Source organism: Polypterus senegalus, chromosome 5, assembly GCF_016835505.1.
Source record: "Polypterus senegalus isolate Bchr_013 chromosome 5, ASM1683550v1, whole genome shotgun sequence".
NCBI classification, from domain to species: domain Eukaryota; kingdom Metazoa; phylum Chordata; class Cladistia; order Polypteriformes; family Polypteridae; genus Polypterus; species Polypterus senegalus.
In genome coordinates, this window is record NC_053158.1 from 42,335,484 (window position 1) to 42,407,572 (window position 72,089).

Here is a 72,089-nt window from a genome sequence, read left to right on the forward strand (position 1 = left end):
GTACTACTTGTGGGCAAAAGGAACATGAATTGTAAATACAAGATGTTTGACACTATCATACAGAAAGCAACTCCTGAAAAGGATTTAAGGGATTATGTTGGCAAAACATTTTCATTGAATAAGCAAGTATAGAAGCAATTAAAAAGGCAAACAAAATGTTAGATTATATCTTCAAAACTGTTCAATTTAAGTCAAGGGATGTTATGCTCAAGCGATATAATGCACTAGTAAGGCCGCATATGGAGTATCGTGTGCAGTTCTGGTCACCACGGTACAAGAAAGACATAACTTGCACTTGCAGCTGTGCCGAGCAGAGCAACCAGGAGAATCCCAGGACTTAATGACATTTCTATTCTGACAGACCCAGAGAGTTAAACCTGTTTAGTCTCAAGCAGAGGAGACTGCTTTAGGGTCTAATTCAAGTCTTCAAAATCCTCAAAGGCATTGATAAAGTAGATCCAACAACATTCTCTCAGCTTAAGGATGAATCACATACTCAAGAACATTAGTGGAAATTAAGGGGAAGAGCATTTAAGACTGAAGCCATGAAGCACTTCTTTAAGCAAAGAGTTGTGGGACTCTGGAACAAATTACTGAGACATGTAGGTGTAGCAGAAACTTTGACAACCTTTAAGAAAAATCTGAATGAGACATTGGGACAGCTTAGCTATTAGTTAAACAAATGAGCTTGATGGACTGAATGGTCTTCTTTTGTTTGTCGAATTTCTTATGGTCTTATATGAAATGAATTACCTGATAGTAGACTTAATGTTATAGTGCATAAATTAGGAGAATAGGATAGGCAGCCTTGTTGTACTCAAAGCTTGCTCTTTCATCAAAATTTATATATAGAAGTCCTAGACAATGTGTCTTTGGATTACATATAATGCTGCATGCATCATGAAAACCCACAAACACATTGGTATAAGCAACACTAATTTGTGTATTGAAGTGTAATTTGAAAATGAGTCAAGGGTTAAAAGGCAGAATCATTACCTTAAAGCCAGGTATTGTGAACATATTTAAAAAAATGTAATTTTAAATGTAAAATGTAATTTAATATTTTTTTAATTCAGTTTTGTTTAACAAGAATAAAAAGACACTTTAAACTATCAGTTCTCTTTTGTCAGATTTGTTCTTCTACATTTCCACTGTGATAGATGGACGGCTTCCTATTCCAGCCCTCGTTCCCAGGCCGCCAGGAGGAACTCTCCCGACAGCATGGACGGGCCCCGAATTCCAGCAGGGCCTCATGGACTATGTAGTTTTTATGCACAGCCCTGCTGGATACCCTGGAGACCACTGGGAGTCACTGTCGGGAGGCCAACTGACTTATTTATGCCCTATAACCCGGAAGTGCGTCATAATCCCGTGACAGGAAGAAGTGATGTGCTTCCGGGGTAAAGATAAGGACTATTTACCCTGACCTGGAAGGAATAAGGAATGCGTCTGGGAGCTGGAGGATTGGATTATTGATTGTGTTTATTGTGGATTTATGAATATAGTGGAGGAGAGGGTGCTTGGTGCACTTTATTATAATAATAAAAATAATTATTATTGCACTTTTACCTGGTGTCTGGCGTGGTACCTGAGGGTTCAAGGGAGCAATAGCGTCCCCTACTGTCACACCACCTTTCTCAGTAAACGTAAATGCAGTGTGACGTCTTTGGGGCTCCTGTCCAATCAGAACAGAAATTCCTTCAGATAAGTTTCTGTCTTAGTCCTCCTTTATGTCACTTTTTGGAGATGGCCTATTTTTAATTTTTATTCTTAATTCCTCAGTATTTCACCACGCTCTATATTTGCCTGTTCTCTTATTTGCAACACCGCTGGTCACAACTAGGCAGGGTTCCTATGTCCTTGGCTGCTGGACATGAGCTGGAATTCTTTATTTTAGTCCCTTCTTCATGGTATCCACAAATGGACTACCCTTACTTCAGCAGGCTAGGACTTTTCTCAAGGAGTTGTGGTTCCTTCTGGAGATGCTTCTGGTGATATCCTGAAAAGAAAAAAGGATATGCCTTCAAGAATCTGAAGTTTCCTGTTTGTTCCCTGCTCTCTCAGGACTTGCATAATGGGAGAACGTATATAAGCTACTGAATAAAATTTGGGTTTTGAGTGAATCAATGGCCCACATTTGTCTGATGTTTTTTGGAAGGTTGCATTATTACTCCTCATTAGTGATGAGGAAACCCCACAAATTACGCTTTGCCACGAATTTGGCAAAATGAGGGAAATGTTTGGGAACTTCACCAAACTCAGCAAAACGCATTGATGTCAATGGAGAAGAAGGAACTGAACAAGTTTTGAGTGGATTATAATGGTGCCCTGGTCTTTTAAGTGTCCTTCAGGAACACTTATCCCAATTTTACAAACTGCAGTATGCTACTGCTCTACTACAAACATACAATACGTGTTATTCTTTTCCTGAATTAAAGCACCAACAGAAGGTAATTTTAACATCTTTTTCTAATCTCAAATTAATTGTGGACTTAGATGTCACAAAATAATGGAGTGTTGTCCCCAAAGTGCGATAAGATAAAAAAATCAATACATGCATCACCTGGGGTGAGCTGGCATCTGGCAAAATAAGTTCTGACATGGTCAGCATGTGCCTGCTGCTTTGTCATTACAGTATGTGATAGTTCTCATAATGTGCAGAGGAGTATTAATCACACCATTTTAGTTTAGCATTAATTGATTGTCGTTTTTAAAATGAAATGACATCTTTAGCTGTCAAATGCAGTTTGTAAAGAAAAAGAAAATGCATGCAACAAGTAGGGCAGATTTCCTAGTTTGAACTTTGAAACTGGCTGTGAGATTCAAGGTTGCTGTCTACAAAGGGGAAAATGCTTCTTCTTATCATGTCTCAGCATTATCTGCAGCAAATATTTGCATGTGACATCAATTCTCTATTTGTTTTACTTTCATCCTAGCTGGAGAACTTTTACAGTCCATATGTATGAGCTCCAGGGTACTGTTACAATCATTCCGTTAAAAGAATTGATCTTTTAAGCCATTGTACTGTTGGGTTTCTTTTATTTTTAGTTATTATTTTATTTAATGGATATTAATAAGAATGAGCTTTACACCAAGGATTGCAATGTGCAATTAACTTCCACTATCATAAGCCATAAAAGGCACTTTTAAAAAAAAATATGCTGACAAAGAAACTCTTCAAAGCTGAAGTAATTTGCAAGGGTTTATTGATGCCAGGTTGTTAAAGCTGCTTGTAGGTGTTTGATGATTTGCTGAATTGGGCAGTTTTCTGTTTCATCAAAACTGTAGAAATTTAAAATATCAGTTTCAGCAGATAGATAGATAGATAGATAGATAGATAGATAGATAGATAGATAGATAGATAGATAGATAGATAGATAGTGTTTTGAATGTGCACATGGGAGACAGCTTAAGGGCTTTGGTAGTAGTAATTACCCACCGGACAAGGGGGTGGCACTGTTTACTACTGCCTCCTCTTCTCCTACCTCTGCAGAACGGATGATTGACAGCCACTACATCCCTGACATCACTTCTGTGTCCATCCACTTGGACCCTCCCCATCCTGCCTCATGAGCTAATAATCTGGAAATTGGCCGTCTTGAGTCAGTTCTTTTATGAACTCACCTCTGTGAAGATGTTTCTGCAATTGTTGAATGTTTTCTTGTGATTTAAACCTTTCATTTATATAAGGTCACCAAGGGGGTGCCCTAACTCTTTATCCTATTTTACAATAGCTAAATAGATAATCTTAGTATATGTTAAGTTATATTTCCCTAATTCGGAGGCCTTAGTAAAAAGCTTTGAATACTTTAAGAACCTCTAAAGGAATGCATGAGGCTGAGGGTGTATACAGTATATATTGATAAATGTTGCATGATGTTTTGTGTTTTAACATTTATGGTTGCTTGCTCTTCAATTTCCCCAGTTTCTCATTATTCCTGCTCTTTGACCTGCTATTAGTGAATGTCGTTTTATGTGTAAGTATAACTCTGTGATGAATGGACACTTCACGATGTGTACAAGGTTATGCATGAAAAAGTAGCCCAGTCTCAAAATCAGTGTCATTAAAAGTTTCATTACTAATTAAAGAATAACAAATGTTATATTAAACTTGCAAAGTTAATTTGTTATTTTATTATTATTATTATTAGGGAATCTTATTTAACATGTTACTGGCCTTTTTAAAGACTATGCTGTAAATTGTGTTCAATGGCAACAATGTAAAGTTTAAGGCTTCATGTGCTTAACATGCTCCTTAAAACAGTCATTAGCTTGTCTGTTGTGGTAATTGTGATGTTGATTTACAGGATGTGATCCAGAACTCAGCTCAGTTCAATTCAGATTATTTTTGTATAGCTCACTTCACTGAGTGCAGACGCAGATTGCTGTGGCAAGTTCTCAGGTAAAATGCAAGGATAGATTTTACAAGTTACTAAATAAAGAATTAGTACACATAAAGACACAGATTTGTTTAAACACACAAAAGCAAAGTAGAAACTAATTTAAATAGATTGATATCTGTGCATTAATTAATCCGGAATGTTGTCAATGAGCTCTCATGTACAGATGGAAGGGTTCTTGGTTTTGGTGCACTACCCACAGAACCAATACTATGCCACTTTTTCACCAATTGCTGAACTGCGCGTCTTGCAGCAGGACTCACAATAGGGTGTTGTTCCAACAATCTCTCATATGTTAGCTTGAATACTCCATTGCAATGAATAGTTAATGTCTTCTCTATGGCAAGCACACAGATAACATCCATCCATCCATTATCCAACCCACTATATCCTAAATACAGGGTCACGGGGGTCTGCTGGAGCCAATCCAGGCCAACACAGGGTGCAAGGAAGGAAACACACACACCCACACACCAAGCACACACTAGGGACAATTTAGAATCGCCAATGCACCTAACCTGCATGTCTTTGGACTGTGGGAGGAACATGCAAACTCCATGCAGGGAGGACCCGGGAAGCGAACCCGGGTGTACACAGATAACAGAACAAACAAAATAAAACACTATCTGTGAGGACATCCAGTTAGCCTCATCTCATTTTTCAGCATGGGGCTGAATTTCCATGTGCTATGCTCGAAGGTTTGCTTAATGCAGCCATAATAAGCTACTTTTTAATATAGTATTTGAGTTTAGAAGATGAATAAATTAATGATTCTTTCTTTATTAAGTAAAGAATTCTAAATATTAGTTTTTATCTGTGCTATTCATTGTGAAGTAATTCTTAGGGGAATTAATAGCTTCTCCTTCTGTAAGTTTGTGTATTAGTTCTTACTGGGAACACTCACAAGTATACATGCTCAAATCTGATACCTGACATTAAAAACAATTATGTTCACAGTAATAATTGCTGAAATATTCTTGGTAATGAGTGTGTAGCTGTGTCTTTTCCAGGTTCCCAAAATTACGCTATTCAGTTGGCAAGGTAGGATCCAGCGTGTGTCAAACACATAACAAAAGAAATTTCTCAGTCCAATAAAGTTTGTCTCAGAAGTTTAATGAAAATTTGAAAAGGAACAAATCACAAAAATTCAGAAAAATGGTTATTACACATGTAGATTAAAAGGTAAAAGGGAAAAAGTTTCTTCTACAATCTTAGCTTTCTCGTGTTAAACTCCAGTTACTTTCTATACTTAAAGTTTGTGTTATTTCTAGCATTTGTCTCATTTAAAATTGTCTAAAATGTTTCCAGGGCAAGATCCAACCTGCGAACGTTGCAATCAAGCTCCAGCCTCATTGAGCCATATGTTTTGGGCCTACACCAAATTAACATCATTCTGGAGCAAAATCTTTAAATGCCTATCAGACAGACTTGGTGTCACAATCACACTTAACCCATTAACAGCTGTGTTTGGTGGACTCCCAGATGGGCTTAAAGTGGAGAAAGACAAACAAACTGTAATTACCTTTACTTCCCTATTGGCACATATGCTTATTTGGCTCAACTGGAAAAATTCTAACTCACCTATTTTTAGTCAGTGGGTAACTGATGTTATACTGTATATTATCTAAAACTGGAAAAAATCTAATTGTCACTTAGAGGATCTGTACAAAACTTTTTCAAAACCTGGCAGGATCTGATCAATAAAATTTTAGAATAAGCATTTAAAGCTTTTTTTTATTCTATTTATTTTTATTCATTTATTTATCTACATATTTTTACTATTATTAAAGTTTTACTCTACTCACCTCTTTCTCATGGGTGGGGGTCTATTTGTTTCAAACCCAGTTTTGTTAAACTTGACTTGCTTGTATGGAACGTTATTTGATTTTAATAAAATTAACAAAAATATTAAAAAAACAAACAAAAAAAAGATTGTATTATTTCTTAATGGCAAACTTACAGAGGCTTCACTTACTGCATTCAGTATGTTCTTTACATACGGTTTGAAACTGCTTGCTCTCCATGCCTTACCAATTACAAGGCAGATCATAAACTGTAACTAGTCTGTAGTCAGAGGGTCAAGAAATAGAGAATTAGAATATTCCATTTATATTTTAAAATGTGTGGGTTATAATAGAATCTACCATTGACTATGCTCTAATAAATAGGCATCAATTCTAACAAACTAGGAAAAAACTTCTTGCAATTTAACATAATCTAACTAACAAATGGCTCTTGCAGGGTGCATAAATAGCTCAGACATGTTTATTTATAGTGACTGGATAGGTGTGACAGATTTGTTCCACTTTACACACTAGAACAAGCAACTTGTTAGGCTTTCTTTTCATTCATGCTGACATCTAACAGGCTAGAATTTAATAAATGGCTTCCTGCTAGTTCTCCCAGGTGTCACACTTAAAATGGTATGCTAATACTTTTGACATTTGACAATGTGTTGCCTTACTACCATAACTGTTCTACTCAAAACTTTTGTCAGCTCCTAATGTCCTGAGGGTCCCCAGATAGGTTATTTCAGGAACACCCACTGCAGCTGCATGGACTGTTACCCATTGCAATGTCCCTGTTCCCACACTGACATGAGTCTGACATGCACTACCAATCTTGCTGTGGATGTTCCTGCTCTCCCTTAGACTGGTCAATCTTACCTAGATGCCACCTATGGCCCTGGCAGCTGCTTGCCAGCTTGGCAACCCTTTACAATGTTAACACTATCCAATGTTAATCCCAGAAAAATGTGTTTGTAAATGTTATTTAGTAGGATATTAAAAGTGGTGTAGTGTGAATCAAGTTGGCAATAAATGAAAGTACTAGAACCAAACAACCAAAACTCTGAGTTTCTAACCTCATTGTTTGATTATGAATGGAAATGCACCTTCACATATTTTTTATTATTTCCTTATATTTGAAAATATAAATATACAGTTTGAATTGGAATTTACCTTTTTCTAGCTAATGTACTATATGTACAAAAACAATATTCATTTTGTAAATTTATTTGGATGCCTAGAATCGAAGTAGCTCCAGTTCTAGTCATTCAGGTGAGGAATATAACAAAATAGGGAAAACAGAAGCATGAGGTGTCTTATGCAATAAAGGCAGACTGAAATTACTCACAACAAGTACAGTGGTGTCAACCCTCTTTTTGGGGGCCTTTAGCCAGAGCTCATTTCAAATCAGGTCAAGTGTTAATGCCATGCATCTTTGGCACTATCACCACACAATGTTCTCTCTTTTGTTCTACCAAGAACATAATAATAACTAATTACATTTACAGTATACGTGCCTGCTCAACCTAACCTACTCCATGTGCTTTAAACAGACAGTGGGTAACCAATCCATCAACCACCAATGTGTAACATCCACCTGGATAATGCAATGACAGCCATTTTTTGCACCAGTACACTCAACACAAATTAGCTCTTAGGGGGTGAAGGGGTCAGAGAGATATTTAGAAAATAAATTTCAGGGAATGATGGGTGGCCAGAGTGACCAGGCAATGGTAGACAATTTAGCCAGGACATACATTCTACTCTTTTTGAAATGTGCCCATGAATCTTTTATGACCACAAGGAATCAGGGTCTCATCTTTATGTCTCATCCAGAAAACTGCATCAATTTTTACAGAAAAGATTCCCCATCACTGAACAGGGGCATTGGGATCCATACACAGACTACAGGGTAAACATTTCCTGATGGATTTCCCAAAACACCTCTTCATGAAGCAACCCATGTTTTTCCCAGATGGTCTCCCATTTAAGATCTGGCTGGTCCAGAACATGCTTAACTTCAAGTAGGTTACCATTTCTGAAGTGCATGTGTATCCCTGCTTGCCATTTCCTTATTGACAACTCATTCATCTCCTGAGAAACACATTAATTTACAGGACATTTTCAGAAAACAAGGCTCCTGTAACACCTAATAAATACTGTATATTGGAATTAGAATTAGTAGAATTTAGTAAATTGAAAAAAGGAGTGCAAGATGTGCATATACCAGCATATATTTTTGTGTGCTGAATTGGTTACAAAAAAAACACTTAAGCACCTGTAAAACTGCAGAAAGGTGACTGCACACTCTTGGCTCATACAACCACAGAGAAGAGCATGGGACAATATGTGATATTTGACCCCAGCAACGCCCCCTATTCCTTGTCCACCTCAGTCAAGCCAGATCTGAGTTATTGGCTGATATCCATCACAAACACGGACAACCTGGATTTGCTTGCAGGCCAGCCTAACTGTGAGCAGCTTATCTTATCAAACAAAATCTGTACAGGAGATCAACAGGTCTGAGGAGGGCATAGATTTTTGTCAGTTGTGAAACTAGTCAGGATTATTATAACACCACTGTTATTGGCAAGTGCTCACTGTAGTCTTTCGTCTTTAGTGTTGTTGTCTTTCTTCATCTGCAAAGTCTGAACACATTCAGTCTGTCGGGCAACTTTGAGCACTATCAAAATGCTAATGCTTGATTAACTGAAATACTGTTTTGGCTCTTATTTATTAACTAGGTGACAAATCCTATACTCATGTAAGGTCAGGAACATCCCACAAACCCATGGGGCCACTCTGTGTTAATGCCATAAGGAAGAAACAGCCATCCTTGCACCAAAAGGTTCAGTAGATTCCCTCTTTAGAGAATCCAGCAACCCAGAAAGTCATATGATAAGAGCTGATCCTCCATCCACCCTGGTGTAGTGTTCTTGGCGTAACCTCTAAAATGATACAAGGCCACTCTTACTCATACCCAAATTCTTTTGGACCTGTAATAGTTATTAATTATCCATACAACCCCTTTTCATATCCTGCTTAATTTAAATTAGCAGTGAAGAAAATGATTCTACTCAAGCAGTAACACTAAATTCTGGTCTGAATGGAACTCAATAGTCACAAACATGCTTACTTTTGGCTATGATCACACCACAAGACTAAGTACAATTCAGATTTTAGCCTTTAGATCTAATTTATTGTTCCAGAGAGAGACAGGGCTGAAGAGAGCAAAGTACACCTTGCAGCCTTGTCCTTCAAAATGCTTCCATTCAAGTAATACTAAGGATGACCTAATCCCTGAAGTGACCTTCAGGGAAAATAACAACACATTGGCACAGGTGACTAATTCTAAGTAATTGGCTCTAAAGGACTGGTAAATATTCATGGTGGGACAGTATTTAGCATTGCTTCTGAGAGCCTGAAAAAGAATCCTGAAATGATTAGATGTGGGTGTGCATGTGAGTGTGATCTCTAATGGAACTCTTGAGTTATCCAGAAATGTTTATGGCACATCTTGTTTGGAATCAATTGTGAGAAAAAGAACATAAGTAAAAGGTACAATATTACAATTCAATACAAGAAGAAATACAATAGCAAATTGTAATGGACAGCACACATAGGCTGTGATCCCGGCAAGGACTGAACAGGGACTTCTACCTGGCCAGTACAATATAAGGACAGGGAGATATAATGACTGGTGGAATATTTTTTCACCAATATACTAGATGGCAACATCCCTGGGTTAGGACACCTGCAAGACATGCTGGGGCCTGTAGTCCCATTGGGGCAGCCCTGTTGGGTTTCATGGGGGCTGCCAGGATTCCCAATCCCTAACTTCGGGGACATCCATTTCACCTAGAAATGCTTCCAGCACTTCTACTGGTCACAAAATACAAATATTAACAAAAATTGAGCTCAAATAGTAAACAGGGTTAGGAAACACACACCAGACAAATTTATCATTAAGTACCAGCAAAGCGGACTTTTAGAAATGAAACACTGTTAGAGCGTAACATTGCAAAATGTTATGTAATATAAAATTACATAAAGTGGCACTTGTTAGAGCATTCCATTTTACTGTATGATGTGGTAGACTCAAGACCACAGTGAATAATAGGGACTATTGAACTTATAAAGGAAAATATGACAATTAGGTAGTCAGGTGGTTCTTCTCAAACAGTAACACTAAATTCCGGTCTGAATAGTCTGAATTCTGGTTGTTCTGAATATTTTTGCAGTTAAATTTCAAAACATGTAAAACCTTATTATGGCCTTTAAGTCACTATTTATGGCACCAATTTTCACAAAATGAAAAAAAGGCAGTATTACTGTGTGCTTTTCATGCTACATCAAAAGGACACTTTAGCACAAGAATCTGCACCCAGAAAAGTATCTGAAGACATCACCAGAAGTGAAGACCATCTCTAGCTCAGACAGGCTGAAGCCAGTGTCACATTAAATGACTTCTAGTCGGAGGGGATGTCAGACTTGACAGTTGCAGGTGCTGATCTTGTGGCCTGAGTAAGTCATATTACACAACTAGGGTCTGCGTGTGACATTACACAACATTGTGAAGACTTTCCAGTTTCACATTTCCAAATAACTGCCCTTTTTTCTTGGCAGACGATAATATGCTGTCTGAATGAACCGTTGCCCAGGCTTTACAGGTACAGCTACTACAGCAGCAGACTTTTTTTTGTTTGTTCATGGTACCTAAAATATGAGATATCAGTGAGTCAAACCTCTTTACTGTTTGTGAAGTCCAAACCATCTGTGTTCCATATTTTGCAAGGCTGTGTTATAGGCACTATACTTCCAAGTGAGCACTCACTGGCTGGTAGCTCTCTCTCACACACACAAGCCCAAGCTTACAACTTAAGACACAATAAAACTTGTTTGATTTTGTTGGTGCAAGCTTCAAACTAATTGGATTGAGTTGGTAGGTATGTGAAAATATACGACTGAAAAAATAATCCTAACTAGCTAAGATGATGGAAACCATGTCTACAACTGAAAACCGCTGGAAGTGTAATATAACAAGGCCTTAAGTTAAAGGAGGGTATGCTTTAAGTGAACATTTTCCAGGTCTTAAAAATTAACTTATCCAGCTGAATTCCTTCAGTTAATTAGTTTCATCACATAGTTAAGGACACTGTTGGAAATCAAGGGAAAGTGCATTCAAGATGAATTCCAGGAAGCACTTCTGAAAACAGAGTATACTGTGAAGTTTGTCCTGAGACTGATGTTTGCTTGATGATGATGACCTGTTTTCCTAAGCTGTTTTGGATAAAATCATGTGCTAAGTAAAAAGAATTAGAATTGGAAATATGAAACTGGAACAAGTTAGAGTGTCACACAGTTGAATCAGCTTTTATGAAAGAACTGGATGAGAAATCAGGACATCCTACTTGTTATCCAACTAACGAAGGATGATGAATTAATGGTAATATTAGTTTCTAATGCAGGTAGGCATTTAAAAGAGAAAAGTACACCGAACTGTAGCCATCTTTTATAGGGTTAGAACCTGTAAAAAATTATGTAATATTGTGCCTCTACCTATTAAAACAAAGCATCTTTCTTCTTTAATCATTTTTTTAGTGTTTTAAATGATGTATCTGTAAATCTGTAATCATTCGAGGCTGAATTTCATCATTGTGATATTGCTTTGTCCCTACGGTGTACAACCTTCTTTCTACCTTAGTTTGTGATAGATATCCCCTACAACTGCAATTCCTTAACCACAGTTGTTTTTAATACTGTTTAACATGACTTTCTCTTGAAATTTTTTGAGGTATTACACTAGAGTAAGATGAACCTACTACTCCTGGATGTTAAACCTGTTATATGAGGAAACTATTATTTTGAACTGTTCTTTGTGTGTGACATAATGTGCTCAGTCAGGCCTCTGTACCCAGATATGTGTGTTTGGTATTTTAACAGTCTGTACCGTACTGTCTGTAGATTTACAAGCTTTACTACTTTGTGACGTTTATTTGTTGGGGTTTGTCAAGAAATGCTTCTTGGCTTAAATGATCATTTTGAAGACCTGGATTAGGTCCCCTACAGCTCTGTTCAAGGCTAAAGAGGTTTAACATCCTTGGCCTGTCCTATTAAGACATGACCTTTATTCCCAGGATACACTTGGTGAGCGGTGACCAGAATTAGACATAGTGCTGCATATGTGATTGTACTAGCTCATTACATAGTTTAAGGATAATGTCCTTTGATTTATATTCAGCAATGTTTACAGTATAACATTACATTATTTTCCTTTTTCGTTGATTCTACACAATGCCAAGACAGTGGGAGCATAAGTCCCTAAATCCTTTTTAAACTTTGCTTCCTATAGATGACTGTGACTGTCACCCAGTATTTATAATTTATGTTCATTTTCCTTTTTTTTCTACATTAAACTACATTATATTTGCTCAGGGCGGCACGTTAGCGCAGTGGGTAGCACTGCTGCCTCACAGTTAGGAGACCCGGGTTCGCTTCCCATGTCCTCACTGTGTTGAGTTTTCATGTTCTCCCCGTGTCTGCGTGGGTTTCCTCCCACAATCCAAAGACATGCATGTTAGGTGCATTGGCGATCCTAAACTGTGCTGTGCGTGTGCACGCCCTGCCCGGGGTTTGTTTCCTGCCTTGCGCCCTGTGTTGGCTGGGATTGTCTCCAGCGGACCCCCGCGACCCTGTAGTTAGGATATACTGGGTTGGATAATGGATGGATATTTGCTCAGTTGCTTTTGAATTGTCTTTGACATCTCCACATTGTTTGTAATTTACCCAATTTTGGTTGAATTTTTTTTTAGTTTGTTGGCATTATTATAATTTAAAAGAATTGAATTGGCATAAGCCACCCTAATTCAAGGTGTTCTTAAGAAATGGAATAATTAGCTTCATGAGGTAGATGTACATAATAAACAAGAATAGTTGCATCAGATATTTGAAATAATAAAATGTATACTTCAATTTAAATATTTAAAGTCTAATGTAAGTGCCAGACTGGATGGATGGGCATCTCGACCAGGAGAAGGGATGGTTCCTTACGTGGATGGGAGGTTCCTAGAGGACAGACAGGTGTCCCAGCCAAGAGGGAAAAGGACACACACCCTGACCAGAAAAAAAGATTCCTTACCCAGGCAAAGTCACAGACATCCCAGATGAATATATTTTTAAGACCTTCCTTGGCCAGGAAGGAAGGGAAGGAAAGGGAAGAACTGTCTCTGGGGGGTGGGTGGGGGTCGTGTTTATTCTCCCCAGTCGCTAAATGGCAGCCCATTTGGGAATGACCAGGGAATGCTAGGAATTGTAGTCCGGCAGTGCAGCCCTGCTGGGGTCTGTGGGTGCCACAAGAGGGCAATGTAGGGAGATGTACTCCCTGTTATGTGGAATTTCCGTGTGACCCAAAAGTGCTTCCAGTAGGCAACAGCCATGGTAATGGAAGTACTCTCAGGTCCTCAATAAAAGGGACTGCGCTCCCTTGTCCAGGCGAGTTGGAGATGGGAGGAAAGAAGGCAACACTCAAATGGAGGAGAGCAGTGTGGTGGTGAAAAAGAGAGAGGAAGGAACGACTACCTGTGGTTTTTTGGTTGTGTATATTGAGGTATTGTGTAGTAAACATCCTTTATTTGAACCCAGGACTGTCTTGGTGTGTTCGTGTTTGGGGCTCTCTGGCTTCCCCTTGCCTTTACACTAAGTAATCTCAAATGTAATAGAAATCTGTCATTTTACACATTCTGATAGCGGTCCATAGAGGGCTAGATGCCCAGTAAAAGATTAAAAGTCAAAAATAACTTCAGATTCGCAATCACTCACCTTGAAATAGTCTAAAACAATACCTCATATGCTTATGTTTGAAATTTGTCATTTACAGCTTTCTTGGAGTGGCTCTTAGAGTGCTAGGACCACCAGTATAGAATCAAATATCACAAATATTGATCAGCAACCTCAAAATAGCATAAAACAACACTCCACACGCCTATATTAAAGCTCCCTACTTTTCTGTGATAATTAGTAACTTTGATCCCTCATACATCTTACATAACTAGATATCAAGATGCATTGAATGGTATGTGGTATATGATATGTGAGGGTTTTCTCGTACCAGTGAGTGAGGAGGCACCAGACAAAAGAAACTGAAATGACTTCAGAACGTTCATAAGTAATTCTTACAAACACAGAATAGTAAAAGTAAGGATTCACGAGGGGCTCCATTGGTAACTTTAGCCACATGTGGAGTATTACCTTCTTATTTACACTCTTTGTGTCGGGCTCATCAACTTAACACACAGCTTTGTGAATTACCTTTCATACTAATAGAATCCAGATTCAAAATGAATCCTTTCAAAATTAAAAATTTTAGTCAGTTATGTTTTTAATCTACTACTCTACTTGTTAAAGAATAAAAAAGAAAAAGTCTAATGGACTAATTTATTTCTGATATTCGTTCCCTAGTTTTGCAAAGAATATGAGTCAGGCTTATTGGTCAATAATATTTGGAATTTATTTTGCCTCCTTTCTTGTGGATCACAGTTACATTTACTGATTTCCCGTCAGCAAGAAGTTCTGCTATCTAAAGTGTACAGGGTCATTGACCAACATGCTGCATACTTAGTCAACAACTTACAATATGAAAATATTGCTAATGCAATAGAAATCCTAATGCTTGCCTTGAAATTTCCGATTTCAATATACTTTCACTTTGTCTAAGTTATGATTCAAAGAGAGTGAAAAGCGCTTTGAGTAGTGAGAAAAGCATTGCATTCTGTAAATGTGAAGAAATATTATTATTACTATTATTATTATTAGAAAACCAAAATAAAACTTGAGAGAAAACTTTACAGCCTGACATTGCACGGTTCTTATGTCCATTGCTCTGGGTAAGACCCACAACTTTAAGAATAATATGATGGTTACTGCAATTGGTTTAGACATTTAATTTGGGGCTAAAAACACATTTTTGCATAATGTACCCATATTAGAGTGGCTGAATTATCCATTCATATCTTGAAAATATTTGTTAGATTTTTGTTTAAAATCAGCATGGCTTATAATTTATTGAACCTTTCCCAATTTCATTTTTTTCTCAGTGTTTCCTGCAATAAAACTTGGTGCCAAACATACCTTGAACTGCTACCTTCCTTGCCATATTACAAGGTGCTGGCATCCAAAGTGACAGATGCAATATCAGGCCATTTATAAGATTATTCCTGGGTTAAAGATTCCAGCCTGTGGCAAACTGTATTGTACCATTCCAGAGAGCGTTTGGCAGCCACTTTGCCTATGTCAGACAAACTTTGGCCTTGCTTCTCCCTAAAGACTAAAAAAATCCAGAGGTATTTTCTCTATGAATGTTGCTAGCTTTTGTTTACTGTACTTCTCCTGGTTTAATTTATGTTATATTATTATAAATTTGGATCTTAAGATATATCACTATATTAATCTATATAATTAGTTAGCCCTTTATTACTCACTAAATGTCATAAGAACATCTTGTATTCACCAAATTGTACAATTACCCCCCAATAACGTATCTTGGCTGCAGTGACAACCATTGAAGGACATACTGTATGCACATTGAAAATGACTAAGATTACCTAAATCTGTGAGAGTTCCTTTACAAACTTTTTAGAATACATGTTGGCACAATACTTACTACTAAATAATGATTTCTGAAAATGTTCAGAACACTCTATATTTACTGAAATGTTGTGTGGTTTGACAGATTGTCTGTTACTGAGTGGAGTTGATAGAAGAGATGCACATCTTTAGAGTTTCTGCGGTCGCAATTCTAACACTCAAGAGTCTGTGTCCTCAACTACTGTGTGCAGGGATTTAGAAGAAGTGCACATAGATCAATAAGGAAGTCCCCATACCTAGTCCAATCAACCCTAATAATCAATTCTTATTTACACACGTCACATTCAGTATGCCATCACATCTTGTCATGTGATCTATGTGATCTATGTGATCTATGTGATCTGTGACTGACTTGTCTGACTCCTTTTCTTCAATCTAGTGGTGCTTCTACAATTAAGTGATGGACAGATATTGTTGTTTTTCATTTATGTTAATTAGTTTCTACTTTGTTTGTGATGTACTTTAACAAATGTGTATCTTTATATATGATTGTTCTGTATTTAGTAAATCCATCTATCCATCCATTATCCAACCCACTATATCCTAACTACAGGGTCATGGGGGTCTGCTGGAGCCAATCCCAGCCAACACAGGGTGCAAGACAGGGAACAAACCCCGAGCAGGGCGCCAGCCCACTGCAGGTATTTAGTAAATGGTATAATCTATTCCTTGTGTGATTTTGGGCTATACAAGAAAAATGTTGTTATGGTTTTAGAGATTTTAACAATTACAATATTTTCATATGCTGTGCCTTCCGAACCCTCCCCCCCAAAAAAACTTTTTTATATTGATTGACCATCCTTACCTGTAAAAATGATGGTGCTTACTTTTAGAAAAAAATACATTTAGGATTTTTTTTTATTTGTTGTGTACAAAGTACATTAAACACAGCAGAAAATCAATTAAAGCCAATGGTGGGTCAAAACTAACCCAAAGGACATGCCAGTGTTCAAAATATGTATCAGCCGTACAAAAATGTAACATTTGGACAAGGTTTTGTTTTTTGTAAAGTTAGGTTAGTTTACTAAAATTCTTTACATTCCTAAACTAAAAAGATGACATTTATGATGTACTACCCTAGTAGCGGTGCAAAGACCATTTACTATTTCAAGGTGGATGTCAACTTTTGTCGACGCATGGGGTTGAGGGCGGATGTTGACTAAAATCAACATTCAGGGACAGAGGGCGATAATAGCTGTAAACACCATTACATTATAGGTAGACCCTCTTTGCTTGGAGGACTGTTAGACTTGTTGACTTGACATCAGATCCTTATGTGCGTGTGTGAGTAGCATAGAGTAAACATTGTTAAGAATGGCAGCAATTGAGAAAAGTGAATGTGCAAAGTAAAATACTTTGCGCATATTACTTATTTCTTGCATGTTACTGCTGAATCTGACTTTGACTTATCGAACTTATTTTAATGCAAATGATCTGGGAATTGAAAATGACTGTAGTGCTGAACACACTCATGTAGCTAATGTGTGAATCATAATGTTCACCCTGGGAAGACTACACAGACATATATCCATGGGTGGCAAGTTTGCTACTGGACTTCATCAAACGACATGACATGCTGGCAGACACTGCGGATTACCAGCCACTTGAGTACTTCAAACTGTTTTGTTTTTTTTTTTTTTTACATAAAGTGCCTTTCAGCTTATGAATGATGGGACAAACAGATATGTAATAAGTGAATTTACACTCTGTACCCGCTCATGGAACATATGACAGGTGACATTTGTCGTAAATAATTGTTTTATGCTTATTTATGTGTGAAACCAGCCTCCTGGGTTAAAAGGAAAAAACAAATTAGCCCTAAAGGAGTTAAAGTCAATGTTGGGTCAAAACTGACCCAAAATGCGTGGCAAGGTAAACTTTTTTTAGATGCTGTATATATTATGGGACATTTGCATTTTTCTAACTGTTGATTCTGGAAAATTAAGGAATAGTCACACAGCTTCATCCTGAACAGATGAAATTTCAAGTATTTTTTTCTTGTTTCAAACACAAAACAGGGGCAAATTTGATCCAAACTGTAAGGTTAAATTGGCCTTTTGTGAATGTGTGTGTAATGTATTGACATGATATTCATGGATGGATTGCTAGCAGTTGCTGGCAATACAACTCAGAACTGGAATGTGAAAATGTATGAATGCATATACTGATACTGACAGATAACACTCACCTCAAGAAAAGTTTTGGTCATTCTTGTATTTCAAGAACACAAAAATGCAAATAAAAAATTAAAGTGCAATTTAAATCGATTGAAATACAAGATAAAGCACTACACTTGGAAAAAGCATGAAAATAATAAAAGCAAATGAATTGCATATAGATAAGAATAAACACAACAGAAATGCTGAAAGAGGACACACCAGATTCAGTGCCCATACTATAAGAATAAACACAAAGCAGAGAAAATAATTAAATGCAGTTACAGTTGATATAAAATGCAAGAGACAAAGGGTAGGTTTGCAAATAGATTTTTAATGGTTTGGTTTGAATCCTACCTGACAGGGAGAAAATTCTTTGTTAGTTGTGGGAATTACAACTCAAAGACGCATGATTTCCGATATGGTGTTCCACAAGGCTCTATCCTGGGTCCGCTGCTCTTCTCAATCTACATGCTTCCGTTAGGTCAGATTATCTCAGGGCACAACGTGAGCTACCACAGCTATGAGGATGACACACAGCTGTACTTATCAATAGCACCTGATGACCCCGATTCTCTTGATTCACTAACACAATGTCTGACTTGTATCTCAGAATGGATGAATAGTAACTTTCTCAAGTTAAATAAAGAGAAAACTGAAATCTTAGTGATTGGCAATAATGGATACAATGATGCTATTAGAAATAAACTGGATACATTAGGATTAAAAGTCAAGACGGAGGTAAAAAGCTTAGGGGTAATTGTGACTGTAATCTGAATTTTAAATCGCATATTAATCAGATCATTCGGACAGCATTTTTTCATCTAAGAAACATAGCAAAAGTTAGACCTCTTATATCATTGAAAGATGCTAAGAAATCAGTTCACGCGTTTGTTTTCAGTCGACTAGATTACTGTAACGCACTCCTCTCAGGACTACCCAAAAAAGACATAAAACATTTGCAACGAGTGCAGAATGCAGCTGCTAGAATCCTAACTAGGAAAAGAAAATCTGAACACATTACTCCAGTTTTGATGTCACTACACTGGTTATCTGTGTCATTCAGGATTGACTTTAAAATTCTGCTTATGGTTTATAAAGCCTTAAATAATCTCGCCCCATCTTATATATCGGAATGTCTGACACCTTATATTCCAAATCGTAACCTTAGATCCTCAAATGAGTGTCTCCTTGGAGTTCCAAAAACAAAGCTTAAAAGAAGTGGTGAGGCGGCCTCCTGCTGCTATGCACCTAAAATCTGGAATAGCCTGCCAATAGGAATTCGCCAGGCTGATACAGTAGAGCACTTTAAAACACTGCTGAAAACACATTACTTTAACATGGCCTTTTTATACCTTCAATTTAACTTAATCCTGATACTCTGTATGTTCAATTCATCATAATAACTATTCATGGTGGCCCTAAAATCCGTACTGACCCCTACTCTCTTTTCTGTTTCTTTTTCCGGTTTCTTTGTGGTGGTGGCCTGCGCCACCTCCACCTACTCAAAGCATCATGATGCTCCAACAATGATGGATGGATTAAAAGGCAGAAGTCTACGTGACCATCATCATCAAGTCCTTCCGTGAGAACCCTAAATCCAAAGAGGACTGTTTCATTTATGTTAGGTAGAATACCCAGAGGGGACTGGGCAGTGAAATGGTCTGGAATCCCTACAGATTTTATTTTTTTCTCCAGCCATCTGGAGTTTTTTTTTTGTTTTTTTCTGTCCACCCTGGCCATTGGACCTTACTCTTATTCTATTTTAATTAATGTTGACTTGTTTTATTTTCTAACTGTGTCTTTTATTTTTCTATTCTTTATTATGTAAAGCACTTTGAGCTACTGTTTGTATGAAAATGTGCTATATAAATAAATGTTGTTGTTGTTGTTAAATCTTGTGTAGCCCAATGAATTGGGTGAATAGCAAACTGAGGAATGAAAATGTGGGCACCTTGAGCTCTGTTTACCTGAGAGTGATCTCCTGTTTGAGATGAGCACTGTTGATGTGCCCACCTCCTCAAATGACATTACTGCTTAAGTCCTGTCTGCACAGGACCTTTAATTGAGAACCTGCCAAGAGGATGTTTGAGGGGGAACTGGAAAATGCGTAAAGAAGTGACTATTTACACAACATCTTGAACATGTGATAACAATCTTCAGTATGTGTTAAAACAATGTTATATATTCTAATAAAGGTCCGACTAATGCTTTACTTTTTCCTTACTTAGCACTGATTTCTTTAAAAGGCATTATGAGTATTGATTCTAGCTATCTGGCAGTTCAAGGTTTCCAGAAAACTTGAATTAACAGTTAGTTGGACAGTTAATTATTATCCGTAATACAGCTGACTTTCAAGGTCTACACTATAATAAATACGAGTAAGTAAACCTAAAAAAAATCTTCACACTTTACCAAAGTGTAGAGCAAAATCACATGACGGGAAACCATTTACATTCACAGTCTGGTAGAAGGCAATTTTATATGTCTTATTTCATATTTGTCAGCTTGCTTTACTTAATTGACTGAAATTTCCATTTTTCTTTCCTAACTGCCTACAGAATAAACCCAACATTCTTGGATGGCATACTGCACCCCTCTGGAGTTTACACATTTGTCTCATATCTTCTGGGGTTTTCTCTGCATATTCCAGGTTTCCTTCCACATTACCAAAGACATTCATCTTAGATTGACTGGCAATTCTAAACTGGTCCGGTATAATTGTGCACATGAGTGGAACTGATAATAGACTGACATCTCATTCACGATTTCATCCTTCATTGGGCCTGATGCTGCTCCTTTAATAAAGTAGAATAAGCAATGTTTTAGAATATTATATTATGTGATTGACTATAATGCATGGTAGACCAAATGATCACACATATAATTCAAGTTTCTCCTAAAACATAACAACTTTGTAACCTTAATTTACAGTGATTTCCACTGTGCAGTATACCTTACAATGAAATAAGTTTGATGCAAGGCATTTAAATTATTAATTTGTAAATTCATTAATTTTCCCCTTTTTGGTACCTGTTTTTGTCCAGCAGATAATGTATTAAAAAAACATCAAATGTTCATAAAAATTGAAGTCATTTTTTTTTGTTTGGCAGCTTATTGCTTTTCTGTTTTTTCTGAACTGGCTGTTAATTTTGACAAATAATAAACACTTCTGATGACATTTTCAGTGTATGGCATGGCTGGGACCAACACAACAGTTTAAATTTCAGACTGAAGTTAAGTCAGAAAAGAATTGGTCTATCTGAACTATGGGTTAAAAAGATAATGTAGTAAAGTGGATGATTCCATTCCATTAACGTACAGTATGTCAATATTTCTATGGCATATAAAATAAAGTATAAAATGATTGATCACAAGCCTTTGAGTAATAATAAAAGTAACTGATACAGTCTTATACATTTACAAAATCCATTTTAACATGCATTAGCATTGTTATCTATTATTGAATCACTAACAATGATAAGGGTACTGATCTGCTCCTTTGGTGTTTACAAGAAGATGCCTTTTAATAGTGGCATTATTACATTTGGGCAGGAGTAGTATTTGGCAAAGTGCCATGGCATGATAAAAAAAGACAAGCAGAATAAAAGAGACTCAATAGCAGCTCATAAAGACTGCCAAGCCTTTTTTTCTTGAGCAATTGATTTACAAACAGAGAGTCAATATGAACAGTAATGTTTCTTCATAATAGGACAGAAGTATTGTGACAGGTGTCTGGTCACACTTACAGGTAATCTAACCTAGATACAGTTAAAATATCCGACTATGCCACCAAGGTTTTATTAAGAGACTGGGGACTCTTGAGATTTAGAAAAAGTAGCACACAGGTTTCTATAAATTAGGCGGTAGGTAAACATACGATGAAAGGCACAACAGCAATTTCAGGAAAAGCAACAGTAACTTGTGTTACACAAAACAATATAAAGTACACCAAAAAGTTAAAAGAACATAGGAATCTAACAACATCAGAAAGGAAAACCCTTTTTTAAAAAGAAAAACACACAGTCCACACTCTAAACATCCGTTAAAAACATGAAGTGGAGGATACAACCTTTACTGATGCGAAGCCCAGTTTGCGCGCTGTGTTACCCCAACAATCATCCAACTGTCCACAGATGCGCTCTGTTCACCGGATGTTTGTTTCCCAACAGAAATTTTGCAAAACTTTTGAATTCCTGTCAGCGTCTCTTCCTCATGGAGTGAGCATTCATTCTCTTTTTTTTCCATTTTAGGCTCCCCGTGTTAACCAAGGCATGCCTCACTTCCTATCCATCAGCTCTGTTCGGTCCTTTCATGAGTTTTCCCCTCTTGTGGGACCCACAACCACCGTCTCTCTGGTGGAACAGTCCCTTCCTCCCTAGAGGTAGGTGCTGCTGTCCATGTGCCTTGCATCGTACCAGCCACATACCCTCGTATGCCCGCGAGCCCCTGTGCTCTGTACGAGTGGCCTTGGTAGCGTTCTCAGTGGACTGTCCCTCACCCTATGCCTTCTACTGCCCAGAAGTTTGCCTCTAAACTTATTCCCAACAATGGGTGCCTATTGCCCCTTCCTCTACTGTCTTTTAAATATAATATTTATGTGTTTCTTTGCCTAAGAGAAAAAAGAAACCACCCATGTACAAAAAATGCCCCCCTCTGACAGTATGAAGTTAGTAGAATTCAGTCTCTTCTTTATCTTCTTTTTCTGGACTCATCTATCGGCTATGGTTTGGAAATACAATGTGACAGATGTCTAAGAAAACAGATTTTAAAATGAACACAATGACTTTTAGAGGTTTTAGGTCTCCCTTGTTATCAAGAAGCTCCATTCTGCGGGTTTCAAGCATTTTATTCTGCAGTGTTGTTTTGTTTAGTTTCCAACAGCTGCTGTTTCACAGACAGTGAATTCTTTGGAGCCACAATTGCTTTATTATTTTGGACTTACAAATTTTAGTTACATTGGTTACATTTTGGTTACAAGCTTAACATTTCTTTAGTTTGCTTTGATATGCTTGGCATTTCTATGACAGTTCATTTATTTTTATGTCTCCTTTGATACCATTTTAACTATTCATGGGTGCCACCATTTTGTGCCCAGCTACCATCACATTATGATTTCAACTGGAAGTATGCAGTGCATGGCATCACCATCACAAAAGTGTAAAAGTAAGCATCATGTAATTCCTGGTTATTTGAGATTACAGATTTTATGTGCTGCATGTGTTTTTAAATTTGTTACTCTGTTTTTTGATCCCTACTCTGATTCATTTAGAAATAATTTAGAGTATTGTTTTGGCTTTGACAAAAAGGTTAATTACCTTTATAGAATACAAACTCTTACTTGGACCTTTGACTTCATCTCATTTTCTGGCCCTGCACTTCTTTTTCTCTGTCTTCCTTACAGGTAGCAGAATGCTTATGATGTGAGTAAAGTGATATTACTCTCCATGTTCCATGACAATGTGTATAATGAATGCAAACGTTGGTTAGGCTGAATGAGTGCGGCTGTTTTGTTTATATTCAATAGCACCCAATGCCAGGCATGTGACTCTAATCACTACGTATGATATCATTGTGGCTCTGGTATTTTAGATGGCATTACAGTAGATGTAGTGTTCTAGTTTTGGGATTTTTCTCTTAAAACACTTTGTGTGCTTTTTTTTTGCAATTTATTTCAAATTAGACTTTTCTTTCAGTTTTGGACTCCTGTATTTGACTTCTATCTTTGCTTTTGTTTTCAGATTTCACAATTAATATTTTGACTTCCACAAAGTGTATTATCTTGGTTTCCTGATAACATCTTTGCCTATTTCCAAAAGACAAATATTTACTTTCCATCTCATAGTCTTGGCTATTCCATCTCCTTCGAGTACAGTATTTTGCTCTTTCTTTTCAAATTTTTACAGCAATATATTGTAGACTTTTCTAAAATTTTTAAACATTTCACCTTGCGTTACTTATGTGGGTACTTAAAACCATGGAAAGCATTAAGTCGCAAACAACAATTATCAAATAATCATGTGGTTTCCAAGAACTGTAAAAAAGCAGGAATTAGCTTGACCTGTAGCAGGGAAAATAGTGCAGCACAAAGGTTGTAATTAATGTGCGTGTACAATTATAATCAATAAACTATTTTGTTACTGATGACTTTTAAATTTATGTTCGCCAATTTCCAAATGACTGATGGGGCATAGCTGATGTCATGTTTGCACAGAACAGTGGGCTGTTCCCTTCATAGACTTCCTAAAAACCAAATTGTTAACCATAGTAAACCTTTTCACACCAGTCTAATCTACACATATAAAAGGCAAAGCCCTCACTGACTCATCACTAATTCTCCCATTTTTCATGTAGATGGAAAGCTGAAATTTCGCGTGCTCATTCCTTGCAGTTTGCTTACAAAAGTTAGGTATGTTTCATGTCCTATTGCAACACCCAAGGGGGGAAATGGGTGTACCCCCTAAACTGTATATATAAATAGGGGAAACCCCTCCTCACTATTTCTGCGACTTCCAATATACATAGGAAGCCCAAATTTCCCATCCTTTACACTGTACTTACAAAAATTAAGTATGTTTAATTTCAACGAACGAGCAAACTTTCGAAAATAACGTCTTCTTTTTGGTAGTTCTCAACATTATGACGTAAGGAACTTTCAGAACTTACCTCTCCTTTTGGTGGTTTCATTCCTTATTTCCGTTAACAGAGGATTTATTTCACAACAGAGATGCATAAGGGCCACCCCCAGTCCCCCATCCTTTTTCTGCACAGCTACTGTCCGCGCACGTACCACGTGGTTAACGACATCTCGCACTCATGTGCCTCCTCACTCACTTCCTTACTTTCCTCAGCTGTTCATCATGCTCACTGCTCTTTTCTTCTTTACTCCACCACTTCAAGCCTGTTATTGTTTGCCTTGCTTCACGTCATCCTGCTGGTTGCTCCTGCCATTTAGTTTACTCCACCGCTTTACTACGAAACTTACAACCACCAAAACTTTATAACGGTACCAGGCTTCAGTTCAAATCTCTTCACAGGAACCTCATTGAGGCAACTGTCTTCACTGGAACTGGCTAAGGGGAGACTATATTTATTCCTCGCATCCCTCTCATACACTCTGACCTCCCATTCCAATTCAAACACCTCCTATTTCCAGTAAGAGTCTGCTTCGCAGTCACAGGGCCAGACTCTAAAAAACGTTGGCATCGACTTGACACAAGATTGCTTCTCACATGGCCAACTGTACGTTGCATGCTCAAGAGTAGGCTTAGCAGATAGCTTGGTCATTTTACAGCCTGAGGGCAGAACTGCAAATGTCGTTTGCAAAGAGATCTTTACATTCTAAAGATGTGCATTTCTCATACACAACATTTACAATCATAAATTAAACTCTTTACAATCATCAAATTCACTGTCAATACTAAAATAAGCCACGACAATTACACAGACAATCATGGTACGTTGTTTTTAAAATGTTTCCTTTTCTTTTTTATAACTTCTTTAACACACTATTTCTCTGCTGTGAAGCACGGGTATTTTGCTAGTTAAACATAAAACTAGGAAGAGAAAGACCAGCTCATCATTGATGGTTTACTAAATATTATATACGGTGGGGCAAAAGTGTGTTTACAGTTGTTCACAATGGAATGAGACATGCAGGTAATGAATATTACAAATGCTTTTATAATTCAATCGCTTTATAAACTTTATTAACTCAAAAGAATGTCACAACAGCACTGTACACATAGGTACACTCTCGTAAATAATCAAATTGCCGGCCTTCATTATTTACATATTCTTGTAGTCTACTTGCTACACTCAAGCACACTATAATAATAATAATGAGAAGAAGATAAATAATACAAATAAATAATAATACATTAATTAATAAATAATAATACAAGAATAAACTCTGTGTTTTGTGTACTCACAACTGTAAACCTACTTTTGCCAACTCCTGTATAATAAGGTCACCACAGTGGTCTGTGCTTCCAGGGAGTATACTAAATAGGTTTTTCTATGACACTGGAGGTCACTGGTGCTGACAGTAGAGAAGGGATATTCAACACAATGAGAGTGCACAGGTAACTCAATGCCTGGCCAGTAGTCAGAACAATTCCTCAGCACCTGACCAACCAAGAGGATTACTATACCAATTCCATCAATCTCACTGCGCTGAAGATGGTCATCATTGAAAAACATGATCCAACAGAACCAAATCTGCTCCTGCTTCAAAATAAATACACCAGTACGCTACTTCCAGCTAAGCCAAGGCCAGGGAAGCTAAGGCTAGCCAGAGTAAGTGGTTCAAAGACACCATTAAGGCATACATTACAAAAAGTCAGATAAACATCACTAGCTGCAGACATGAAGGGTCTCCAATGGCACCGCATGATTCATGAAGTGGCACTTCATTTTAAAGCAGGCCAGATAGCAATAGAGGAGAACACTAATTTGTAGAATCTGCTCCCATATGGAATCTCCTGGCCCCAACTTCCTAAGTTTTGTGGCATAAATATTTGACTCCTCAGACATTATTCCCTAACCTTGAGAGGTGTCATCCTCATAACTGCAAAGAGAGAGATTAAAAGTAAATTACTGTATATAAGATGGAATTTTATATCAAACAGAAGTATGACAGTATTGTATCAGCACACTTGTCATTAAATGAGTAAAATATAATGTGATATTTTGCACACCAGTGCTTCTCTGCCTTCTTCCTACAGCATAACCTTTGCCCTGACTCTCTACGCACTGTTGATATGTGAAGAGTAAAATATTGTGGTATGTATTTGGAAACCAGTGTTTTCCTTGAAATTTCTGGTGGCCATATTAAAATCGTCCTAATTTGATTAGTATGCTTTGGAGACTCTTTTATTAAGTTGATATAAAGTATGTTCCTTTAAATAACAGATGAGCTCACCACTGTAATGGCTTAAAATTATTTTTTTCTTACAATAGGTTGGTAAAAGCCTGTGACATTTGAACAGCCTGGGTTCTCAACGGCAAATACTAACATTACTCAACTGCGTGGGCTTATAAAGGCTGAGATAATCTGCAAAACACAACTTTAAAATACATCTGTCTACACCGATCAAGTTAAAGAGATAGTTTACTCCATCCCACACTCTATACCTTGTATGGATATAAAGGGTATCAAAATCTGGATATCAGTATAAATCAATAGACTTTGATAAAACATCTAATCATTAGATGAGAACTTCTTATACATAGGCCTACTGGAAATACTACAGTTAATGAAAGAGATGTGTGATCTCGTTGCCTCCATAGTGTATGTGCACAAACTGAAGGACACATAAAATCTTGGTTGCACAGAAAAGAACACAGTAACTCACACAGAAAAAATGTCCTCTTATTTATCATTTATCATTTATCAAACAGCAAAGATGAAAGGAAGTTCTGGTCCTCCTCCAAATCTATCCCCATGTCTGCCTGTGAAGATATATTTTACAACATTATTAACAATTAGTGAAACACACAGACCTCCGGTCACATGCATTACTTCATCCTCTTGCATTCTGCCTCCCACACCTGAGGTTCAGTAGATATTGCTGCTCCTCTTCCTCCTATTATGGTGTTCTTGGTTACATCATTGGACCCTGCAATTACTTGAAGCTCAGCAAATGTCACTGCTCTCTTTGTTCTTACCGATCACTTTGCCGTAACAAACTCATGAGCACAGGCCAGTTTGTTGATTCTACTACCTCAAATTTTTTGAATAACCAGACATATCAGGTCATATGTTTTCAATCAAGATTTAGATTAAGTTTTATGTCCTAGCAGTTTGCAGTAATCATGTGACAGACAGGCAGATCATTGCATTTCTTAAATATAGTTAGTTATGTGGAACACTAACATACAATACTTGCATATCATGAAGAAAACAAGAAACCCAAATAAGAGACCTAAATCAATGAAAAACAATCCCTGCAGCCTTTTGGGTATGTAGTTCATCCAAGCAGTGAGCCAGTGGTCATTTGGGGTTTATTCAGATCATTGATTCTCAACATGGGTCACCTGTGACTGCAGGTCTTTTGTTCCAAACAGCTGCTCAGTCAGTCATTTGTCATTGTTCCCTTTAACTGATCTCATTGTTTAATTTGCTGACCCATAATTTCCTTTTATTTTGCATTTTAAAAGTGCAGAAGTTTCAGATTTACACTTACAGGAAAATAAGATTTTTTTTTTTCTGTAACTTTAAATACTTACCTTTGTTTTTTTCCCCAATTCACATTTTCTGTACAGTTTGCTTTGTTAATTATATCTGAATACAGACAACTAATGTTGAGCAGAGCAGATACCAGCACAAATCCCTTTAAAAGGAGCAGCTACTTCTATGTTACCCACTTGTGTGCTTATTAGTAATAATCATCTAAATAATCAGAACAATCCAAAATAAAAAATAAATACATAAAAAAAGCAAAAGAATGAATTATTGCTTATCTAGAACATATAAATACCTGCCTTGTTTACAAAAAATATAGCATAATTTCCAGATGGTTCTAAAAAACAAAGAAATAACTTGCTTAACTAAAGTAGGAGCCCAAAAAACTGAAGAAATTGTTTGGGACACAAACCTACAGCCACAAGGAATGGAACGTTCAGAACAACTGATATAGCGCAGTGCGACACAGGAAACCTGTATTACAAAAATAACGTTCAAGTCTAACTCACATAGTTTATAGGCATGTCACTCTCTGTGTTGAGTTTGCATGTTATCTCCTATCTAATTGGAGTTTCTTAAACATCCCAACAATTACCATGTTAGTGAGATTAGCAACTGTAAATTGACCAGGTAGAAGTGAAGGTGCCATCTATTGGACTGCTGCACCATTGTGATTTTGTCAGGGTAGTTTCTGACTTCATGTTATTCTGCTGTGGAATAAACATGTCCTTGAAATAAATGCATAAATACTCAAAGATCTGGGTTCACTGTCAGCACATCCACTGACAGAGTGGTGTTAGAACTATCATGTTGTCTATGTGAGTTTATTTCCATTTAGTTCTCTTCCACACCCCAAATAATGGTGTGCTAGTCTAAGTGGAGTCTGAACCACCCCTTTATGAATGAACATGCCCTGTTGGACTGCTGTACTGTGCGGACATCCCTCCTTTTTCCTGACAATCCAATTGCCCCTTAGTATGCTGTAAAGAAAGTGTGAGTGGGTTTAGAAAACTGAAGATGCGTTCAAATTGGAGGAGATGCTAAATTGCTACTTTTTCAGATTTAACATTTCACTTCTTACAGTTTTAAGATTTGTTTTGATCTGAGACGTATGTTTTTTTTCTTACTTTTCCTGTTCATATGGTCCTTGCTTCCTTACCTCTGTCAAAATATTTAGATTTTCATTTTTCTTACCTCTTTCCAACAAGTAATAAAGAAAAAGTTTTATATCAGATTACTTGAATAAGCAACATATTTGAGCATGTGGTAGCAATGTGTTACTCAGAATGGTGGTGTATGGGAAACGTTAAAAAAACAGGAAGTCAGTTTTGAGTTTTTTTGCATATTTCCAGTATTTTTGGCAGTGTAATAATTTGATACCTGCTAAATTGTCGGTTTGCTTTACATACTTTCACTGAACACAAAATGATAGTTTTGGAAATTGCAAGGAAATGCTTTAATATATTTTACAAATTGTATACAATGTATAAATGCAGTGTACATACAAAACTTTACAATTTACTTACAACCACCTTTACACAGCTCATTTTGGAATTCACATATTCTATTATGAGCTCAACATGCATAAACACAGTTCTGTACAAAACTTCGATATATCATTATATTACAGAAAAAAATAAAATGAGTGAAATATATACACTAATTTGACTATGCAATTTAAAGGCTTAATGTAGAGCAGTCAAAGGTGCCCTTCAGTCATCTGACCCATGCATTGTCCATTTTGTAAACATAAATATTTTTTAGAAAGATCTTAATTTATACCTAAAGTCAACATCATAGATAGGCTGTAAAACACCAAGTCCTGCTCTTGACTGGTCCAATGGTGGAATTTTCACATCTTTATCTAAAAGTTCCATTTCAAAGTAGGAGAGCAAAAGAAATAAAAACTGCTTGATTTCATACATGGCAAAGAAGCGTCCAGGGCATTTTGTGACTCCAGATCCAAAAGCCAAGTGGTAATATCTTAGTTTTCGACCATTCCTTTCAAAAGTCGTCTTCTCTTGTCCATTTTCATCCAGGAATCGGTTGTACTTAAAAATCTGCAGATCAAAACATATGAACATTTTTAACAAATCTGCCAATCTCCTTTGGACCTAAAGGACCGCTCTACATTAAATGCTATCTCAAGGCGCTTTGTAGTTAGGAAGCTAAACCTGTTTCATCCTTGGCTTGGTCTGTAAAGCTTTATCAGTGTTGAAGCTTTTTAATTAACAGTTCCTGGAACTTATCATTTGGGTCAACTGTACAGCTCCTCCTTCGACTGCTCTCCCCAAGGTTCTTAAAAGATGGTTTCCTTCTTATTTATCATGCACTAAATCATCTTCTATCCTACTATTCATGCTCTGCAACATAACACAGTGTCACACAGAGGCACTACAGAATTATGTTGGAAGCTCTGCTCATGGGGCAAACTGGGGGATCAGCTTTGTGTGTGGCCCTAAAGTAGAGCAGGAACCTCCCTTCATTGGCATCACTTCCGATCTGCCCAGTACAGCCACCGCACTATATAAGAAACAATGTGACTGGAAGTCAGTATTCATTCATCTGCTGAAGCCATACTGAGAGCAGATATAATTAAAATACACATCAATAAACGATCCCAGAATGCATTTATTTATTTATTTAAGTACAGTATGTATGTTTTCATTTTATTCTTGTATCTACTTAGTATTGTTAATATTTTAAGGGGATTTCCTTGGGGGCCCCAACCCTTCATTTGGTCTTATTTCATTTCCTTTTCACAGCAGTAACAAACTTTATAAGAGACACCAGACCATTGAATGATCAGTATTCTTTATATTGACTTCTTTGAAAAATGGCGTTTCTTCTGACCTATAAAATGTCATGTCATAGTGTGTTAATTTAGAACACAGAGAGACCAAAAAACGCACACATGAGGCTTGAACCAGTAACCACATGGTTTCCAATGCAATGCTTTAGGTTATTATGCCTGCTCTTCCAGTTTTCACAGATTTATTCATGAATCCTTGGGCAAAGTCAATTTTGTGTGATTTGTTTCTGTGTAGTGTTCTTTTCAGAGCACAGGTTCAATGATAAATGAGTTAAATAATCTAAATGTACCCTGTTTCATTGGTATAACTTCAGACTTTCAGTGAAATTACATTCAAGATAAGTTTACTTGTTTTTAATCTTGAATTAATGATTTTCAAAAAGTATGTTGGTATTGTGCTCTATGATAAACTGGCACCCCAGATGGACCAATTGCTGTTGCAAAATATTCTGCTCTCTTACAGCCATATAATGGACTAACCAAGTTTAGTAATATGACTATGGTGTCAATATACACAGCAATCAATACTGTTTTAACACAAAATTAGTGTCAAGTGGATTTTACGGTGTGATTTCTGGGTGTGTTTTACTTACCAGGGGGTCTTCATAAATTTCAGAATCATAATGAAGGAGCTGAGGATACAAGGCTATCACATCATCTTTTCGAATGTTGTAAGACTTATTGTTATCCAAGTGCAAAGCAAAATCATTCTTGGCCACTCTGATGTTGAGCGAAGCACTAGAGAGACGCATGGATTCCTTAATGATGCTATCTGCAAAATCAGAAATGTTGAAAGGTTGAAAAAAAGTGTTTTATGTATTCAAGAAGTTTAACTATTTATTTATGTATTTATTAAAATTATTAACATATTACCATTTACTACTAAAATATGAATGACTTATTGAAACTCAAGGAGCCTGCCTCAATTCAATTCAATTCATTTTTATTGTCCAAAGTGGGAAATTTGCAAAACAAGTAACCTTTATTTAATTAATACCATCTGTGAGTGCCATGAAGGGTGGAAGGCATCCCGGCTGGAAGGCGGCATGACCTACCAAGATGGAAGGTACCATGGGTTGAACGAGCAGAATCCTGTGGCCAGAAGCTGTTCCATCCCCCATATGTTAGGTGGCAGTGGTCTGCTGGAGGTGTCCCAGCTTGGTCACCCACAGGGGTTCATGGGAACCAGGCTCCAGAAGTGCAACCAACCCTGCTGGGGTCCTTGGTTATCACAAGAGGTAGCTGTCAGGGTAGGACTACCTTAATTCTCAAAGAACCTTGGCATGACTTGTGGGCAGCACTTCCTAGTTGTTCACTTCACTGCCTCTTTATAAATTCCTTGATGTGAAAAAGCAAGTGCTTCAATAATAATATTTTAAAAATTCACACAGTATGTAATCTTACTTAAGACGGGCATGTTGTCCAACTGATCCTTTGTTAAGGAGATTTGATTGCCATCTAAGTTGGCTTTTTGGTTGGAGTTTTCTAGTGTTTTCCTCACTTCTTCTTTAGCTGCTTTCATTCCCTCTTTGCATCTGTGACAAGAAACACATTTAAACGTTAAAAAGCTGAGATTTGCTTTTCTTAAATGATGTTTGCTTGATGATGAAAAGAAAACTCCAGAAAATAATTTAATGAATCATGGTACTTTGATATCGTTATTTTTCAACAAACTATTAATAATGTTTTGCAAGCCCACTCATTTAGATCAGCTTCTCTGTCTTAATGTTGCCTTACCTGATCAGATAGAACAAACTCCAAAAGGCTGCTGGGAGGGTATTGGCCTGTGATGCCCACAGCAGAGCCACATGGGTACGAGCTTTGTTTATGTCATCGAAAGTCGATAAAGTGTCATTGAGGAACATTCTCCGGGAAATGAGATCAGACACATTCTGCCTTTTACTGAGGTTTTCATGAAGCAGCACCTTTGCTAGATTCTCCCTAGCGCTGTGAGCACTCTTAAAGACGTGAATAGGAAGTCCCGCTACCAGGGCTGGAAATATCTTGTCAAATTCTTTAAAGTTCTCCAGGACATTTACGACCAGGGCCCTCTGGGCTTCTATTCTGGCAATTGTTTTGTCCTCTTGAGCGTTTAATTCTTTGCCAAACAAAGTGAGGTAGCCGGACTCAAACATCACCCGGTAACAGAATGCAAAGAGTCCATCTGTGGTCCAGTTGGTAGAACTGATGGTCAGTGTGTTGGAGTGCAACATGACAAACTGGAGATTCTCCATCATATTTTCAGTGAGGGCTGATAAAGACTCTCCTTGAAGTGTCTTAATAAAAGTCTGGTGCAGATTTTCAGTTGTGTACCCATGACTGGGATCCATGTTTCCATGTCCAAAGGCCTAATAGATAAAAAGACACAGAGAAGCACACATGAAATTGTCAGTTATTCTAAATCCACAACTATTTTACTGTAATAAACAATTACACGAGTAAATAACATCTCTGGCAGATGGGTACCCGTGAGTTTAAATAAATGATTTCTGTGGTATGTTTTCACCATCCTCAATAAATACCTTAAAGGACCTTTACATCCCTTCATCAATCAATCCAGTTATCTGTCTAAACATCCACCCATTCACTCTTATTGCCAGGTCTCTTAGAATAGTGGGCACCTAGGCTCTGTCTTAGTGGCACTCAGGCTAAAGAAGGAGCCAGCCATGTATCTGAGGGCAGATGATAGTCTACATCTAAAAACATATGCAAATCCTCTTAAAAAAGGAAATTTAATATATTTTTCACATTAAACTATAATGCCCTTTAAAACACACATATTACTAAATCTAGTTAATTCAATTCTAGGGTCACAGGATTAGGTACAAGGCACAAAGCAACCCTAGATGGATTCACCAATGATGCCCTCACACTCACTGCCCCAAGGTGCTTTAAAGAATCAAATAACCTTTGTGCTTTTGCTGCATAGAACTCTTTGTTGTAGTCTGTATTATTTCTTCTTTATTATTAGCGAAGAGTGCACTGGATCCATAATGAGAAGTGCTTTATAAGAATAAATGAAATTGAGATATCTTTGGAATGTGGTAAGAACTGGACCATGTGGAGACAGTTAAGCTGGAATTCAAATCTTAGCAATGTGAGATAAAAGTGCTAATCAGTGTATTATTTTCTTCTAAAAAGAGTGAGTAGGCAGTCTGTGTGCCTTAAGCCATAAAGATGATGGTGTCATCCCTGTCATAAACTCTGAACATAGTCGTGGTACATGCTTTACTTCAATAAGGCAAGCATGCTAGAACCACTCACCAGGATGTTTGGTAGCATCTTTTTTTCTGCTCCGATTCACACTTCTGGGCAGATGTGATGGTAGTGAAAAAAATAAGAGACAGAGGCACAGTATACAGTTTCCCTTCCAGGGTAGTTGTATTTTGTCTTGTAAAGCACAATTACGCAGACTTGCTATACATCAACGGTGTACCCGCTATATCTCTAAACCAGCCTGCCAACTCTCCTTTAATAACCCCTGTGTTGTCACAGTGACCTTTTACCCTGACTGTCAAAAATGAGAAAAAATAGGGTTTTTTTTTTTCTCCTAAATTATGTCTTACAACTTTTTTTTACCTGTACTTTAATATAACCTATTATTACCTTTGCAGATGTTGAAAAATGAAATTTCTTCCAGTCAAAATGCCTGCCTTGGCGAATCACAGAATGATAGGAGAAAGGATCAGTGAGAAAATGAACATACTGTCCAGCAATTTTACAGGTGAAAATATGACCATATTTTTTTTGCCGTGCACGGAGGAACTCCAGAGGGTTGGCACCAAACTGAAGGGCACAGCCTAGGTATGGAATTATTCCATTTTCTACCTGTGGCTCACCTGGATGTCTGAAAAACATAAAGAAAATAACAGAAGCATGTTATTGCAGAGTCTTCAGTAATAGGTGGTACATATATTTTTTTGGCTATTCTACATTCCACTATAGGGCTTGGTAAATAAGACATCATTTATGCAACACCAGATGCACATGGCAAAATGTCCCCAAGATAACACAGAACAAAGTAGAGATCCTTATACTGTAATGAAAATATGTTGTTTTCATATTGACTTAAGTCTAAAGTAAATAGATCTGTTTTGAGTGTATTATGTAGGATTTCTTTTTTTTTTTTTTTAATATTTGTACTTGTATTAGCAGATCTTGCCCAGATGTCTCCAAAATCATGTCTGGAGTACACTTAAGTCAGTTTGCAAATTTTTAATTGTAATTTCATACTGGGGCATGACTGAGGATGCCAAATAGTAACATCCTTTCGGATTAAAGATAATACTTCTACTACACATTGAAACATTTAACAGATTTTCATGACATCTTAATGGGAGAGATCTAATAAAAGTGATCTGAAGGTGGCTTAATAAAACAATTCTTTCTTTACCTTAACAGACATTTATTGCTAAAAAATAAGTTGGTAAATGAATTTGGATTTTTATATAGTATGTATAAAAATAAGACTGTGTGGAGAATTCAATAAATCCTCTTTTATCATTTTAATATAAAATAATACAAATCTGTCAGTTTGTACATGTACGCCCCTGATGTATGGGTGTGTGAGTGTCTGTTCACCCTGTGATGGACTGTCCAGGGATTGTTCCTGCCTTGCACCCAATGCCTGCTTGGATAGGCTTCAGCTTCCCTGCTATCCTGTTCAAGATAAACGGGTACAGAAAATGGATGGATGGATGGGATTCACATAATTAGTAAGCTCGGTAAATACAATACCTGAACGACTGCCTGATAATAAATCACATTCACATGTAAAACTATGTATTGCTGTAAAAAAACAAGTTGCTTTCAGATGATCTCAGATTTCACATGAACTAATGTTGTACTTTGTTGTTTCAGATGAACTAATGACAATCAGAAATGTTTTTTCAAAACAGAGCATTTTTACTATTTTTTTTAAATGCACTTACATGTTTTGCAATGTATTGAAATTGACTGCTTTTACAATGTACAGGGTTATTTACACAAACACAAATCACGTTTTGCTAAAATCTTAAAAATAACTTGTTTTTCTAAAAGTAAATCCCATCTGCAGTTAAACTTCAGTAAGTTTAAAATGCCAAAGCTATGCAAGTCTTTTAATTTAAAATAAATCAATATATTGGCTTAAATACCAGTTAGGTCTTTATCTTTCTCCAGGTTGGCTAAAAAAAGACAAATACTTCACAATATTACAATGTAGAGAGATTCTTACCGTCGCCGAATCCCCAAGATAAGCCAAAGACAACAGCAGAAGCAAACTACAATGCCCCAGATCAAAGCAGCACTCAGGAACATTTTTATTCCCTGTCAGCCCAGAAATGTACCTCTGCAAAATTTTAGCAAGAATGCAAAGATGACGATGTGGTTTGGGCTCTTTTTATATACTTTGCTTCACTGTTACATCATAAACTATGTGGTTTATCATCAGAAGGCTAGAAGCCATAAAGTGGAACACCCCTTTATGATGATTTGCTTCAGAGCTCTAGGAAACTAAAAAGTAGGACAGTTCACTGGATAACAGCTTTGTCCTTGATCTAGGTCCATGGTTTCTGACACAAAAGCAGCTTTGAGGTAATCACAAGGTTACAGAGTCGAAAACATATTCAAGGTTATTAGGGTGTGGACATTCTCCTCAAAATAATTGACAAGGAAAGATGAGTATTGGTATGATTATGTTTTCATTGAACAATATAGAGCATGGAATGAAGGAAACTACACAGGATGACTTAAACCTCAATTAATGTTTCTGTCATTCTGAATCACTTTTTCCTGTAAAGAAGTCTTCTTGAATGAGCACTTGGAAAGGTAAAATCATACAAGCACAACTGGGTAACAGACACGTACTTGGATGCTTAAACAAAGTGGAAAAACAAATGTCGCTGTGTGTGTTTGTTGTGCAGTATATAAGTGCAATGGAAGGAAATCAGCGCAAAACAAGGGCACAGGATCAAATGTTAGAACCACAGACCAAATGTATTGGTCATTAACTGGGCTCCAGTGGTTAGGAATTGGGTGCAGCTTCATAGTGTGGAGATGTTCAGGGACAAAATGCTATTCCTGTGGTACATCCAGCCAAGCACTGAGCAGCAACAGCATCTCCTCGCTGACTGTGTGAAGCAAACCGCAAGATAGCCTTCCAAAATATTTATAAATATCCTGCCAGAAATTACGAAAGGCAGCCAGGTGTGGGTGAGTTTTGAATCTGGTATTCGATAACCCCAAATGGAGAATCAAGACTCGGGGATGAAGAGAGTCTGTCATTTGTTCACAACAGTCTGGAATGCTATACTCTTACCTTGCTGCTTACAAAGCAGGGTAACATCACAATGGTTTCTATTTAGCTTACATACAAATACTGTAACTAGCAAGTAACCCAAACTAACTTAAATTGCTGTGAATTAGATCAGCTGCTTACCTCTGCCATGTAGCTAAATCAGTTTAATGATTAACTATTAGCTGTCAGTGTTCCTTTGGATTTAATCAGAGCTGTTATGCAAGAAAAGCTTTTATCCATTCTCCAATGGTTAGTATTGATCCTGTTGTGTCCTTCCGCTTTGTACAAATCAAGGACCATAATAGGCACCTGTAACTACTTAGAACTGGTGAAAAGTCGAGGATCAGAGCAGTGGCGTAGCTAGCCCCTGTGCAGCGCCCTGAGGTGGGCCCCTCCTGTCTAGCTTAACAGTTAGTAATTTATTTTCAGCTAGATCCTAGGGGCCGACTGGGCAGTGGCATCCACGATCATGTCAGTATCAGATCATACGCTGGTGGCAAACAAGCCACCTCTCTAAATGAAATTTGTAATAACTTTTTTAATAGCTTTATTACATCTGCTGTAAGTTAGCAAAAATAAAATAAATTGTGGGAGGTGTGGGTAGTAGTAACAGTAGAACATAAATATATGTAAAATGTGGACCTGCTTACTTTTCCAAAACAACTTTGTGAAGGAAGATGATTAAAATGTAACATAAGCTAGAAACTAGAAACTGGTCTGTGCTATAAAGTGAAGCAATGTGAATCTGTACCAAAATAAAACAACACCGGCTGACAGGATACAACAAAACAATCGACCTGTTTTACACAAGTTGTGAGAAAATGGACATCAAAAAGTGGTCACGCTCACAATTCCTCACAGTAGTGACACTAATGTACTTAAGCAATACTAAGGTACACAATAAAACAGATTACAAATATGTTAAACTGTTAAAGCTTACAAAAACAGAACAGACGGACAACTCACAAATCATATTACTTATAATATCACTAGTACCTTAAAATTCTTGCTTGCATGCCATCTCCTGCGCAAAAGTCTCAACAATGTTTGACACTTCAGGTTCTCAGGCACTGTCGTTTTCGATTTAGAGTACAGCCAAGCCACTAAGTATGTCTTGCTAAATGGTGCTTCTGAGGTCATTTTTGATGAGTTTTAACTTGGAGAATGATCGTTCACATGCAACAACACTGATATGGTCAGCAGTAACATATAAGCCATGCAAACGTCACTGAAAGTAGACAACAGTGCACATTAATCTATCAGCAGCAGTTCAGCTACTTCAAAACATGCACGAAATGACAACATTTGAGCAGAAAACGCATGTGAAACATCGATGCTATAGTGTTCAACGAGGAGATCGGCAGCACAATGCAGTTCGTCGACAGCCATCTAGGTCAGAGCTGATGGTAACAAGACATTGAACATTGAAGCCACTGTATCGAGATTGTGAAATCGTTGTTTTAGTTAAGTTATTAAAAAAAATTTTTTTCAATCTATACTACCCCAAGTGGGCCCCCCAAGCTTGTAGGCCCTTGCACTTTGCACACTCTACACAATCCATTGCTACGCCATAGGATTAGACAAACAGTGAATTAACACTCTATGCTGGAATCGAATAAGATTTAGGCCCTTGACAGCCCATTAAGGGAAAGTATTATGACATTTAAGAAGAGGTTTTAAGTCAACCTGAGAAGAAAAAGAGGATTGAGAAAACTGTTGAATAAATAAAGACTGGAAAAATCATACCCAAATATTAGTAATTACGTCTGATCACATTTTCTGTCAGAGCACATCCAGTTGGAGGGCTCTGCTCTAACAGTTTTTCTTTCCATTTCAAAAACTGTATAGTTTTAATTTCTTTTCAAAGAAAATGTTAGTTTTTTATTTTTTTTGGTTTTTCCTTCTTCTGTTCTTGCCCAAATTGTATGTGACTTCCTCAATGTATTATAGAGGGGAGAGTTTTAAGAATATCATTTTTCGAGGTCAAGGTGATTCTTTGAATTTCTTCTGATTTAATAAGTTGTTGCAACCTAACCCAGGTCCCTGTGGTGTGCCTCAGCTTTATTTTTGGTGATTTGATATTCAGAATATTGTATTACAAGGTAGAAGGTAGTGATTTACAAACTTAAATCTAAATCTAAGAATATTAAAGCCAATTATTAAATGTACTTGTCATTAAAATTCTCCAGTTTGTTCACATTTAAAAATAAAGGTATCAGAGTGGTTCTTCAGAGTAATGCCACAGAAAAACCACTCAAATTAAGCTTTAAGAAAAAAAAAACTGTATTCATTTAGATCTGCAACAGGCTCCGTAATTAAATAACATGAAGTATCACTGTGTTCCTGATTTTAAAAGGACTCCTGCTACCTGTAATAACAACGGCTATGTTCATGTTTTATAGAACATCAGAACGCTCTAGACGAGAACAGGCCATTCACTCAAACAAAGCTCGCCTGTCCTATCCAATTAATTCTTCTAAAAAACATCAATTCAAGTTTTGAAAGTCCCTAACATCTTATTGTCTACCACACTACTTGGTAGCTTATTTCAAGTGTCTATGGGTCTCTGTGTAAAGAAAAACTTCCTAATGTTTGTGTGAAATTTACATTTAACAAGTTTCCAGATGTGTCCCCGTGTTCTTGATGAACTCATTTTAAAATAACAGTCTCAATTTAATGTACTAATTCCTTTCATAATTTTAAACATTTCAATCATGTTTGCTTAAACTGAAAAGGCTCAGCTCTTTTAATCTTTCCTCAAAATCCATCTCCTATAGCCCTGTAATCAGCCTAGTCGCTCTTCTCTGGACCTTTTCTAGCGTTGCTATGTCTTTTTTGTATCTTGAAGACAAAAACTGCACACAATACTCCATATGAGGCCTCACCAGTGCATTATAAAGGCTAAGCATAACCTCCTTGGACTTGTACTCCACACATCATGTTATATAACCTAACATTCTGTTTGCCTTCTTAATGGCTTCTGAACTCTGTCTGAAAGTCAATAGCTTAGAGTCCACTATGACTCCTAAATTATTCTCATAAGGGGTACTTTTGATTTTCAGATGTCCCATTTTGTATTCAAACCTAACATTTTTACTTCCTACATGTAATAATCTACATTTACTTACATTAAACTTCATCTGCCAAAAAACTGAATGAAATGGTGCTTGGCCAAGCAATTGCAATATGAGGAACTCAGTGCAGAACCATTTAGTGCCATTCAAGAACCAATATTTTCAAGAGTGAATTTATCAAGATTTATTCCCAAGCAAGACATCCTAATCAATGAAAGGCCTGGCTTCATTGTTTCTCTCCAGCAGGATTCAGTTGATTTCTTTATTTTTTAATAATTATTATGAAGCCATTTAATCTAAAGTTATACATCCAGTTGGAGTTTTCTTATACAATGAATTCAGCAGACACATTAATTTTATCCTAGAAGATCTCTGTAAAGGCTTGAAATTTTATTTACTGTTATACAACTCAACATTTTCTTTTGTTGTGTACTTCCGCTTTGGTTGCTATCATGGTAACCTTTGCCAGATGGACCCAGATTTACACTACATGTGGTGACATTGGAGCAGCCAGTCAAGACCAGTGCACACATTACATTATTATTTGTATGTGTATTTGGTTAGCAATTTTAAATTTATTTGGTTTCTTGACATTTCTTTGTGGCTGTCAGACTTGTTTTCTTTGGTGTTTAGACTTCAACAACAGTGCTATAAGACTTATTGGTTGCATCTTTGGTCTGATACTTGACTATTCTTATCTCCCGGTCCTCTCTAATAAAAAAATTTTTAAAAACTTGCTGCCTCACTCTAAGTAAGGAGAAAATGAAATTTAGTTGGATAAACTATTAGAATAGGGCAATAGCAGTCCTATTGGACAGACTCCTTAAGTAGAATTCAGGTTTTAAGGATCAGTTCAGTCTGATAATCCTGTCGTGGCAATCCCTGACCATGATACTAATTTCAGATAAAAATATATAAAGGACAAGGTGCTTGCAGTTGCAAAATGAGAATGATCTTCTCTGGGAAGAGAAAGAGTGTTTAAAATGTTTTTTTTTTTTAAATAAATAGTATAGTAATATTATTGAGAGTACTAACAGGAATTCTTCAGTATGCTCAGTTGTACAAGGGCATTAATTAAACAAGACAGTTCACCTCCAAGTGAACCCATTGGTAAATCATTGTTAGGACTAGTAGGCATTTATATCTGACTTCATGCCAACACTACTGTTTCTCCAGATGACACGTGGCAGAGGTCCTGTCACGTGTACAGTTTTTTTTTTTTTTGGCGCTTAAACTGTATAATTTTTTCAACACAGACTTCCACTCCTAGAAGCCTTATGTTGAAAAATAATGCTCTGGATATAAGTAAAGAAACATAACACTACATGTTATATACAAGCTATAGTACATTTGCATTAGAAATGTCTCAAATGCAGTAAAAGCAGGCAATATTCAGTTAAAGTATAATAAAGATTTCCTTTCAGATAGACAGATAGATCCCATCACTCTTTTGCCCATGCATTCAGTGTCTCTTCTCATCTCATGTCCATACCACTTCAACCTACTTTTCTGTACTTTCTTAGATCTATCTCCCACTTTTGTTGTACCTCTGATTGTTTTATTTCTTATGCAGGTCTTTTTTGTAACTCCACACATTCATCTCAACATTCTCATTTCTGACACATCTACAGTGCATCTGGAAAGTATTCACAGCGCATCACTTTTTCCACATTTTGTTATGTTACAGCCTTATTCCAAAATGGATTAAATTCATTTTTTTCCTCAGAATTCTACACACAACACCCCATAATGACAATGTGAAAAAAGTTTACTTGAGGTTTTTGCAAATTTATTAAAAATTAAAAAACTAAGAAATCACAGTGTACATGTACATAAGTATTCACTTGCTCAATACTTTGTTGATGCACCTTTGGCAGCAATTACAGCCTCAAGTCTTTTTGAATATAATGCCACAAGCTTGGCACACCTTGGCCAGTTTCGCCCATTCCTCTTTGCAGCACCTCTCAAGCTCCATCAGGTTGGATGTGAAGCGTTGGTGCACAGCCATTTTAAGATCTCTCCAGAGATTCAAGTCGGATTCAAGTCTGGGCTCTGGGTGGGCCAATCAAAGACATTCACAGAGTTGTCCAGAAGCCACTCCTTTAATATCTTGACTGTGTGCTTAGGGTTGTTGTCCTGCTGAAAGATGAACCGTCACCCCAGTCTGAGGTCAAGAGCGCTCTGGAGCAGGTTTTCATCCAATATATCTCTGTACATTGCTGCAGTCATCTTTCCCTTTATCCTGACTAGTCTCCCAGTTCCTGTCACTGAAAAAAATCCCCACAGCATGATGCTGCCACCACCATGCTTCACTGTAGGGATGGTATTGGTCTGGTGATGAGCAGTGCCTGGTTTCCTCCAAACGTGACGCCTGGTATTCACACCAAAGAGTTCAATCTTTGTCTTATCAGACCAGAGAATTTTGTTTCACATGGTCTGAGAGTCCTTCAGGTGCCTTTTGGCAAACTCCAGGCAGGCTGCCATTTTATTAAGGAGTGGCTTTTGTCTGGCCACTCTACCATACAGGCCTGATTGGTGGATTGCTGCAGAGATGGTTGTCCTTCTGGAAGGTTCTCCTCTCTCCACAGAGGACCTCTGGAGCTCTGACAGAGTGACCATCGGGTTCTTGGTCACCTCCCTGACTAAGGCCCTTCTCCCCTGATCGCTCAGTTTAGATGGTCGGCCAGCTCTAGGAAGAGTCCTGGTGGTTTCAAACTTCTTCTTATGGATGATGGAGGCCACTGTGCTCATTGGGACCTTCAAAGCAGCAGACATTTTTCTGTAACCTTCCCCAGATTTGTGCATCAAGACAATCCTGTCTCGGAGGTCTACAGACAATTCCTTTGACTTCATGCTTGGTTTGTGCTCTGACATGAACTGTCAACTATGGGACCTTATATAGACAGGTGTGTGCCTTTCCAAATCATGTCTAATCAACTGAATTTACCACAGGTGGACTCCAATTAAGCTGCAGAAACATCTCAAGGATGATCAATGGAAACATGATGCACCTGAACTCAATTTGGAGCTTCATGGCTGTGAATACTTATGTACATGTGCTTTCTCAATTTTATTTTTAATAAATTTGCAAAAACCTCAAGTAAACTTTTTTCACGTTGTCATTATGGGGTGTTGTGTGTTCTGAGGAAAAAAAAATAATTTAATCCATTTTGGAATAAGGCTGTAACATAATAAAATGTGGAAAAAGTGATGTGCTGTGAATACTTTCTGGATGCTTCTTATCCTGCTCTGCCTTTACTGCCCAGTTCTCACTGCCATACATCATTGCTGGTCATACCACTGTGTTTAAAACCTTACCTTTAACATTCAACCTCAATTCTTTGATCACACAATACCTTCTTCCAATTGATCATTCCACGCTGCACTCAGTGGGTTATCTTTGTATCTAATTTTTCATCTTGGGCTAACAATGATCCTAGATATTTAAATTTATCCACTATTTTCAATGGATCTCCCTGTAGGCTAACTTCTGTATCCTGATCATTGTTAAACCTCATATATTCTGCTTTCTTCCTGTTTATCTTCAGCCTGTATCTTCCAAAGCCTTCTCCGTTCTCACTTCCTCTTTCTTGGTGTTACACAGCAAAAGTCCTGAATCAGGATGGTTTTATCCTAAGACTCAACACATCCATATCTATATCAAAGAGGTAAGTGCTTAAAGAAGATCTCTGGTGCAGACCTACTCTAACTGGGATGTTGTCTGCTACCCCAACACTGCTGTTCCACCTGAGTCCTCACTCAGTCATACATATTCTGGTTAGGCTCCAGAAATTATGATTTGGATTGAAGCTGAAAAAAAGTTTGCAGGACTTTTGAGTAATGCTGTTTACTCCAAAGTTCAGTAAGCTGTTTTTCAGCTTCAGTCCACATCATAATTTCTGGAGCATAAAAGAACATAAACTCAATAACAGCCTGTACTGGTAACTTGATTTCTCGATAATTAGCCTGACTAAAATTGACAATTATGGGTTGTCGTTGTTTTGAATGAATAGCATCTGTAAAACAAAGAGACTTAAAAAGTGTATGAAATATCGCTGAAGACAGTATTATCCCATTTTAAGACATTCCCCTCTTTCCACCAAAAACTTCATCTTCTCTCACCTTCTTCAACTTCCAACAAAATTTTATCTTCCTTCTCAGAAACCTAAGGAAGAAGAAGGTCCTAAAATGAGTCCATAAGAGAAAGATAAAAGTCATAACAAGCAAAATAAAATGAAAGCATTGGTATTGGGAGAAAATTTATTAAAAAGGAATTGATTTATTTGTATGGAATGATTACAATAAAATCAATAAAATAAAAAAAAAAAGAAAAGCAGAACATTGGTGTACCCGAGGCTTGTAGGAGGCACCCTTGAGTGTTTTTCAAACCCGGAATACCAAAAGTAAACCAAAGTAAATTTATACAAAGGAATTATATTAAATATATCATAAATTTAACAAATAAAATGTAAGAGATATACCAAACTAAAAACAAAAATGGGGAATGGATTTGGACTCCTTGGCTATTAGATGGGTGAGCATTTACACTTATCCACCACCAGATGACACCACTGTCACCTCCAGCTCCTTCTATACAATCTCCCTAGCATCAATTACTTAATTATAGTCTGTCCTCCGGAGAGTTCTAGAAGGACCTTTTAAACTCCAGACTATTACCACTCCCTGGGTTATATGTACACCTACTCCCAGAACTCTCTCTCCGGATTAGAGGCTATGTTCATAAAAAAAACAAAGGGCTCCCCGCATTGGCTCGTGGTGTGCCTGCGATCACAAATGTAATTTTGCTGTTAAAGGGCCATAGCACCATTGTTACATTATAGAAGGAGTATCACTGGAACCTACCATTTGTCTTCTGTCCCGCACTAGGGGGAATTTATTGCCCTTCTAGCCTTAACCAAACTCTTCTCCACACCCGTTTTAGTTATTAGAAATATCAGAATAATTTCACTAGAACAGGCCTTTCAGCCCAACAGATCCAACTAATTTCTCCAAAATAACATCAATTTGAGTTTTGAATGTCTTGAAGTACTACTTTTCAACCATGGTACCAGATAATTTATTTCATGTGTAAATGTACCTCTGTTATAAGAAAAATGTCCTACTGTATGTGCGAAATTTACCCCTAAAAGGTTTACAACTGTGTTCATATGTTCTTGTTGAGCTCATTTTAAAGGAACTACACAGATACCCTGCACCTTTCAGTCATCAGTCAGTAAGTCAGTCATCATCCAACCCGCTGCATCCTAACACAGAGTCTTGGGGGGTCTGCTGGAGCCAATCCCAGCCAGCACAGGGCACAAGGTAGGAACAAACCCCAGGCAGGGCGCTAGACCACCGCAGGACACACAAACACACACACACCAAGCACACACTCGGGACAATTTAAGATCACCAGTGCACCTAACCTGCATGTCTTTGGACTGTTGGAGGAAACCAGAGCACCCAGAGGAAACCCACACGGACACGGGGAGGACATGCAAACTCCACGCAGGGAGGACCAGGGAAGCAAACCTAGGTCTCCTAACTGCGAGGCAGCAGTGCTACCACTGTTGCACCTTTCATAATTTAAAATATTTGAATCATATTACCTCTTAATCCTTGTTTGTTTAAATTGATAATCTTTGCATAACTCATACCCTCTTTATTTATTTTGGAGGTGTTCACCATGCTTGAATAAATTAGCATAGCAGTCAAAGTCTGGACCTGACAGACACCCTGCTATAGCATCAGTGGACTACAACAAAGTGAGCGATGCCATCTTTAGGAGTTGGCCATAAAGGGACTCTATACAGCACATAAAAGAAGTGGGGTATCTAGCACACATAAAAATAACTTTCGAGAAAACCTTTGTTTTTGTGTGTTTCTGCTCATAGAGGACGTTTGTGTTTCACTACCACAGTCACACAGAAGCTAATTAAGAGCCCATATTTAGAATGGTGGGAGTGTAAGTCTCCTCACTGCTCTCAAAAACACCACAGCCTAAACACGCAAGTTTTACAAAAATCTCCTTTTTAGATAGATAGATAGATAGATAGATAGATAGATAGATAGATAGATAGATAGATAGATAGATAGATAGATAGATAGATAGATAGATAGATAGATAGATAGATAGATAGATGCTTTATTAATCCCAAGGGGAAATTCCTTTTCATGCAGTCCTTAAGCTGGACAGCACTTACAGCATAGTGGTAAATTACAACGCCACTAATAAGTAAACTATAGCAGATGGCAGAAGTCTGATTAACCTTCAGACTGAGGCATTTCATTCTAAACCCGATTAAAACATGATTATGTCTTTTAGTGATTGTTGCTCTGTACCACTAGAAGCTCAGAGCATGGAAAAAATAGCATTTAACATGAAAGGACAAAGTTTTTTTCTGGGCTACTGTGCTGCATGGTTTTAATTTTAGCCCTAATTTGTTTTTAAAACGTAATTGATGGATTATTACATGCACTGGGCATTGTACTTTAGTTGATATTTTATTTTCTGCAAAGATAGTAGAAGAGTAATTTTTAAAGTAAATAAAAAGAAAATGAAGAAGAATAAAAGATACAGTTTCAGATAATAACAGATTGGGCTTTCAACTGACTGATGTAATGGGTTGGAGCAAGAAATTCAGGACATTAGAGCAAACAACATCCACCAGATTTTAGGTTTACTGAATTCTACTGTGGCTGTCTCAAAGGTTGGCAGCAATGGTTGGAACTGAGTTCATCAAAACCAACAGAGTTAGGAAGTTTAAAGGGAAAATTATTAAAGAGTTTGATGTTGAAATGTAAAAATCCTCCCAGTGCCTCCGAGTGAACATAGAGTTTATAAATAAGCAAGGGACTAAATGTCCTGCTATCTGATTGTTTCATAAGAACACAATGCACATTTCTCTGATCCATTATTTAATTAGAATAAATACAATGAGATGTTAAAAAGAATGCTGAGAACAGATATGAAAGTCACCGTCTCCCTGAGCAGAAACTGCTAAGTTGCAGTACAAAGGCTAGAAACTAGTGGCACAGTACAGATCTTCTTCATCTTCTTTTTCTTTCAGTTGCTCTAACAAGTAATAAAAGATTATCCACATTTATTAGGCAGTGGTGTGGATGTGTTTACTCTTGTTTCCTACTAGAGGGAATTTTTTAATATTTATACCCATGTATCAGGTATTTCCATGAAAAGTTTCTCCATCTACCCATTGTGAATGAAATGAGGAGGTGATGTAAAAGATAGTTGGGGCCCAAGCCAGAACCATTCAATCTTTGGTGAAAAAGGCAAAAGAATGAAAAAAAGAAAGAACAGTAAAGATGTTGGTCTGTGACTTTTTAGTGGTCCTCAAAGCAGAGTGCAATAATCCATCAAATAACTCAGAACTTCAGGCTGCAATCTTCATAATAAGTTGCTAGAATAGGTGGAGTTGAGGGCACAGCTCAAGTGACATCATGGTTCTTCAGGCATGTCTTACACTTTCGATTCATAAATGGAAACAACTTTAGTGATTGTGCTACACCCTCACCCTTCCCCTCATGCATTCTTGATTCGGTCAATGTAAAACACTTACCAGGCTCACATGACTGACTTTATCAGTTCTGGTAATCCACTTTGTGAAGTACAGGATTATGGAGGACAGAGACTATCCTGGAAGCACTCGTTGCAAAGCAGTAATCAGCCATTCATGAGATATGAGCCACACAGTGTCAATGTAAGGTTGCAAATTAGGGAGGATTGGGATTGGTTCCAGCAGACTCCTGTGACCCTGTAGTTAGGATATAGTGGGTTGGATAATGGATAGATGGATGGATGGTTAAGATTATGAATGTTATTGGCAAGTGTAAGAAAACTGGGGTACACATACAGTAAAAAACCAACATCAACATAAGTGCAGAGCACAAAACCAAACACAGAACATGACCAAGCTAAGAATAAGTGAGAGGACCCTGGAGATGAAATGCTGCTGTACCAACAACTCTGTCATCATGTCTACAAAAATCATAAGGACAGAAACATTTACCCTTAAAGTTTTCAAAAATGTTCCTATCAATCAAAATATTGTTAAAGTATATATGTGAAATTCTATTTTGTTTATCTAGTCAATTACTTAGCTTTTTTAGAAAGAAAGTGTAACTTATAAGAGTTTTTGCCACTTACTGAAAATCTGTTTTCAGTTAGAGTATTCAGAAAATATTTAAAAAAAGGGATTGTCATTTCCAGAAAGGAAATTAAACATAAATCTCCTTAATGCTAGTTGCATTCCTTCATTTCAGAAAATTCTTGTGTTAGTCTCTTTCCAATTTACCCATTTAGTGTCAAGTCAAATCAAGTCAAGTTTATTACCTTATGTACATAATACATAGTATACATATTGTACTATAATACAATTCTTAATTGCATGTCACTTCAGACAATGTTACAATACAAACAAAGAAAGAATAATAATAAAGTAGGATCAAATAATGAACTACGGTAAATATACCCCGTAATATGTAATGGAAAATGTATTGAGGAGCAGGACTCTATAAGTAAGTATGAGAATTTGATAATGTACCCTGAATTCTATTGGAAGCCAATGCAAAGAGAATAAAATAGGAGAAATGTGAGTCCACTTATGGGAGTGTGTTAAATACCTGGCAGCTGCATTCTGAATGATCTGAAGGAGAGTTAAACCAGATATGCTTAGGTAGGTGAAAAGAGAGTTACAAAAATCAATGCGTGATGAGATAAAAGCATGAATAAGCATTTTCATCTCGGCCTTAGAAACAACAGTCCTTAACTTGGATAAAATTCTCAAGTGAAAAAAGCAGGAGTGACTAAAGTATCTCATATGGGCATCAGAGATTGATTAAAAACAACACCTAAGTTGCATACACAGACCTAAGAGAAGCTAGAAAGTGATGAAAGCTTTTGGCTAATTGTTGTGTATAGGTCAGGAGGAGCAAAAATTAGACGCTCTGTTTTCTGAGGGCTGAGCTTTAAGTTGTGGGTTAAAAGCCATTTATTAATCTCCGTCAGGCAATCAACAAGAAAAGCAAACTTGCATGGTTGTTGGCTCATAAAAGAACAATAGAACTGGATGTCAATAGCATAAAAGTTATCTTCTTCTTTTTTAGGAGTTGCCACAGCAGATCATCTTTTTTCATATCTTCCTGTCCTCTAGATCAGGCATGTCAAACATGCGGCCCGCAAAAGAAATCTGTGCAGCCCACATGACAGATCCTAGTTACCACTGAACTTGTACAAAATGATTACTATCGTTTGTGATCGAATCATTTCTGCCTTCTGACAAAAGGGCGTTTTCCCATGGCATTACGGTACCGGAAATGTCATCTGCTAGTATAGCCACGAGCCTTGACCAAAGTTAAGGAGCCGCAACGTCACAACTGAAGTGCTAGGCTGCAGCAGCGGGCAGCAGGCAGCAAGGGGCGGCTTTAAGCATGTGCAAAACTGTGCACCTGCACAGGGCCGCCACACCAATATATATTGAATATAAAACAGAAAGAGAAAATAACGACACAGCTGACGGCAATGTGGCCGAAAAACAAAGTGTTTCTTGTTAATTAGTACGCTGTATTTACTAATGTCGCTAGAGTTGGAACAGTAAGCTATATGTAGTATTATAATGTTCTGCCGTAATGAGAATATCATGGGCCGCCACTTGGTTTTCAAGTTACAGACACACGCATATAGCAGCGTGTCATGAGTACGAGGCGGCTATGCAGTGTCCGCAACGGACATAGCCATCCGCCGTGCATAAGATACCATATTGACATTGGCGGGAGAAGAGGCCACCGATTCCTTCTCTGCCCATGGCTGCCACGAGCCTAGAGCCACCCCTGTAAGGTTACACTACTGGCTGGGCTGCTGAGACTGGCCACTGGGCAGAACTGACCATCACGGGTAGTAATAGCCCGCATAGTTTCACATTTTTTTGCTCTAGTTTTATGTAATTTTGTGTGTTATGTAATTTTGTGCTAGTATTGTAACGAACAGTTAGTGCAGACTACAGCTGAGGATCTGAAGTGGACGCGAGAAGTTGGTAAGTTGTTTATTAACATATTTTTGTGATTTTGAGTTAGTGTAGTGTGAAATTAGTGTAGGTTAGGTGGCTTTTTGCATATTGGCTTATTTTAGAATATAAACTTTGAAGTAAACTTAGTAAAGTAAAATTAGATTTTGGAGGATTTGTTTTCCAACTTGAATTACTGAGCAATGAATTCAGTGAGCGTTTTCGTGATTTCAGTTCACACGAACAGGACTTTGCGCTGTTCTCTTACAACGTTGGGAATGCGCCAGAGAATATACAAATGTAATTGACTGAACTGCAGTCAGATTATATTCTGAAGGCAAAATTTAACGAAGTTGGTGTGCCAGGCTTGTATGCTTACCTGCCACCCTCATATGTGCAGATCTGTAAGTTGGCATTGAGAGTACTGTCTATGTTCGGAAACACTTACCTTTGTGAGCAATTGTTTTCATTAATGAAAGCTACCAAAACCCCACATCGTTCAAGACGTACTGTCAAGCACCTCTCATCCCTTATAAAAGATTTCAAGCCTGATATTGACGAACTGGTTACTAATGTGGACACTTTTTCTCTAGTGTCGTTTCTTGTGACTGAAGACAGAGAGATATAATTAAAGTTAGTAAAAAATCTTTTATTAATACACACCAGGCAAAGGTAAGAATGACAGAGAAGCACAGTCCTAGGACACCTGCCCTTCACCTGCCCCGAGAAATCGGTGTCCTAAATCGTTTATAGGGCAAAGCTTTGTCTTATGACTTTAGTTGCACAAGAATTTTGAGACATTACATCTTTACAACAATTTGCTTGGATCAACATTTTTAAAGTTCATCAGTTGATTTTAAAGTTCATCAGTTGGTCACTTGTGGTTTTTTGTCTGTTAGGAAAAACAGGAAGTTGCACTTGCACTTATAGGCAAAACAAGGCATGTGTGGCTTTTGTTACATTCACAGATTGACTGACTAATTAGAATGTACATTTTGCTTAGCACGCACTTCAGTTCTGATCATTAATTCCTATTTTCCAATCTCATACTTCGGTATCTGTATTTTTCTATTTTCACACTAACAAGAGATGCCAAGTGTCGGGACAAAAGAAATAGATCTCACACTGTAAGACTCCTATATAAGCAATGAATATAATATAATAATATAAGGACCTAGCTAAGAGGATAAGAGTCTAATTGTACGCTGTTGTATGGAGAGTGTATGGAAATAAATTGCTTTTCTTTAAACTTTAAACTTTAAGTGTTACATTTTTTAAAGTTTTCAGTATTAGAAAGAAAGCTTTGTATGATATTATAATAGTATTTGTTACAGTGCAGCCCACTGACGCACATATGGCAGTCAAAGCGGCCTACCAATGGTAGTGAGTTTGACATGCCTGCTCTACATCTTGCTCTGTCACACCCATCACCTGCATGTCCTCTCTCACCACACCCATAAACCTTCTCTTAGGCCTTAATCTTTTCCTCTTGCTTGGCAGTTCAATCCTTGGCATTTTTTTCCAAATATACTCAGCATCTCTCCTCTGCACATGTCCAAACCAACATAATCTCGAATCTCTGACTCCAAATCATCCAACGTGAGCTGATGCTCTAATGTTCTAATTTCTAATCCTGTCCATCCTTGTCACACCCAATGCAAATCTTAGCATCTTAAACTCTGCCACCCCCAGCTCTGTCTCCTGTTTTTTGGTCAATGCCACCGTCTCCAACCCATATAACATACGTAGCTGGTCTCACTACCATCCTGTAGACCTTCCCTTTCACTCTTGCTGATACCCATCTGTCACAAATTACTCCTGACACTCTTCTAAGTATGTAAACTCATCCACCTTTGCCAACTCTACTCCCTGCATCCTCACCATTCCACTGAACTCCCTCTCATTCACACACATGTATTCTGTCTTGTTCCTACTGACCTTCATTCCTCTCCTCTCTAGAGCATATCTCCACCTCTCCAGGGTCTCATCAACCTGCTCCCTACTCTAAAATGACAAAGAAATGTCCTTAAAAAATTAATAATATGAGCCAATGGTAACACATATAATGAAAAAAGGGTAGGCCCAAGGACAGAACCCTGAGACACAAAACAGCGAAGCACAGTCTGACATGAACTCGCCCACACAAAGTGGAAAACTCCTATCACTTAAATAGAATGAAAATCAGGCTAAAGCTGAGCTAGTGATATCTATAGACTGGGATAACCTATCTAAAAGGATATTATGGTCAACAGTATTAAAAGCTGAACTAAAATCAAGCAATACCGATACAAAGCACTTGCCAGCATCTGCAGCCATTAGTAAGTCATTTGAGACTTTTGGTAGGGCTGTCTCTGTGGAATGATTCTTTCAAAACCCTGATTGAAACCCTGATAGTAGTTTTTTAACAATGGAGGGATCTAGATTAGGTTTTTTTCAGTAGGGGGTGAACAAAAGTGTGTTTAAAATAACTGGGGACACAACCGTAGTACAGAGACCAATTAATAACAGATACTAGGCTAGGTCCAATAGAGTTAAGAACTTTTAAAAACAAGGAAGTTAGTAAACTAACAAGATATTAGATGGAGCAGGTGAAACAATATTGGAAATTCAAAATAAGTCAAAGTCTAAATAAGATTCAAATAAAACTCTAGGGTTGTGCTTACTCTTAGAAATAAGATTGGAAAAATACAAAGCTTTAGATTCCCTCACCATGTTATATGTAAAAAGCAGACCTTTAAGATGGAGAGACAGTGTACCTCCAAATTAGTGGCCTTCCACAAACGTTCAACCTGCTGGCAGACACGTCTGAAACTATGGAGGCTATCATTCATCCAGGGAGATGTGTTAACAGCAGACTTACTGTAGATCTTAATTTTACAGGGCCAACAATGTTTAGAATGGTACGGTCATGATCATTAAAAGTCTGAACCAAAAGGTCAACATTACTAGCTCACATCATTGATATTACTAAACATATCAGACAATTGTGCAATCACAGTTTCATTGATAATATGAGCACAGCACACCAATTTAAAAGAAATACATTTGTGATCACCGAAAATTATGCCCCTAGACACGATAGCTGCAATACACCATGAGAATAAATGAGGTCTAATGTATGCCCTCCTTTATAAGTGGGATGTAAAACATGTGGTGTGAAATGAAAAGCCTCAGTAATGCTCATAAAATCAGAGGCTGCACTGCACGAGGAGTCATCAACATGGAGTAGACATCGCAGCATTGAGGAATGTTTAAGCAATAGGGACTAGGCCAATTCTGGCACTGAGAGGTATAAGTTAAAAGGAAAGATTGAAGGTGTTGAACCTTTTCAGTTTAAGCAAACATACACTAATAGTTGTTAAAGTTAAAGTTTGTAAAATTATAAATGGAATTGTATAGTATTTTCCAGATGTCACTTTAAAATACATTCTTCAACATGAACATGGTAACAGTGATGGAAGTTTTTTAAAGACCGATCTCACACAAATCTTAAAAAGTTTCTCTTCACATAAAGAACCATAAACACAACAAATAAATTACCAAGCAGTATAGTAAAAAAAATATGACTTGATGTTATTTTGGGGAATCTAGATGAATAGGATGGACACGCTTGTTGGCTGAATGGCCTGCTCTCATCACAATTGTTCTATTGTTCTTATCATAAAAGTAAATAAAAAGCTTTGGAGTAACAGGCAGACATGCATCCATGACTCTAAATGTGAGTAAGAAAATATAATGTAAAGTGTATATTGATATCAACACATTTGTAAGTTAATAGAGTTTAAAAGTTGTGTCTCTCAAAGGAAGTCAAAGTGGTAGAGTTACCCAAGAAGTAATATAATTACTGAACATCAGAACATAAGAAATTTGACAAACGAGAGGGGACCTTTCAGTCCATCAAGCCCATTTGTTTAGCTAATAGCTAGCCTTTCCCAATATCCCATACAGATTACTCTTAATGGTTATCAAGGTTTCTGCTTCAATTACATGTCTTGGTTGCCTTTTCCACAATGCCACAACTCCTGGCTTCAGTTTTAAATGCACTTCTCCTTTCACTGATGTCCTCGAGTATGTGATTCACCCATAAGCCAAAAGAATGTTGCTGGATCTACTTTATTATATACTGCATTTTCATGAATTTCTAGATGACATAAATATGTGGTTTATGGATGATTTTTATTGTTGTTTGTCTATTTCTATTGGCTGAGATAACAGTATACCTAAATATAGTATTGTAGAATGCAAATGGAAGGAGGACATGTTGTTATGTTTGCAGGGTCTTTTGTTTTAATTCCATTTTGTCTTCACCCCATGGGTGTGCATGGTGGGTTTTGTGTTCTACAACTACTTCGGGTTTCCTATGATGACCAAAGACGTATTGGGTTAATTGAGGAAAAATTGGAAAGAAGTGGAAGTTTATTTTGTTTATTTTAAGAAACTTTCTTATTTCCACCATCATAACATATCCCATGTCCAGTTATTCCTCTCCTTTTCTGATGCTGAGAAACATGTCCATGCTTTGTTGCATTCCGCATCGATTACTCTAACTCCCTACTGGTCAGGTGTCCCTTTTAATATCTTATCACAACTCCAGTTTATTCAAAACTCTGCTGCAAGAGTCCTTACACAAACCTGCAACAGCAGGCACATAACATCAATCCTGCTCCTCCTACTAACCTATAAAGCTTTAAATGGCCTCACACCAGACTACATCAGTGACCTTTATTGTGCCAAAACTAATATCCTAAATATGCCATTTTTAATGGTTGTGTTTTCTGAGCCCTGCAATAAGTTGTTTGAAATGTGTGGAAAGAAAAATATTTAAGTTTGGTGTTTATGTACTCTGTACTTTTAAAATAAGCAAAACAAACTTCAAAGCCTTTAAAAAGAAAAATGTCAGGAATAACTAATGTATAATGAGTACACCTTGCTGCTTATTTGTTAAAAATGTAAATGTATTAATTACTTATTAAAATTATCAGCAAGCTGAATTGTAAAATTTCAGTCTTCTTTAAGACATACAGTAACCTGATGTGAAACTTTTGTACTTGACCCAGACGTACCATCCTGATATCCTGTGTAGACACAGATATTGTGTCAATGTTTAACTGGGGTTAAAAGAAAAAAGGTAAATTGAAGACAATATGCAGTTTACCTAAGGTTAAAAAACACTGATTAACGCTTGAGACAAAATAATTCATTAGATTTCTGCCCTGTATTTAAAAAGCTAATAATATAATTATACAGACCAGTAATGTGTTGTATAAGGAAAAGGAAGTGAGGTGAAATTGGCACCATATACTTTGTCTGCCCATAGTGGATTCAGAAAGTATTCAGACCCCTTCAATTTCTGCTCACTTTATTGTCTTGTGAATTCAATTTTAATGGATACATTTGCCATTTTTTTGCCACTCAATCTAAACTCATAAACCAATTATGAAAAAGTGAAAATATGTTTGCAGAAAGGCTTGTAAATGTATTAAAAACAAAAAAAACTAAAATCTCTTGTTCATCTAAGTATTCAGACCCTTTTCTGTGGCACTCCAAATTGTGGTCAGGCATGTCCTGTTTGCTTTAATTACTCTTCAGATGTGTTAAGAGCTTAGTTGGAGTCCACGTGTGCATAATTAATTGTTTGGACATTGTTCGCACTGCATGTCAGGACAGAAACAAAGCCATGAAGTCCAAGGACATCTGCATAGACTTCCTCGATCAAAATGTAGTGATGCACACATCAGAGAAAAGTTATGGCAAATAAATCTCTTTAAAATATTTCCGGTATTGAAAATTGTCTCTTGCTATTACATAGCTGTATGGTGGACATGGGGCCCAAAACACTCATTGTTAGCACAATTGATATGGACTTCTTCCTCAAATCCTTACCCCTTCTGGAGATTTCAGTCAGAAACCTCTACTTTGGATGTTCCCCTTTCACTTAATGAACTAAAAGAGACTCTGGACCCTATATGTTCTGGGAAATCTCCAGGTCCTGATGTATTGCCTCTGAGATCTTGTCTGTCTTTTGGCCTCACTCTACCAGATGCTTACTTCTGACTTTTCTTCCTCCCACATTAATACTTCATTTAAATTGTCTCTGATTACCCTTTTATTTAAACTAGGCAAGGACACAACTGATTGCTCCACCTGCAATGACCTTTCCTCATCTCGTTTTGCAGATAATTCAAAATAAATCTGTGTGATTTTCGACTACAAGTTTGATTATTCATTTAAAAGTAGGCTTTGACAGGACATATTCTCTTTTAATTTTCTTGCTTGTGCTTATTGATATTTCTTCTCCCAGTAATATGGAATTTGTCTCCCTTTACGGCAACCACAAAACAATACAGCTAAGTTGGTTTCAGCTTTTTGCTGTAGATCTCCTGCTCTTACCTCTCCTGTAATCTGGACGTCTTCAATTGATAATCTTACCCTTCTTGAACCTTCCACATCTTGGATCAACAACTCTTCAGCTCCACCATTCATATTGTCAGGAGAGGCTGATATGACCACATTTAGCAGCAACATGATGTCCAATTGCCCCAACATAGACATGAATAACAAAGTGTAGGACAAAGAGGCCAATGCAAGAGATAGGAAACACCAAAAAAATGGAAACCAGATTGAAAGGTCTTTTATTTGGTTCAAGAAGCTGAGTTTCATTTCAACTTTTTAACATGGCTGTCTAATTCTGCCCATCCATCCATCTTCCTCACCCACTTATTTAGGACAGAGTCTCTGGGGAGCTGGAGCCTTTCCCAACAATCATAGGACACAAGGCAGGAAAAATCGGTAATTACTGCTCTAGCAGAAGTTGAGTTCCACAGATGTGATGTTACATTCATACATTTTTTAATACAAATGGACAAAAAAGGAAGGTGATGCTGTCGCATTTTTTTTCTTTAATCACTGTAACTGATTTATTATTTACAAGTAGAATATTAGTGTTTTTAGATGTTAAATATTATGCAGAAATCCTTGATGGACTGTAAAACAGGGGTTACAAGTTCATGTATTTGTTATTATTTTTTGCATCATTTGACACCTTTTTGGGAATTTTGACAACTGATACTTTGTGTAATGGCTTAGGTACGCTGTAAGGGCTTGGCTAGGTGTTTACACTGCTAAAGTCAACTGTATAAAGTTAAACTCTATTCATTCCTTTGCTATTCGAGCTTTTAAAAATGTAATAATTTAAAGTAATGCTTAAGAGACATTTGTTATTTTGTTTCTACAGTTTCTGGCCTGTTTTCCTGATTCTTAAACTGATTCTTGGCTAGTGGTTTGGCACTTCTGAAACATAGGACAGACTTTTGGGTTTTGTTCTTTGTGTGTTTCCTGGTGTTTCTCTTCTGGTCACCTCCATTACTTTTATAGTTTATCCATCTGATAAGCTATAACAAAGAGCCCATTCACACTTAAGTGCTTTTCTAGCATTTTACTGCTCAATCAAAAAGATCTTAAACTGCTTGTAAGCTTATATGTTGTTATTTTCAATGACAGTATTCACTGCACACATCTAAGCATTTTGTTTCTAAGCGTGAGTTGTTTCGAAAACTCCTTTCTGCTGCAGTTTTCCAGTGGTTTCAGTCAAACATTGAAATGAATGGTATCACTCTAAAAACATTGGAAATCCCTGCTTACTCATTAGAACTACAAAAAAATATGCCAATGTTATTCTGCACAATGTGGTATAGTGGGGTCTGTGGCAGCTGTGCCATTTTAAATAAATACATATGCAATCATGCTTATGCAGGGTGTAAGTGTGTGTGGCAGTATGGTGGAGCAACTCTGGGGTGATCAGCTGAGTATGCATTGACATACAGACGTATGAGGTTCAGTTGATTGCCTCTTTATCGCTCCGGACGTTGTTATCAGCGCCAGCACCCAATCCGTTGGAAATGTGTAAAGAAGCCTGAGCATGAAATAGAGATGAGAGAACTGTGAATTAGAGGGCAGTATCAGGTACCTGAGCCAGTGCGAGGGAGAACAGACAGAGAGGTTGGTAGGCCTGTGGAGGGGCAAGCGATTGGAGCTCCAGTGGTTGATCTTCTCACACTGAATTTATAGAGGAGTAGATACAATTTGGTGGTGGTATCCCATAGATACTAGGAGAGCAGGATTGAAAATGGAAGGACAGCCTGCTCAAAGTGGTCCAGCATACACTGAGGAAGACAGCCAGGGCAGGAGCCAGAAGTGGGAACCGCAGCTACTGGTGTCTCCACTGGCTGAGCGACCTGTTGGGTGACCTGGGGAGACAGATAATGAAAGATGCATGAGGCTAAGGTGGATAAAAGAGAAAGGACCCAATTACTGTGTGGTTTTATTCCAGTTTTATCGGATTATTTTTTGGATTTCAACTCACAGACTTTCAGTGATTTTATGCATTGTTTATTTGTTTATTGAAGAAATTAAAGGAAATACAGCACTTTGGACACTTTATTGTTTGATTTTAATTAAAGCACAAAGCAGTTGCATCTATGGTTTTTGACTATGTCTGTGTGTGTGTGCAACCGGCTCATCCTTGGTTTATGACTATCAACGGTTCCGGTTGACAGGGACTATGGAACGAACTTGGACCGTCAAACACACACATACTTCAGTCATCTAGTGACAGCTATTAAGGGAGAAGTTAAGTATGCACTGTGATGGACAACCAGCGTCCTTACCCTACTGGGATGCCCAAGAGATGGAAGGATGGGGGAAGGCATATTCTTTAGGGCATTGCCTTACCCAGAATGCCAGATGGCAGCTCCTCTGGTTGCTGCAGTTCCCCGGATTCCCACAGGGCATCATGGGACTTGGAGTTCTTTACCTCAGCCCTGTTATGTACCAGGGTGCCACAGGTGCCCACCAGGTGCCACAAGGAGGTTCTGCAAGGACTGAGGAGCCCTTTGGCAGGGGGTTTCTTCCTCAGAAGTGCCTACAGACCAGACTTCCGGCTTGGCCAGCATAAAAGGAGCTGCCTGCCTCACAGAGACAAGCCAGAGTTGGGTGGAAGGTAGATGAAGCTTGCTGGGATCAGCGGAGGAGGCAGTGACCCAGAGAAAGAAAGAAGAATTGTTGCGTGTTGTTGTGCTTGTGCATACTTGTGGCTGTGGTGGGAAACACTTTTGGGAACAGTCCACCATAATAAAAATGTTTTGTGTTTTTAAACTTGTGTCATGTGGGAACATGTCTGTGTGGGGTTTGGGGTGCTGGAGCAACCCCTGGTGTCCACAATCAAGAGGCAAGTACTGAACAGACGTTATAGGCATACATTTTTTATCTGATTAAACTTTAGTAAATATGTTAGAGATGTCTTAAAATTGGCAAAGCTGTCATTCCTGCCTCACTCACAGCACTAAGAGCTGTACGGAGTTTGCGTGATCTCTCTGAGCATTTCTAGATTGATTGATATCAGTGAGTGTGCTTAGCTGTGTATGATTACCTTTTTTAACAATGCATACTAGGAATGTGACAGTAATACTTTTCAATTAAGAAAATACCTTTAGTCCTTCATTTGCCGTTTAGTAAATAACATCCATCCCATTTTTACCATCCCCAACCTGACTGCCACCCACACAGGTGGAAGAGGACAAAGCTGGAGAGAGGACGGGAGGCGGCCAAGAGAGAGAGGCACAGTGACTAAGAGGCCTGGACTTTGGAGAATCGGTGCTGGAGGCACTGGGGTGTGAGTGCACAAAAAACTTGTAAATATTGTAAATAAACGGTGTGTGGTGGAACTACGTTGTCCGTCTGCCTGTGTCCGGGTCCAAGTTCACAATTTATATGCTTCTGTTCAGGATTGCATGCAGTACACTCTTTTCTGTGCGAATGTGCTGTTCAAAGGACCGCCGTTCCATCCACCATGTTTTCTTCTTGCATTACACTCAGTGCTGCTGTGATATTCACCACCTCCCTCTGACCCTAAATTAGGCAGATTAGATGTATCCCTCCCCTTCCTCATTAGTTTTCACTAGACAACCAGAGCATGCATGTGCACAGTGTTGCACTGACAGCAATAAAATAACACTTTTTTTTTTTGAGTGGTGGCAATAAGCTTCCATAAATATCATAAAAACTCTGTCATCTATCAGCATGCTTACATGTTTGTCAATATCCATTTGTAATCCTGAAATTTTTACAAATTCTGCCCGAGTTCTTCGTAAAGCATACTGTGAACCCAATATTTGCACTGACGATGCAGATGAAACCTCCACTTCAGTGCTGTGATTGCCAGAATTGAAATCACTAAAGTCATAACACTAGAATAACACCTCACAAATAACAAAATGCTGACAGGAAATGGCAAACATATTCCTCCCGCAAAACATTTCTTTGAAAATACTGTCCACCAAAATCAAAACACAAGTAGGACACGTCAGGCACCAGCTTATACCGTATGCCATCCATCCATCCATTCTCTTCCGCTTATCCGAGGTCGGGTCGCGGGGGCAGCAGCTTAAGCAGAGAGGCCCAGACTTCCCTCTCCCGGCCACTTCTTCCAGCTCTTCCGGGAAAATCCCAAGGCGTTCCCAGGCTAGCCGGGAGACATAGTCCCTCCAGCGTGTCCTGGGTCTTCCCCGGGGCCTCCTCCCGGTTGGACGTGCCCGGAACACCTCACCAGGGAGGCGTCCAGGAGGCATCCTGATCAGATGCCCGAGCCACCTCATCTGACTCCTCTCGATGCGGAGGAGCAGCGGCTCTACTCTGAGCCCCTCCCGGATGACTGAGCTTCTCACCCTATCTTTAAGGGAAAGCCCAGACACCCTGCGGAGGAAACTCATTTCAGCCGCTTGTATTCGCGATCTCGTTCTTTCGGTCACTACCCATAGCTCATGACCATAGGTGAGGGTAGGAGCGTAGATCGACTGGTAAATTGAGAGCTTTGCCTTACGGCTCAGCTCCTTTTCACCACGACAGACCAATGCAGAGTCCGCATCACTGCGGATGCCGCACCGATCCGCCTGTCGATCTCACGCCCATTCTTCCCTCACTCGTGAACAAGACCCCGAGATACTTGAACTCCTCCACTTGGGGCAGGATCTCTCCCCCAACCCTGAGAGGGCACTCCACCCTTTTCCGGCTGAGGACCATGCTCTCGGATTTGGAGGTGCTGATTCTCATCCCAGCCGCTTCACACTCAGCTGCGAACCGATCCAGAGAGAGCTGAAGATCACGGCCTGATGAAGCAAACAGGACAACATCATCTGCAAAAGCAGTGACCCAATCCTGAGTCCACCAAACCGACCCCTTCAACACCCTGGCTGCGCTTAGAAATTCTGTCCATAAAAGTTATGAACAGAATCGGTGACAAAGGGCAGCCCTGGCGGAGTCCAACTCTCACTGGAAACGGGCTCGACTTACTGCGGCAATGCGGACCAAGCTCTGACACCGGTTGTACAGAGACCGAACAGCTCTTATCAGGGGTCCGGTACCCCATACTCCCGAGCACCCCCACAGGATTCCCGAGGGACACGGTCAATGCCTTTTCCAAGTCCACAAAACACATGTAGACCGGTCGGGCAAACTCCCATGCACCCTCCAGGACTCTGCTAAGGGTGAAGAGCTGGTCCACTGTTCCGACCAGGACTAAAACCACACTGTTCCTCCTGAATCCGAGGTTCACTATCCGGCGGACCCTCCTCTCCAGAACCCCGAATAGACTTTTCCAGGGAGGCTGAGGAGTGTGATCCCTCTATAGTTGGAACACACCCTCCGTCCCCTTTTAAAGAGGGGGCCCACCACCCCGGTCTGCCAATCCAGAGGCACTGTCCCGATGTCCATGCGATGTTGCAGAGACGTGTCAACCAAGACAGTCCTACAACATCCAGAGCCTTAAGGAACTCGGGCGATCTCATCCACCCCGGGCCCTGCCACCAAGGAGTTTTTTGACCACCTCGGTGACTTCAGTCCCAGAGATGGGAGAGCCCACCTCAGAGTCCCCAGGCTCTGCTTCCTCATTGGAAGGCATGTTAGTGGGATTGAGGCGGTCTTCAAGTACTCCTCCCACCGACCCACAACGCCCGAAGTCGAGGTCAGCAGCGCACCATCCCCACCATATACGGTGTTGACACTGCACTGCTTCCCTCCTGAGACGCCGGACGGTGGACCAGAATCTCCTCGAAGCCGTCCAAAGTCGCTCTCCATGGCCTCTCAAACTCCTCCCATGCCCGAAGTTTTGCCTCAGCAACAACCGCCGCGTCCGCTTGGCCTGCCGGTACCTATCAGCTGCCTCCAGAGACCCACAGGACAAAAAGTCCTATAGGACTCCTTCTTCAGCTTGACGGCATCCCTCACGCGGTGTCCACCAACGGGTTCGGGATTGCCGCCACGACAGGCACCACCACCTTGCGGCCACAGCTCCGTCAGCCGCCTCAACAATAGAGGCACGGAACATGGCCCATTCGACTCAATGTCCCCACCTCCCTCGGGGCGGGTTGAAGTTCTGCCGGAGGTGGGAGTTGAAGCTACTTCTGACAGGGGACTCTGCCAGCCGCTCCCAGCAGACCCTCACAACACGCTTGGGCCTACCAGGTCTGACCGCATCTTCCCCACCATCGAAGCCAACTCACCACCAGGTGGTGATCAGTTGACAGCTCCGCCCCTCTCTTCACCCGAGTGTCCAAGACATATGGCCGCAAGTCCGGCGACCGACCACAAAGTCGATCATCGACCTGAGGCCTAGGGTGTCCTGGTGCCAAGTGCACATATGAACACCCTTATGCTTGAACATGGTGTTCGTTATGGACAATCCGTGGCGAGCACAGAAGTCCAATAACAAAACACCGCTCGGGTTCAGATCGGGGGGGCCATTCCTCCCAATCACGCCCTTCCAGGTCTCACTGTTATTGCCCACGTGAGCATTGAAGTCTCCCAGCAAAACGAGGGAATCCCCAGAAGGTATGCCCTCTAGCAACCCTCCAGAGACTCCAAAAAGGGTGGATACTCCAAACTGCTGTTCGGCGCATACGCACAAACAACAGTCAGGACCCTTCCCCACCCGGCGGAGGGAGGCCACCCTCTCGTCCACCGGGGTAAACCCCAATGCACAGGCTCCGAGTGGGGGGCAATAAGTATGCCCACACCTGCTCGGCGCCTCTCACCGGGGGCAACTCCAGAGTGGTAGAGAGTCCAGCCCCTCTCAAGGAGATTGGTTCCAGAGTCCAAGCTGTGCGTCGAGGTGAGTCCGACTATATCTAGCCGAACCTCTCACCTCGCACTAGCTCAGGCTCCTTCCCTTCAGAGAGGTGACATTCCACGCCCCAAGAGCCAGTTTCTGTAGCCGAGGATCAGACCGCCAAGGTCCCGCCTCGCCACCACCCAACTCACATTTCACCCAACCTCCTTGGCCCCTCCCATAGGTGGTGAGCCCATGGGGAGTATACCGTATGCCTTGCTTTTAATTCACATGACCAACAACAGGCGCAGCAACTGTACACCACAAAATGGTGCAGCCAGATTAGTGATAAAATTAATAAGTCAGTTGTAACTTTTCAAAAATGAAACAAATTGAAGAACTTGGGTTAATCACAGGACCTTTGCAATCTTAGTATCTGTACAAACATTTAAAAAAAAAAAAACACAGCTATACTCTGGAATATTTTATTTCCCCTCAAATAGTTTTACTTTGCTTTTTGACATTGGTTGTTTTGTCCTGTTCTGCTTCTGTTTGTTTCAAAGCTATCATTTGTGCAATTTTGTTGCTTTGGTTTTTCTTGATGTTGACCATTATTTTGTTTGTTTATTTTGACAGTAACGTAATCTGTTTTTTTTTTTTTTTTACATGTTATGCCATCTTATGTCTTGTCACCAGTGAAGCCACGTTGTTTACTATTGCTATGGCCATTGCTTAATTTGGGAGTGTCACGAGACCAGAATTATTGTATTTGATACCAATGGCAGTGAAATTTTACAATACTCAATAATGCTGATACCAGTGTAAAAACAGAAAACCCATTCAAATACTTTTTTAAGTAGCTCCAAGTAAATAATATTGTGCAGAATATAAAAAATATAAACACTAACAGTAACAACAGCTTTGAAATACTTCTAAATTCACAAAGTAGTTACTCAACTATCATTTAAGCAAATTAGTACTGGCATTTATAAATATCCTGCAGTGGGCTGGTGCCCTGCCCAGGGTTTGCTTCCTGCCTTGTCCCCTGTTGGCTGGGATTGGCTCCAGCAGACCCCCATGACCCTGTAGTTAGGATATAGCGGGTTGGATAATGGAGGGATGGATTTATAAATATCAAATTACAAAGCAGCGGATGAATTTTAGTGTGTGATAGGGAATCAAAAACAAGTGGGGTAGGTGTTATAATCTTGGTAGGGGGGGTTTAGCCTAGCATATGAACTCCCTGATTTACCTTAGCGTGTGCACATTCTAAATTTATTCTCTGACATTTTCTTTCAAGTATCTGAAATTGTCTGCTTAACATCAATATTTAAAACATTAGTATGGGCGATTAGAACTAACACCTCATCAGTCACATCATTGTGCACTCAAGGCACAAACAAATCTATTTCTGGACTAACTCTATACCGAGATAAAATTGGGAAACCTGTGTGTTGCTGTTTTTTTTTTTTAAATAAAAAGCCTACTTCCTGCAATAGCACACTCTAATTAATTATCCTGCTTCAAACACAAAACATTTTCAGGCATGACTTCTGGTGTATTGCCAAAAAAGCAACTACCGTTACGTTTTTGGAATTTTGGGAGTGACTTGTTCCCAATGTGGCATCTCATCAACATACAGTAATGATGTAATATGGTGATGTCAGATCCTTATAAGATGGTGGTGGCTAGCTCATGAGTTCTAGGTTGGACCACAACTTCTCTACAAATACTAATCAGATTTTCTTAGAAAGGCTAGAGGATAGAAATTCAACAACATTTATTTACTGTATATAGCACATTTTCATACAAATAATGTAGCTCAAGATTTTAAACAGAAGGTTGCCAGAAAAGCAAAAACAAATAAGATTAGGTAAGAACATTAATAAATAAGTAACAAAGGAAACAAAAAACATTTCCATCCATCCATCCATTATCCAACCCGCTATATCCTAACTACAGGGTCACGGGGGTCAGCTGGAGCCAATCCCAGCCAACACAGGATGCAAGGCAGGAAGCAAACCCTGGGCAGGTCGACAGCCCACCACAGCAAAAAACCACACGTTTTTATAAAACATAGATATACAGTATAATTAGTAGTAGGGTAACATATCCTTGTATATAATATAAAAGATGACTCTGGTGATAACAATGATACAATCCCGCAGCAGAGCCTCCATGTTCATTTGACCTTGGCTTCAACTAGACTAGCAGTAGAATGCTACACTATGTGTGTTCAAGCTATCCCTAAGCCATTGGGAACATATTGTATTACATTTGCCTCCGTCCATTGCGGTTACCGTGTCATTTTCAAATTGTCTTTACTTTTTAATTTATCCTTATAAATGAGCTTTATAATGTACTTGTGAGACCTAACCTGGAATACTGCATGCAATAAAAAAGACATAACAGCTCTTGAAATGTCCAGAGAACAGCAACTAGGCTGAGTCTAGGTCGGCAGGAGCTCAGTTATCAGGAGAGATTGAAAAAGTTGAACCTTTTCAATTTAAGCAAAAGGTGGCAAGAGGTGGCATTATTAAAGTAGTTAAATTATGAAAAGAATACGTACAGTGGATCAAGATTGTCCATTTAAAATGAGTTTAACAAGAACACAATCTATCTATCTATCTATCTATCTATCTATCTATCTATCTATCTATCTATCTATCTATCTATCTATCTATCTATCTATCTAATTGAAAACTTGTTAAGGGTAGATTTTGCACAAACATTAGAAAAATTTTCGTCACAGATCTTCAAAACTTGAGTTGGAAGAATCAAATGATTATGATTGGCGAGCTTTGTTGGGTTGAATTGGCATGTTCTTGTCAAAAAGTGTTTCTAATTTTCTAAATTCTAAGGTTGGTTGTGCCTTTCAGAAGATTTTGGTGTAATATTAAACAAAAAAAATGAGACAGATTTGTGAAACGCTTTGGCTCACAATATGAAGTGTGATAAACAAGCCTTTCTTCAGACAGTTTTGCAATATTAAAATATGTTTTTTGCATTACACTTGAATACACACTTCAACCAGTACACAGCGACTTGCAAAAACTGAAGTTGCCTTTGACCGACAATAATACCTTACTGCTGCTGTATTTACTTTTCTGCTTTTTTTGCTTTTAGGTTACCTTTTTTCATGTAGATTTCAGTTACACAACAAATTAACTCAGTAATGCTTCAGTTAAACATTTCCCCATAAAATCATAAAAATAATAAAAAGCTTTCACAGTCTGTCACAACTTCTTTGGGCGTATTACATAAAAGGCACGTGTTACACAATTTTTCTTCTGAATTTGTTTTTTAATATATGAGTTTATTAGAATATAATGTTTCAAAAACGCCATTCTAAAAATGCTAAAAGTGTATTTTCTTTCTTAATCTATTAGTTTGTAATTGCTATTAATACTTATTCTTTCAAGTCTGATTATTTTCTTATGTTACCTCATATTGTATGCAGTTATGATTGTGAAAAATTGTTAGTGTAATGTTTTTATGGTGAATGAGGGTAACAAAATTACTGGTACAATAGACATCAGTGAGGACAAATGCTAAACAACAGCAAACAATATCAAAACGTCCATGAAAAAAAGTCAAATTACTCATCTGTCATAATCCACATTTCAGGTATCCATCTATATACTCGCCGGAAAAGGGTGGAGTGTCCTCTCAGGGTTGGGAGCAAGATCCTGCCCCAAGTGGAGGAATTCAAGTGTCTCGGGGTCTTATTCACGAGTGCGGGAATAATGGAGCGTGAGATCGACAGGCAGATCGGTGCGGCGTCCACAGTGATGCGGGCTCTGCATCGGTCTGTCGTGGTGAAAAAGGAGCTAAGCCATAAGGCAAAGCTCTCGATTTACCAGTTGATCTATGTTCCTACCCTTACCAATGGTCATGAGCTATGGGTAGTGACCGAAAGAACGAGATCGCTAATACAAGCGGCTGAAATGAGTTTCCTCCGTAGGGTGTCTGGGCTTTCCTTAAAGATAGGTTGAGAAGCTAAGTCATCCAGGAGGGACTCAGAGTAGAGCCGCTGCTCCTCCACATCGAGAGGAGTCAGATGAGGTGGCTCGGGCATCTGATCAGAATGCCTCCTGGACGCCTCCCTGGTGAGGTGTTCTGGGCACGTCTAACCGGGAGGAGGCCCCAGGGAAGACCCAGGACAAGGTGGAGGGAATATGTCTCCCGGCGGGCCTGGGAATGCCTTGGGATTCCCCCGGAAGAGCTAGAAGAAGTGGCTAGGGAGAGGGAAGTCTGGGCATCTCTGCTCAAGCTGCTGCCCCCGCGACCCGACCTCGGATAAGCGGAAGAGGATGACTGGATGGATGGATGGATCTATATACTCAGAATGTTTCAAACATTATCTACTTTTGCTAAAGTATTGGTAAATAAAACATTTCCAGATGAAACATGGTGAAACTGGAGACCCACCACCTCCCCTCATTTATTGGTCAGGATTCCTGCTCAGTAATACAGGGTGAGCTAAAATGAAGTACCACATTTCTCAAGGTTATTGAATGAGGCACAGGCAGCTGAGTGGGTTGGGGTATGGGTGCTTTGATAGGCGATCCCTTGTAGTTTCCCGTCGGCATCATGCATTGGTCCAGTGCGCACCGTGCTTTTGCTGTCGAAGCATTCTTCAAAAACAACGAGTCCATCATTGCTATGTAACACGCCTTCTATATGCACTTCAGCATTCCTCCAGACCGGAAAACAATTTTTCTGTGGGTGGCTAAATTTAGACAGATGGGTATAATATTGAACAGAAAATTTCCAGGCTGTCTTTGGACTGTACTTACACCTGAAAACACCCAAGATTTAAGGGCATCAATTCTGCAGTCTCCTAGACATTCAGCTTGCAAACATGCTTCTGCCTTAAACATTTCCAACACTTCTTTGAGGATGGTTTTGCACGAGGACCTCAATTTGCATCCATGCAAAATACTGGTAGTGCAGGAAATCACGGAGAGAGACTGGAGGAGCCGTAGAGAATTGTGTGCAAACATTCTGCAAAACGCTATTTAAGATGCCATTGTTATGTGTAGTGACAAGGCACATTTTTATTTGAATGTTTACTTAAATATTGGGATAAAACCAATCCTCGTGAACTTCATCAGAGACCCCTGCACAAGACAAGGTTTAAGATAAGATAAATAAAAACTATCATTTTTAAAAATGCTAGCCTTTAACACAAATAAATGGAATGTTAAAAGAAAAGGCCTATAAGACAGCATCTTCAAATGCTTTTTTTGAACACCTAACAATGTATGATATTTTGAAATAAATTGACATTCAGTTGCACCCCAGGTGAGATGTCTAAGTAATTTCATGATTATGATAGAAGATAAACATTTCTCTATTGCTATTGATAGATAATCTGTCAGAGTTAATTAAGGGGGGCATGTTTACAATGAATTGGGCCCTATTAAAATATAACATTGTCAGTGATGACCCAGACACAGGAGGAAGGACTGGGGTACAAGCCCAGCAATCCCATTTTATAAGCAACTCAGAACTGTAATAACAAAACACAGTCTACAATGCCTCCATTGTTCTCTCTTTCTGTCTCTTTCTATATTCTATAGAGTTGGCACCTCAGACATGTTTTTGTACTGCAAACATTTTGCTCTGCTACATGGGATAGACTCCTGCCCTCTTTGCTACTCTGTTCAATTAGGTAAGTTTGAAAAAATTAGGATGTTCTTATACCTCTTATTTCCAATATATTGTATTTAGGCTTTTGGAGTTTCAAACTTAACACTTTCCAGTTAATTAAATATTTAATTAACAAAACTTCTAAATTTAAATACAGTGTGGCACCCACAAGAAAAAATGGAACACTCCAGAAACTTTCAGATTTCAAGAGTATTTTAACAAAGACAAATAACCCATGAATTTTTTTTTTATTTATTTACAGTTTCAGTCTAGATCAATGTGATGCTCCCGTTGCCCACAGCACACACACCATCCTTGATCCATGACATCGATGGTCATGAACTGAGGATGGATTAGTGTGAATGAGAATACTGAATGAAAAGGGTGGTGCAAAAAGTGCTCAGTGCAATTTTTTTTTTTCTAAACAGTGTTCAAAAAGTGCAGTGCTTCAATTAATAAATGAATAATCCAGGATAAAAACAGCATTCATGTAAAAGTTAAAATGAAAATAAATAAATAATCCAAACCATGGTTAGAACCAGAAGGTTAAAATTGGGTGCTTTTCCTGCTCTTGAGCTTCAGTGGCTCATTTCGTTACTATACCCCTGCTAACCCAACGTCCAGGTATGCTCAGTGGGAGCCGACACACTGCCATGCACAGTCAGTCTTTAAAACGGCTTGCATTCCAGCTACTTCATTCGGTCACCCCTTGAATATTTCCCCTTTTTTTCTTGTAGGTACACCCCACCTGCCATAACGAAAATGTTTTAGTGAAGAATTTTCCATTGGCTAAAAAGAATATAATCCTGTTTTTCATGCCATTCCTTCATCTATAGACTGTGACCTAAGATTAAGTTGTAATGGTACTGCATCTTATTTGGTGCGGTTAGAATGTCAGAAAAAAAATTACCAGATTTCATTCTGACCTTCACTTTCTTTGCACATGTCTTTCCCAGAATTTGTTTTGCAAGGTATATGAACTTGTGTTCTTATATCAATTGTCCTAAAGTGAACTACAATCAGAGGGACGTTGCTAGCCAGTAGCTTTATCCCTGACCGGAGGTGGCTCACTTATCAAGTTTGAAAGTGGAGAACCTTTCTCTGATTATTGACAAGCTTTTTGGCAGTACTCCTTTTATGAAGACAGGTCCAGTAAGTGAGCTTTTATGATATTAGAGGTAAGTCTGCTCATTGCAAAAGACGGGTTAGTTAGGTAAATTATATATTTGTTTCATTATTTCTTGATGTATTACCCTATTTTTGGTTCCACTCATGAAATCACCTACCTGCCCACAAACTCTCTCTAAACAAAAAGAAGCGAATCATCAGAATGAATTTTGTAAAGTAGGGTGCAATGTCTTATCTAATAGTTTTCAGGTGTGATGACCAGTTAAGTTTGTCAACTTGAAGCTATCAGTACTTTTTTTTTAAATATACAAAGGAAAGAAATATAACAGAAATACTAAAAGTAAGTTTTAATTAATGCCATTAACTATTCATAATATGATAAACAATATGTTTCAAATTTAAAAATCAAAATACACAGGTCAATCTTTATATTATTAATAAATAATCTTATGAATCAGAAAAAAGCAGGAAAAGAGATAGTATGGACATACTGCATGAAAGGGGAAAAATGGATAAACAACTCCCCCTGTAGTTAAGCAGTTGCACTGAACTACATTTCAAGATGTTAAACTTGACTCGCTGCTTTACATTTCTTCTGTTTACTTTGGTAAGCTCGAAGGCATTTCAATATTGTAATGACGCAGCATAGTGAAATGTTAGCAGCAGTTTCTTTGTAAAGCTGACTCCAGCATTCTATATCTGTAGTAAACAGTCAAACAAGAAAGATGGATTGAGATAGGTAATCTTTCCAAGTTGTTCTGTGCTTATTTTTAAGCAACTGGATATTAATAAAAATGTAAATAATGGAGACATGCTGCTATCTAACAATGAAGGGTGGATTCAGGCTTCTACAATAAGGAAAGATAACGGTACCTACTTTCTAATGTTAAGGACAACTCTGAGCACTGTAAATAGAGACATTGAATTCACTTTCTGAATACTTTATTGTGTTGTAGGTTTAATTTTAAATGGAAAATTTGCCATTTTTGCCCATCAATCTGCACTAAGTAATCCATAAAGTCCAAGTGAAAGCACGTTTTCCAAAAGGTTTGCACATTTTTTAAAAATCAAAAACTAAAATCTCTCCTTCATTTAAGTGTTAGGACCCTTAATTTATTACTTTGTACAAGCCCCTTTAGCAACTCTTACACCTTCAGATCTTCTTTGGTAAGTCACTACTAGCTTTGGACATCTGAATTTGTGCAGTTTATCCCATTCTTTTCAGATGGTCCTCTCAAGTTCCATTAGATTGGAGTGGAAGCGTCTTTAAAATGCCATCTTTTGGACTCTCTACTCTTTGCTGTGTAATAAAGTTTAAGTCTTCCATTTGGCTGTTTCACTTAAGAACAGTCAGACACTTGTCCCGAAGCCACTCCAGCATTGTCTTGGCTGTATTCGTCAGGTTATTGTCATGCTGAAAGGTGAACCATTGCTCCAGTCTGATGTCACCTGCACTCTGGAGCAGGTTCTCTCTATTTCTCTCCATTCATTCTTTTGCAAGTTCTGACCAGTCTCCCTGTTCCTGTCACTAAGAACAACAACATTTATTTATATAGCACATTTTCATACACATTATGCAGCTCAAAGTGCTTTACATGATGAAGAAAGAGAAAAAAGACAAAATAAATAAAAATTAGAGTAAGGGAACACTAATTAACATAGAAAAAAAGTAAGGTCCGATGGCCAGGGAGGACAGAAAAAACAAGCAAAAAAAACTCCAGACGGCTGGAGAAAAAAATAAAATCTGCAGGGGTTCTGAGGCCACGAGACCAGCCAGCCCCCTCTAGGCATTCTATCTAACATAAATGACCTCAATCAGTCCTCATGGTATTCAGGGTTCTCATGGAAGTACTT

General features: G+C 38.4%; 1 protein-coding gene across 1 annotated transcript; it reads right to left on the minus strand.

The window, feature by feature from the left end:
* Window positions 1-29,632: 29,632 nt before the first annotated feature.
* LOC120530238 (cytochrome P450 7A1) lies at window positions 29,633-36,366 on the minus strand. Its single transcript, XM_039754551.1, has 6 exons — window positions 36,199-36,366; window positions 34,590-34,830; window positions 32,721-33,331; window positions 32,388-32,518; window positions 31,577-31,755; window positions 29,633-30,231 (listed from the first exon to the last, which is right to left on the minus strand). The coding sequence occupies exons 1-6, from the start codon at window positions 36,279-36,281 to the stop codon at window positions 29,932-29,934; spliced, it is 1,545 nt and encodes a 514-aa protein (XP_039610485.1). The 5' UTR covers window positions 36,282-36,366; the 3' UTR covers window positions 29,633-29,931.
* Window positions 36,367-72,089: the final 35,723 nt, after the last annotated feature.

Bases quoted from the DNA above. Each gene is read 5' to 3' on its own strand.
- LOC120530238 (XM_039754551.1), bottom strand. From the start codon at position 36,281: ATGTTCCTGAGTGCTGCTTTGATCTGGGGCATTGTAGTTTGCTTCTGC. The intron at 31,756-32,387 runs GTAAGATTACAT...CTGATTTTGCAG, and splicing joins GGACAACATGCCCGTCTTAA to ATAGCATCATTAAGGAATCC. The intron at 30,232-31,576 runs GTAAGTAAAACA...TTTGATCTGCAG, and splicing joins AAATTTATGAAGACCCCCTG to ATTTTTAAGTACAACCGATT.